Source organism: Coregonus clupeaformis, unplaced genomic scaffold (assembly GCF_020615455.1).
Source record: "Coregonus clupeaformis isolate EN_2021a unplaced genomic scaffold, ASM2061545v1 scaf0036, whole genome shotgun sequence".
NCBI classification, from domain to species: domain Eukaryota; kingdom Metazoa; phylum Chordata; class Actinopteri; order Salmoniformes; family Salmonidae; genus Coregonus; species Coregonus clupeaformis.
Genome location: NW_025533491.1, coordinates 648,158 through 720,246, shown reverse-complemented (window position 1 = coordinate 720,246; position 72,089 = coordinate 648,158). Strand labels below are relative to the sequence as shown.

The 72,089-nt window shown below is 43.8% G+C and overlaps 1 protein-coding gene across 3 annotated transcripts; it reads right to left on the bottom strand.

Moving 5' to 3' along the window:
• Window positions 1-43,211: 43,211 nt before the first annotated feature.
• si:ch73-206p6.1 (phospholipid scramblase 1) lies at window positions 43,212-51,048 on the bottom strand. 3 transcript variants are annotated; one of them, XR_006658092.1, is made up of 9 exons: window positions 50,974-51,048; window positions 50,116-50,216; window positions 49,973-50,015; window positions 49,468-49,688; window positions 47,105-47,266; window positions 44,753-44,914; window positions 44,084-44,625; window positions 43,986-44,045; window positions 43,212-43,955 (listed from the first exon to the last, which is right to left on the bottom strand). XR_006658092.1 is itself a non-coding variant. In XM_041869442.2 (7 exons), exons 2-7 carry the CDS (start codon window positions 50,182-50,184, stop codon window positions 44,590-44,592), a joined length of 693 nt encoding a protein of 230 aa, XP_041725376.1. In that variant the 5' UTR covers window positions 50,185-50,216; window positions 50,974-51,048; the 3' UTR covers window positions 43,212-44,589. The 3 variants fall into 3 exon arrangements, 1 of the variants encoding a protein (XP_041725376.1); XR_005997951.2 differs by having other exon boundaries at window positions 43,212-44,045; XM_041869442.2 differs by having other exon boundaries at window positions 43,212-44,625.
• Window positions 51,049-72,089: the final 21,041 nt, after the last annotated feature.

The window sequence follows — 72,089 nt, the reverse complement described above, 5'->3', positions numbered from 1 at the left end:
CATGAACCTCCAGACTCTCTAACACGTTCTGGTCCAATACCATGTACCTCCAGACTCTCTAACAGGTTCTGGTCCAATACCATGAACCTCCAGACTCTCTAACAGGTTCTGGTCCAATACCATGTACCTCCAGACTCTCTAACAGGTTCTGGTCCAACACCATGTACCTCCAGTCTCTCTAACAGGTTCTGGTCCAACACCATGAACCTCCAGACTCTCTAACAGGTTCTGGTCCAATACCATGAACCTCCAGACTCTCTAACAGGTTCTGGTCCAATACCATGAACCTCCAGTGTCTCTAACAGGTTCTGATCCAATACCATGTACCTCCAGTCTCTCTAACAGGTTCTGGTCCAACACCATGAACCTCCAGACTCTCTAACAGGTTCTGGTCCAACACCATGAACCTCCAGACTCTCTAACAGGTTCTGGTCCAATACCATGAACCTCCAGACTCTCTAACAGGTTCTGATCCAATACCATGTACCTCCAGACTCTCTAACAGGTTCTGATCCAATACCATGTACCTCCAGACTCTCTAACAGGTTCTGGTCCAACACCATGAAACTCCAGACTCTCTAACATGTTCTGATCCAATACCATGTACCTCCAGACTCTCTAACAGGTTCTGGTCCAACACCATGTACCTCCAGACTCTCTATCAGGTTCTGGTCCAATACCATGTACCTCCAGTCTCTCTAACAGGTTCTGGTCCAACACCATGTACCTCCAGACTCTCTAACAGGTTCTGATCCAATACCATGTACCTCCAGACTCTCTAACAGGTTCTGGTCCAACACCATGTACCTCCAGACTCTCTAACAGGTTCTGATCCAATACCATGTACCTCCAGACTCTCTAACAGGTTCTGGTCCAATACCATGTACCTCCAGACTCTCTAACAGGTTCTTATCCAATACCATGTACCTCCAGTCTCTCTAACAGGTTCTGGTCCAACACCATGAACCTCCAGACTCTCTAACAGGTTCTGATCCAATACCATGTACCTCCAGACTCTCTAACAGGTTCTTATCCAGTACCATGTATCTCCAGACTCTCTAACAGGTTCTGGTCCAATACCATGTACCTCCAGACTCTCTAACAGGTTCTGGTCCAATACCATGTACCTCCAGTCTCTCTAACAGGTTCTGGTCCAACACCATGAACCTCCAGACTCTCTAACAGGTTCTGGTCCAACACCATGAACCTCCAGACTCTCTAACAGGTTCTGGTCCAACACCATGTACCTCCAGACTCTCTAACAGGTTCTGGTCCAATACCATGTACCTCCAGACTCTCTAACAGGTTCTGATCCAATACCAGGTACCTCCAGACTCTCTAACAGGTTCTGGTCCAACACCATGTACCTCCAGTCTCTCTAACAGGTTCTGGTCCAATACCATGAACCTCCAGACTCTCTAACAGGTTCTGGTCCAATACCATGTACCTCCAGACTCTCTAACAGGTTCTGGTCCAATACCATGTACCTCCAGACTCTCTAACAGGTTCTGGTCCAATACCATGTACCTCCAGACTCTCTAACATGTTCTGGTCCAATACCATATACCTCCAGATACTCTAACAGGTTCTGGTCCAACACCATGTACCTCCAGTCTCTCTAACAGGTTCTGGTCCAATACCATGAACCTCCAGACTCTCTAACAGGTTCTGGTCCAACACCATGTACCTCCAGTCTCTCTAACAGGTTCTGGTCCAATACCATGTACCTCCAGTCTCTCTAACAGGTTCTGATCCAACACCATGAACCTCCAGACTCTCTAACAGGTTCTGGTCCAACACCATGTACCTCCAGACTCTCTAACAGGTTCTGATCCAACACCATGTACCTCCAGACTCTCTAACAGGTTCTGGTCCAATACCATGAACCTCCAGACTCTCTAACAGGTTCTGATCCAATACCATGTACCTCCAGACTCTCTAACAGGTTCTGATCCAATACCATGAACCTCCAGACTCTCTAACAGGTTCTGGTCCAATACCATGTACCTCCAGACTCTCTAACAGGTTCTGATCCAATACCATGTACCTCCAGTCTATCTAACAGGTTCTGGTCCAACACCATGAACCTCCAGACTCTCTAACAGGTTCTGGTCCAATACCATGTACCTCCAGTCTCTCTAACAGGTTCTGGTCCAACACCATGTACCTCCAGACTCTCTAACAGGTTCTGGTCCAATACCATGAACATCCAGACTCTCTAACAGGTTCTGGTCCAACACCATGAACCTCCAGACTCTCTAACAGGTTCTGATCCAATACCATGTACCTCCAGACTCTCTAACAGGTTCTGGTCCAACACCATGAACCTCCTGTCTCTCTAACAGGTTCTGGTCCAATACCTTGTACCTCCAGTCTCTCTAACAGGTTCTGATCCAATACCATGTACCTCCAGACTCTCTAACAGGTTCTGGTCCAATACCATGAACCTCCAGACTCTCTAACAGGTTCTGATCCAATACCATGTATCTCCAGACTCTCTAACAGGTTCTGATCCAATACCATGAACCTCCAGACTCTCTAACAGGTTCTGGTCCAATACCATGTACCTCCAGACTCTCTAACAGGTTCTGATCCAATACCATGTACCTCCAGACTCTCTAACAGGTTCTGATCCAACACCATGTACCTCCAGACTCTCTAACAGGTTCTGGTCCAATACCATGAACCTCCAGACTCTCTAACAGGTTCTGATCCAACACCATGTACCTCCAGACTCTCTAACAGGTTCTGATCCAATACCATGAACCTCCAGACTCTCTAACAGGTTCTGGTCCAATACCATGAACCTCCAGACTCTCTAACAGGTTCTGATCCAATACCATGTATCTCCAGACTCTCTAACAGGTTCTGATCCAATACCATGAACCTCCAGACTCTCTAACAGGTTCTGGTGCAATACCATGTACCTCCAGACTCTCTAACAGGTTCTGATCCAATACCATGTACCTCCAGACTCTCTAACAGGTTCTGGTCCAATACCATGTACCTCCAGACTCTCTAACAGGATCTGGTCCAACACCATGTACCTCCAGACTCTCTAACAGGTTCTGATTCAATACCATGAACCTCCAGACTCTCTAACAGGTTCTGATCCAATACCATGTACCTCCAGACTCTCTAACAGGTTCTGGTCCAACACCATGTACCTCCAGACTCTCTAACAGGTTCTGATCCAACACCATGTACCTCCAGACTCTCTAACAGGTTCTGGTCCAATACCATGTACCTCCAGACTCTATAACAGGTTCTGGTCCAATACCATGAACCTCCAGACTCTCTAACAGGTTCTGATCCAACACCATGTACCTCCAGACTCTCTAACAGGTTCTGATCCAATACCATGAACCTCCAGACTCTCTAACAGGTTCTGGTCCAATACCATGAACCTCCAGACTCTCTAACAGGTTCTGATCCAATACCATGTATCTCCAGACTCTCTAACCGGTTCTGATCCAATACCATGAACCTCCAGACTCTCTAACAGGTTCTGATCCAATACCATGTACCTCCAGACTCTCTAACAGGTTCTGGTCCAACACCATGTACCTCCAGACTCTCTAACAGGTTCTGATCCAATACCATGTACCTCCAGTCTCTCTAACAGGTTCTGATCCAATACCATGTACCTCCAGACTCTCTAACAGGTTCTGGTCCAACACCATGTACCTCCAGTCTCTCTAACAGGTTCTGGTCCAACACCATGTACCTCCAGACTCTCTAACAGGTTCTGATCCAATACCATGTACCTCCAGTCTCTCTAACAGGTTCTGGTCCAACACCATGTACCTCCAGTCTCTCTAACAGGTTCTGGTCCAACACCATGAACCTCCAGACTCTCTAACAGGTTCTGGTCCAATACCATGTACCTCCAGTCTCTCTAACAGGTTCTGGTCCAATACCATGAACCTCCAGACTCTCTAACAGGTTCTGATCCAATACCATGTACCTCCAGACTCTCTAACAGGTTCTGATCCAATACCATTTACCTCCAGACTCTCTAACAGGTTCTGGTCCAATACCATGTACCTCCAGACTCTCTAACAGGTTCTGATCCAATACCAGGTACCTCCAGACTCTCTAACAGGTTCTGGTCCAACACCATGTACTTCCAGACTCTCTAACAGGTTCTGGTCCAACACCATGTACCTCCGGACTCTCTAACAGGTTCTGATCCAATACCATGTACCTCCAGACTCTCTAACAGGTTCTGGTCCAACACCATGTACCTCCAGTCTCTCTAACAGGTTCTGATCCAATACCATGTACCTCCAGACTCTCTAACAGGTTCTGATCCAATACCATGTACCTCCAGTCTCTCTAACAGGTTCTGGTCCAATACCATGAACCTCCAGACTCTCTAACAGGTTCTGATCCAATACCATGTACCTCCAGTCTCTCTAACAGGTTCTGGTCCAATACCATGAACCTCCAGACTCTCTAACAGGTTCTGATCCAATACCATGTACCTCCAGACTCTCTAACAGGTTCTGATCCAATACCATGTACCTCCAGACTCTCTAACAGGTTCTGGTCCAATACCATGTACCTCCAGACTCTCTAACAGGTTCTGATCCAATACCAGGTACCTCCAGACTCTCTAACAGGTTCTGGTCCAACACCATGTACCTCCAGACTCTCTAACAGGTTCTTGTCGAACACCATGTACCTCCAGACTCTCTAACAGGTTCTGATCCAATACCATGTACCTCCAGACTCTCTAACAGGTTCTGATCCAATACCATGAACCTCCAGTCTCTCTAACAGGCTCCATGTGTGACTTTTCTTTCAACTCATCACTCAGTGAAAGTTTACACAGCGAGAAATCCCTGGCGTCCTCTGGCCCAGAATGCATAGCGTCATAGTGTAAACACATATGGCCCCTGTCAAAAGCAGTGCACTATGTAGGGAATAGGCCCATCATCAGAAGGGTCCTCTGTGGTTTCCCCCCCTGATTGTTTAACTATGGTGTTTTCTCAAGCTTCGTTTGCACAGATGTTGGTGGGGGCCTTCGTTTAACACATAGATACAGGACATTCCTGATATGCTGCTGTATCCAAGGGACCAATGCAATGTCCCCCCTCCAGCTAAGAAATTACAGTACAGTACTGTATCGCTGTTTTCACTCTTGCAGAACACACACTCTGAAATTCCACATATTTTCACAATGTAAATATTGTCTGCATCCCAAATGGCACCCTATTCCCTGTATAGTGTGCTAGTTTGAACAGATCCCCTATGGGCCCTGGTAAAAAGAAGTATGCCATTTGGGACACATGGATGATCTATATTCGAATACCTACACTACCGGTCAAAAGGTGGGACACACCGACTCATTCAAGGGTTTTTCATTATTTTTACTATTTTCTACATTGTGGAATAATAGTGAAGACTTCAAAACAATGAAATATACACATATGGAATCACGTGGTAACCAAAAAAGTGTTAAACAAATCAAAATACATTTTATATTTGAGATTCTTAAAATAGCTACCCTTTGCCTTGATGACAGCTGTGCACACTCTTGGCATTCTCTCAACCAGCTTCACCTGGAATGCTTTTCCAACAGTCTTCAAGGAGTTCCCACATATACTGAGCACTTGTTGGCTGCTTTTCCTTCACTCTGTGGTCCGACACAACCCATACCATCTCAATTGGGTTGAGGTCCGGGGTTTGTGGAGGCCAGGTCATCTGATGCAGCACTCCATCACTCTCCTTCTTGGTCAAATAGCCCTTACACAGCCTGGAAGTGTGTTGGGTCATTGTCCTGTTTAAAAACAAATGATAGTCCCACTAAGCCCAAACCAGATGGGATGGCGTATCGCCGCAGAATGCTGTGGTAGCCATGTTGGTTCAGTGTGCCTTGAATTCTAAATAAATCACAGACAGTGTCACCAGCAAAGCACCCCCACATCATAACACCTCCTCCTCCATACTTTACGGTGGGAGATATACATGCGGAGGTCATCTGTTCACCCACACCGTGTCTCACAAAGACACGGCGGTTGGAACCAAAAATCTCCAATTTGGACTCATCAGACCAAAGGACAGATTTCCACCGGTCTAATGTCCATTGCTCGTGTTTCTTGGCCCAAGCAAGTCTCTTCTTCTTATTGGTGTCCTTTAGTAGTGGTTTCCTTGCAGCAATTCGACCATGAAGGCCTGATTCATGCTGTCTCCTCTGAACAGTTGATGTTGAGATGTGTCTGTTAATTGAACTCTGTGAAGCATTTGTTTGGGCTACCATTTCTGAGACTGGTAACTGTAATGAACTTATCCTCTGCAGCAGAGGTAACTCTGGGTCTTCCATTCCTGTGGCGGTCCTCATGAGAGCCAGTTTCATCATAGCGCTTGATGGTTTTTGCGACTGCACTTGAAGAAACTTTCAAAGTTCTTGAAATGTTCCAGATTGACTGACCTTCATGTCTTAAAGTAATGATGGACTGTCCTTTCTCTTTGCTTATTTGAGCTGTTCTTGCCATAATATGGACTTGGTCTTTTACCAAATAGGGCTATCTTCTGTATACCCCCCTACCTTGTCACAACACAACTGATTGGCTCAAACGCATTAAGAAGGAAAGAAATTCCACAAATTAACTTTTAAGAAGGCACACCTGTTAATTGAAATGCATTCCAGGTGACTACCTCATGAAGCTAGTTGAGAGAATGCCAAGAGTGTGTAAAGCTGTCATCAAGGCAAAGGGTGGCTATTTGAATAATCTCAAATATAAAATATATTTTGATTTGTTTAACACTTTTTTGGTTACTATATGATTCCATATGTGTTATTTCATAGTTTTGATGTCTTCACTATTATTATACAATGTAGAAAATAGTAAAAATAAAGACAAACCCTTGAATGAGTAGGTGTTCTAAAGCTTTTGACCGGTAGTGTATACTAACATACTGTATACTTAATGAGTATATACTACATACTATATACTATTAGTTCACTTTAGTATATTTTAAACTAACGGTATCCTTTCAGTTGAGTGTACAAGCGCTTCGCCTGTCTACCAGAAGTTGATGTTGTTGCTATGCAACTTCTTGCTAGCTTGTTAGCATAACAAATTACTAGCTAGACATCTTACGACTTCGTTAACAATGTCCATTGAGAACGCACAATGAATATAAAACTTAGCTAAGCTAAGAATGACGTGAATAATCAAGTCAATAAACGTTGGGTAGTTAGTTAGATAACATAAAGTTAATATACTTGCAAGTTCAATGTATTTGTAGCCAACTAATGTTAGGTAGCTAACTAACATACCGGAACATACAAGCAACTGCTGTAATGATATGCTATGCGGTTCGTAAGGCTAGCGTAGCAAACAAATTGTCAGCCAAAATAACGAGTAACGTAACTTATTTGATAAGTCATCACTTTATTACATAGCTCAACATTTTCTTAACATTTGTCATAATTAGTTAAATCAATAAATGTATCCACTCTCATCAGAATTCCGCTGCATATGTTCCGCCATTTTCTTCAAATCTGAAAATGGTGTGAAGCCACACCCATTTTCGGAAGAATTGCATTATGGGCCCTAAAAGCATGGAAATAGTGTTGAATGCTTGTATACTTCGTATTTTGGCAAATGTAGTACGACATCCAGGAACTTGTGGCGTACTAACTATATCCATACTATGATCAAGAAGCATACTAAATACTCTAATAGTATGGTTAGTGCAGTTAGCATGTGTATTCAAACACAGCTATGTTCTCCATTTTGCCATGGGATTTAAATCAGTTAACAGTGTCTTCAGAGAAAGCAGCTATAGCTCAATCCTCATCAGTCTTATCACAGCAAGCCCTGTTCCAATACCATGAACCTCCAGTCTCTCTACCAGGTTCTGGTCCAACACCATGAACCTCCAGACTCTCTAACAGGTTCTGGTCCAATACCATGTACCTCCAGTCTCTCTAACAGGTTCTGGTCCAATACCAAGTACCTCCAGACTCTCTAACAGGTTCTGGTCCAACACCATGAACCTCCAGACTCTCTAACAGGTTCTGGTCCAATACCATGTACCTCCAGTCTCTCTAACAGGTTCTGGTCCAATACCATGTACCTCCAGACTCTCTAACAGGTTCTGGTCCAATACCATGTACCTCCAGTCTCTCTAACAGGTTCTGATCCAACACCATGTACCTCCAGACTCTCTAACAGGTTCTGATCCAACACCATGAACCTCCAGTCTCTCTAACAGGTTAAGGTCCAATACCATGTACCTCCAGTCTCTCTAACAGGTTCTGGTCCAACACCATGTACCTCCAGACTCTCTAACAGGTTCTGATCCAATACCATGTACCTCCAGACTCTCTAACAGGTTCTGATCCAATACCATGTACCTCCAGACTCTCTAACAGGTTTTGGTCCAATGCCATGTACCTCCAGACTCTCTAACAGGCTCCATGTGTGTTTTTTTCCCTTCAACTCATCACTCCGTGAAATTATATACAGTGAGAAAGCCCTGGCGTCCTCTGGCCCAGAATGCATAGCGTCATAGTGTAAACATACTACGGTCGGCATCCCAAATAGCACTCTATTCCGTATACTGCGCACTACTTTTGATGAGCCCTTGTCAAAACTAGTGTACTACGTAGGGTACAGGGTTCCATTTTGAATTCACTCCACATCAGAAGGGTCCTCAGTGGTTCTCTAGTTAAAGTGCTGTTTTCAGAAGGCTGTGAGGCAGAGCACGTTAAATCCATTGTTTGTGTTCTGCGTGCACATAATGACCTCCTGACCTGACGACCTTTCAGTCACTGCTGTCTCTAATTGTAGACTGGTTCATCTGAAGTGCTGCCTGAACATAAAGCTCTAACAATGTTTATGGTTTCATACCGCCATGGTTATAAGGAGGAGGACAGGCCAGGCATGGTTGTTTTACAGAAAAACGCATAAAAACAAATATTACGTTACCACAACGTCTAAACTCGGCATTCATTGTCAAACATTGTCTCAGTGTTCTGTGATCTCCCAGTTACAGTTGAAGTCGGATTTTTACATACACTTTGGTTGGAGTCATTAAAACTAGTTTTTCAACCACTCCACACATTTCTTGATAACAAACTATAGTTTTGGCAAGTTGGTTAGGACATCTACTTAGTGCGTGACACAAGTAATTTTTCCAACAATTGTTTACAGACAGATTATTTCACTTATAATTCACTGTATCACAATTCCAGTGGGTCAGAAGTTTACATACACTAAGTTGACTATGCCTTTAAACAGTTTGGAAAATTCCAGAAAATGATGTAATGGCTTTAGGAGCTTCTGATAGGCTAATTGACATCATTTGAGTCAATTGGAGGTGTACCTGTGGATGTATTTCAAGGGCTACCTTCAAATTCAGTGCCTCTTTGCTTGACATCATGGAAAAATCCAAAGAAATCAGCCAAGACCTCAGAAAAAAATGGTAGACTTCCACAAGTCTGGTTCATCCTTGGGAGCAATTTCCAAATGCCTGAAGGTACCACGTTAATCTGTACAAACAATAGTACGCAAGTATAAACACCATGGGACCACGCAGCCGTCATACCGCTCAGGAAGGAGACGCGTTCTGTCTCCTAGAGATTAACGTACTTTGGTGCGAAAAGTGCAAATCAATCCCAGAACAACAGCAAAGGACCTTGTGAAGATGCTGGAGGAAACAGGTACAAAAGTATCTATATCCACAGTAAAACGAGTCCTATATCGACATAACCTGAAAGGCCGCTCAGCAAGGAAGAAGCCACTGCTCCAAAACCACCATAAAAAAGCGAGACTACGGTTTGCAACTGCACATGGGGACAAAGATCATACTTTTTGGAGAAATGTCCTCTGGTCTGATGAAACAAAAATAGAACTGTTTTGCCATAATGACCATTGTTATGTTTGGAGGAAAAAGGGGGTTGCTTGCAAGCCGAAGAACACCATCCCAACCGTGAAGCACGGGGGTGGCAGCATCATGCTGTGGGGGTGCTTTGCTGCAGGAGGGACTGGTGCACTTCACAAAATAGATGGCATCATGAGGAAGGAAAATTATGTGGATATATTGAAGCAACATCAGTCAGGAAGTTAAAGCTTGGTCGCAAATGGGTCTTCCAAATGGACAATGACCCCAAGCATTCTTCCAAAGTTGTGGCAAAATGGCTTAAGGACAACAAAGTCAAGGTATTGGAGTGGCCATCACAAAGCCCTGACCTCAATCATATAGAAAATGTGTGGGCAGAACTGAAAAAGCATGTGCGAGCAAGGAAGCCTACAAACCTAACTCAGTTACACCAGCTCTGTTAGGAGGAATGGGCCAAAATGTACCCAACGTATTGTGGGAAGCTTGTGGAAGGCTACCCGAAACGTTTGACCCAAGTTAATCAATTTAAATGCAATGCCACCAAATACGAATTGAGTGTATGTAAACTTCTGACCCACTGGGAATGTGATGAAATAAATGAAAGCTGAAATAAATCATTCTCTCTACTATTATTCTGACATTTCACATTCTTAAAATAAAGTGGTGATCCTAACTGACCTAAAACAGGGAATTTTACTAGGATTAAATGTCAGGAATTGTTAAAAACTGAGTTTAAATGTATTTGGCTAAGGTGTATGTAAACTTTCGACTTCAACTGTAGATAAATCACATGTCGCTGTGAGTGAATGGGATCTCTCAGTTAGATAAATTAACATCCCTGTGTGTGAATGGAATGTCTCAGTGAGATAAATCAACATCCCTGTGTGTGAATGGGATCTCCTAGTTAGATAAATCAACATCCCTGTGTGTGAATGGGATCTCCTAGTTAGATAAATCAACATCCCTGTGTGTGAATGGGATCTCCTAGTTAGATAAATCAACATCCCTGTGTGTGAATGGGATCACTCAGTTAGATAAATCAACATCCCTGTGTGTGAATGGGATCACTCAGTTAGATAAATCAACATCCCTGTGTGTGAATGGGATCTCCTAGTTAGATAAATCAACATCCCTGTGTGTGAATGGGATCACTCAGTTAGATAAATCAACATCCCTGTGTGTGAATGGGATCACTCAGTTAGATAAATCAACATCCCTGTGTGTGAATGGGATCACTCAGTTAGATAAATCTACACCCCTGTCTGTGAATGGGATCACTCAGTTAGATAAATCAACATCCCTGTGTGTGAATGGGATCTCCTAGTTAGATAAATCAACATCCCTGTGTGTGAATGGGATCTCCTAGTTAGATAAATCAACATCCCTGTGTGTGAATGGGATCTCCTAGTTAGATAAATCAACATCCCTGTGTGTGAATGGGATCTCCTAGTTAGATAAATCAACATCCCTGTGTGTGAATGCAGTTTGGGACTATTGACACACAGTGGGGAGAACAAGTATTTGATACACTGCCGATTTTGCAGGTTTTCCTACTTACAAAGCATGTAGAGGTCTGTAATTTTTATCATAGGTACACTTCAACTGTGAGAGACGGAATCATACAAATCACATTGTATGATTTTTAAGTAATACATTTGCATTTTATTGCATGACATAAGTATTTCATCACCTACCAACCAGTAAGAATTTCGGCTCTCACAGACCTGTTAGTTATTCTTTAAGAAGCCCTCCTGTTCACCACTCATTACCTGTATTAACTTCACCTGTTTGAACACATTACCTGTATAAAAGACACCTGTCCACACACTCAATCAAACAGACTCCAACCTCTCCACAATGGCCAAGACCAGAGAGCTGTGTAAGGACATCAGGAATAAAATTGTAGACCTGCACAAGGCTGGGATGGGCTACAGGACAATAGGCAAGCAGCTTGGTGAGAAGGCAACAACTGTTGGCGCAATTATTAGAAAATGGAAGAAGTTCAAGATGACGGTCAATCACCCTCGGTCTGGGGCTCCATGCAAGATCTCACCTCGTGGGGCATCAATGATCATGAGGAAGGTGAGGGATCAGCCCAGAACTACACAGCAGGACCTGGTCAATGACCTGAAGAGAGCTGGGACCACAGTCTCAAAGAAAACCATTAGTAACACACTACGCCGTCAAGGATTAAAATCCTGCAGCCACGCAATGTCCCCCTGCTCAAGCCAGCGCATGTCCAGGCCCGTCTGAAGTTTGCCAATGACCATCTGGATGATCCAGAGGAGAAATGGGAGCAGGTCATGTGGTCTGATGAGACAAAAATAGAGCTTTTTGGTCTAAATTCCACTCGCCTTGTTTGGAGGAAGAAGAAGGATGAGTACAACCCCAAGAACACCATCCCAACCGTGAAGCATGGAGGTGGAAACATCATTATTTGGGGATGCTTTTCTGCAAAGGGGACAGGACGACTGGACCGTATTGAGGGGAGGATGGATGGGGCCATATATCGCGAGATCTTGGCCAACAACCTCCTTCCCTCAGTAAGAGCATTGAAGATGGGTCGTGGCTGGGTCTTCCAGCATGACAACGACCCGAAACACACAGCCAGGGCAACTAAGGAGTGGCTCCGTAAGAAGCATCTCAAGGTCCTGGAGTGGCCTAGCCAGTCTCCAGACCTGAACCCAATAGAAAATCTTTGGAGGGGAGCTGAAAGTCCGTGTTGCCCAGCGACAGCCCCGAAACCCGAAGGATCTGGAGAAGGTCTGTATGGAGGAGTGGGCCAAAATCCCTGCTGCAGTGTGTGCAAACCTGGTCAAGACCTACAGGAAACGTATGATATCTGTAATTGCAAACAAAGGTTTCTGTACCAAATATTAAGTTCTGCTTTTCTGATGTATCAAATACTTATGTCATGCAATAAAGTGCAAATTAATTACTTAAAAATCATACAATGTGATTTTCTGGATTTTTGTTTTAGATTCCGTCTCTCACAGTTGAAGTGTACCTATGATAAAAAATGACAGACCTCTACATTCTTTGTAAGTAGGAAAACCTGCAAAATCGGCAGTGTATCATATACTTGTTCTCTCCACTGTATACAGTGGGGAAAAAAAAGTATTTAGTCAGCCACCAATTGTGCAAGTTCTCCCACTTAAAAAGATGAGAGAGGCCTGTAATTTTAATCATAGGTACACGTCAACTATGACAGACAAATTGAGAAAGAAAAATCCAGAAAATCACATTGTAGGATTTTTTATGAATTCATTTGCAAATTATGGTGGAAAATAAGTATTTGGTCACCTACAAACAAGCAAGATTTCTGGCTCTCACAGACCTGTAACTTCTTCTTTAAGAGGCTCCTCTGTCCTCCACTCGTTACCTGTATTAATGGCACCTGTTTGAACTTGTTATCAGTATAAAAGACACCTGTCCACAACCTCAAACAGTCACACTCCAAACTCCACTATGGCCAAGACCAAAGAGCTGTCAAAGGACACCAGAAACAAAATTGTAGACCTGCACCAGGCTGGGAAGACTGAATCTGCAATAGGTAAGCAGATTGGTTTGAAGAAATCAACTGTGGGAGCAATTATTAGGAAATGGAAGACATACAAGACCACTGATAATCTCCCTCGATCTGGGGCTCCACGCAAGATCTCACCCCGTGCGGTCAAAATGATCACAAGAATGGTGAGCAAAAATCCCAGAACCACACGGGGGACCTAGTGAATGACCTGCAGAGAGCTGGGACCAAAGTAACAAAGCCTACCATCAGTAACACACTACGCCGCCAGGGACTCAAATCCTGCATTGCCAGACGTGTCCCCCTGCTTAAGCCAGTACATGTCCAGGCCCGTCTGAAGTTTGCTAGAGTGCATTTGGATGATCCAGAAGAGGATTGGGAGAATGTCATATGGTCAGATGAAACCAAAATAGAACTTTTTGGTAAAAACTCAACTCGTCGTGTTTGGAGGACAAAGAATGCTGAGTTGCATCCAAAGAACACCATACCTACTGTGAAGCATGGGGGGTGGAAACATCATGCTTTGGGGCTGTTTTTCTGCAAAGGGACCAGGACGACTGATCCGTGTAAAGGAAAGAATGAATGGGGCCATGTATCGTGAGATTTTGAGTGAAAACCTCCTTCCATCAGCAAGCGCATTGAAGATGAAACGTGGCTGGGTCTTTCAGCATGACAATGATCCCAAACACACCGCCTGGGCAACGAAGGAGTGGCTTCGTAAGAAGCATTTCAAGGTCCTGGAGTGGCCTAGCCAGTCTCCAGATCTCAACCCCATAGAAAATCTTTGGAGGGAGTTGAAAGTCTGTGTTGCCCAGCGACAGCCCCAAAACATCACTGCTCTAGAGGAGATCTGCATGGAGGAATGGGCCAAAATACCAGCAACAGTGTGTGAAAACCTTGTGAAGACTTACAGAAAACGTTTGACCTGTGTCATTGCCAACGAAGGGTATATAACAAAGTATTGAGAAACTTTTGTTATTGACCAAATACTTATTTTCCACCATAATTTGCAAATAAATTCATTAAAAATCCTACAATGAGATTTTTTTTCTCCAGAAAATCACATTGTAGGATTTTTAATGAATTTATTTGCAAATTATAGTTGACGTGTACCTATGATGAAAATTAAAGGCCTCTCTCATCTTTTTAAGTGGGAGAACTTGCACAATTGGTGGCTGACTAAATACTTTTTTTCCCCACTGTATTATCCAGATACTGACTGTTAGCACTTGGTGTCTATAGCAGCTTCCCACCAGAATGGGCTTTAGGTGAGGCAGATGAACCTGTAGCCATATTACTTCAACAGTATTTAACATGAGATCCTCTCTAAGCTTTACAGGAATGTGGTTCTGAATATAAACAGCAACACCTCCACCACTTGCATTTCTGTATTTTCTGTAAATGTTATAATCTTGTTTTTTACCACTGTATCATCAAAGGTATTATCTAAGAGTTTAAGAGATAGTCAGAATTTGAATGTCATCTGTTACTAGCAAATTATTGATTTCATGAACCTTGTTTCTTAAGCTACATATGTTAACGTGGGCTATTTTGAGCACCTTTCTTCTGGGATGCTTACTTGTTTTTATTGCTTTACTGGGAAGCTTAGCAGCAGTAGACATGCTCATGTTCTTTATGTTAGTGCAGGGTGAGCTGCACACAGTGGACTTCCTCCTCGGGCACACCGGCTCAGTGCTAACAGTATAAATCTGGTTCATAGGCACATGATTACTGCATCAAATACTTATGTCATACAATGTGATTTTCTGGATTTTTGTTTTAGATTCCGTCTCTCACAGTTGAAGTGTACCTATGATACAAATGACAGACCTCTACATGCTTTGTAAGTAGGAAAACCTGCAAAATCGGCAGTGTATCAAATACTTGTTCTCCCCACTGTAAGTCTAAACTAATTCCACACTACAACCGTCTAATCTCAACATTGCCTTGTTCCTGTTATGGGATCTCTCTGTTAGATCATTCACAAGATCTAAGTTAGATGAATCTCTCGTAGAAAGCGTATAAACTGAGAGAATATGTCAGGACGGGATGGGATGGTCCTCTGTAGCTCAGCTGGTAGAGCACGGCACTTGTAACGCCAAGGTAGTGGGTTCGATTCCCGGGACCACCCATATACAAAAATGTATGCACGCATGACTGTAAGTCGCTTTGGATAAAAGCGTCTGCTAAATGGCATATTATTATTATTTTTATAAAAGCAGCAGTAGTCTCTGGTGTTTTTCTGGTGTTTGGGTTTTTAATCTCTGGTTATTTGGACAAATCATGATTCCGCAGGTGTTTGCATCTTTAGAATTCCGCTTATGGGAGGGGACATTCAGCCTGTAACTTCCAAAGAAAGAGGGTGGAGCTCCTCGTTCTAGCATCTCTGAGAATTTAGTTAAAGATGAATCAATCATAGTGTGTCCCAACTCTGAACCCAGCTGCATGGTCCCAACTCTGAACCCAGCTGCATGGTCCCTTCTTTTTCTGGAACATTAAGATTGCGTCTCAAATGACAGCCTAACTCAAATGGACCCTGGTCTAATGTAGTGCACTACTCAGAGAATAGGGTGCCATTTGTGATTCAAGTAGACAGCAGAAGAATTCCAAACTTCTTGAGAGAAAAGCAGACTTGGCCAGACCAACACCGGCTGTTTTCAACGAACCATAGCGTGTTTTCAGGTAAACAATAACTTCTTGTCAAATTAGTCAGCATGTTGAGGCCCGTTAGAACATGAAACAGGGTGTAGATAAGGTGAGAGAATATCCCTTGTTGACTTATGGTTTACCTCTCTGACCTGAAACTACTTTCTCAGAGGAGAGAGTGATCGACGGGGTCGTAAAGGTCAGGAGAATTACTGTGTCACTTAAAAGATCAGGGAGTTCAGTCCAATTAGAGACTGTTCCTTCTGGGGATAGCCATGTCTCTCTCTCTCTCTCTCTCTCTCTCTCTCTCTCTCTCTCTCTCTCTCTCTCTCTCTCTCTCTCTCTCTCTCTCTCTCTCTCTCTCTCTCTCTCTCTCTCTCTCTCTCTCTCTCTCTCTCTCTCTCTCTCTCTCTCTCTCTCTCAATTCAATTCAATTCAATAGACTTTATTGACATGGCAAGTAAAATTACTTACATTGTCAAAGTATACATATAACAAAAATGGTGGGACCAACAGCAATAATAATAGTAGTAGTGGAGATGGGATTACCATTAACAGCAACTACAACAACAATATTAATGAGAATAACAATACATTAAAGCAATAGTAGTCGACCAATCTCAACATGACTGAGAAGACACATTACATGGTATGAAAGCCAAAACAAAACAGGAAATATTATTGACATTACATTACACTTTTCACTGGCTGTCCCTCAGGTTGTGGCAGGAGGACACATATTTCTCTCTCTCTCTCTCTCTCTCTCTCTCTCTCTCTCTCTCTCTCTCTCTCTCTCTCTCTCTCTCTCTCTCTCTCTCTCTCTCTCTCTCTCTCTCTAATTTCAATTCAAGATGCTTTATTGGCATGAAAAACATTGTGTCAATATTGCCAAAGCAACAATGTATACAATATACAGTTGAAGTCGGAAGTTTACATACACTTAGGTTGGAGTCATTAAAACTAGTTTTTCAACCACTCCACACATTTCTTGTTAACAAACTATAGTTTTGGCAAGTCGGTTAGGACATCTACTTTGTGCATGACACAAGTAATTTTTCCAACAATTGTTTACAGACAGATTATTTCATTTATAATTCACTGTATCACAATTCCAGTGAGTCAGAAGTTTACATACACTAAGTTGACTGTGCCTTTAAACAGCTTGGAAAATTCCAGAAAATGATGTAATGGCTTTAGAAGCTTCTGATAGGCTAATTGACATAATTTGAGTCAATTGGAGGTGTACCTGTGGATGTATTTCAAGGTCTACCTTCAAACTCAGTGCATCTTTGCTTGACATCATGGGAAAAATAAAAGAAATCACCAAAGACCTCAGAAAAAAAGAAAAAAGGCCTCCACATGTCTGGTTCATCCTTGGGAGCAATTTCCAAACTCCTGAAGGTACCACGTTCATCTGTACAAACAATAGTACGCAAGTATAAACACCATGGGACCACGCTCAGCAAGGAAGAAGCCGCTGCTCCAAAACCGCCATAAAAAAGTCAGACTACGGTTTGCAACTGCACATGGGGACAAAGATCGTATGTCCTCTGGTCTGATGAAACAAAAATAGAACTGTTTGGCCATAATGACTATCGTTATGTTTGGAGGAAAAAGGGATATGCTTGCAAGCCGAAGAACACCATCCCAACCGTGAAGCACTGGGGTGGCAGCATCATGCTGTGGGGGTGCTTTGCTGCAGGAGGGACTGGTGCACTTCACAAAATAGATGGCATCATGAGGAAGGAAAATTTGGTGGATATATTGAAGCAACATCTCAAAGACATCAGTCAGGAAGTTAAAGCTTGGTCGCAAATGGGTCTTCCAAATGGACAATGACCCCAATCATACTTCCAAAATTGTGGCAAAATGGCTTAAGGACAACAAAGTTAAGGTATTGGAGTGGCCATCACAAAGCCCTGACCTCAATCCTATAGAACATTTGTGGGCAGAACTGAGAAAGCGTGTGCGAGCAAGGAGGCCTACAAACCTGACTCAGTTACACCAGCTCTGTCAGGAGGAATGGGCCAAAATTCACCCAACTTATTGTGGGAAGCTTGTGGAAGGCTACCCAAAATGTTTGACCCAAGTTAAACAATTTAAAGGCAATGCTACCAAATACTAATTGAGTGTATGTAAACTTCTGACCCACTGGGAATGTGATGAAAGAAATAAAAGCTGAAATAAATCATTCTCTCTACTAATATTCTGACATTTCACATTCTTAAAATAAAGTGGTGATCCTAACTGACCTAAGACAGGGCATTTTTACTAGGATTAAATGTCAGGAATTGTGAAAAACTGAGTTTAAATGTATTTGGCTAAGTTGTATGTAAACTTCCGACTTCAACTGTACACGCTCCTCTTTGGGTAGCCATGTTTTTTTTTATGTCTGCTGGTTTCTGTTGCCAATTGGTGGTCACTCAGCCTGTACTTGGTAAGGATCTGTCTCTGCTTCGTGTCTCTGACAGAGTAGAGATAATCAGCCAATTCATATTCTCTGTTCAGAGCCAGATAGCAATTTAGTCGGCTTTGGGATTTTGTTTCGTTTTTCCAATGTTGTAAATATGAGTCCTTTGATTGGTTCATGATTTTGTTAATTTGAATTATTTATTTTGAAGCAGTACTGGTGTCAGCTTGGTTGGTTGATCCCCCTCTATCTATCTATCTCTCTCTCTCTCTCTCTCTCTCTCTCTCTCTCTCTCTCTCTCTCTCTCTCTCTCTCTCTCTCTCTCTCTCTCTCTCTCTCTCTCTCTCTCTCTCTCTCTCTCTCTCTCTCTCTCTCTCTCTCTCTCAGCCCATTGGCAAAAGCCTGGACCAAAACTTTGGCACACTGTAACAGGGCGTAAAACACAGAGAGGAGTTGTTATTGTTAACAGTTTTAAATGATATGAGTTGACAGAGTTTGTTTCCAGAAGTCATTAACAATCCATTATCAATTACTGTCTCCTTTAAGATTGGCAGAGGTCTTTCATTCAACAACTATACATTAACATTTCCATTCACAGCTTTACAGAGATTGAGGTAAACTAATATCTCGTGGAAGATTCTGCATATAAACCAAGAGAATCAGTCAGGACTGAATGGGATGTGTAGTAGCATTATTCTAGTTTTTCATCTCTGGTTATTTGGACAAATCACGACTTCGCAGGTGTTATTCAGTTGAATTTCGGAAGTGGAGGGGACATGCAGCCCGTAAAGATAGGGTGGAGCTTCTCCTTCCGGTTCCACTCGTCGTTCTAGCGTTTCTTCATCTCTTCGCTTAACACTTACGTACCAATAACTTAATAGAGCAGTTGACCAATTAGTTCTGGGTTGACCGAGATTATAGATAAAACAACGGTTAGGTATTGTGTACCTGTGGCGGGTGATTTGGACGGAGTCAGGCGCAGGAGGGTAAATCACAGAATAAATGGTTTATTCGGCAAATACAGCGGTACGCAGCAATGCAGTAGATGATGTTAGTGTTTAGTCAGCCCTCTGGTGAGTCCAGTATTGAATTGAGGCGTCACTACAGACCCCCTGGTTCGATTCCAGGCTGTATCACAACCGGCCGTGATTGGGAGTCCCATAGGGCGGCGCACAATTGACCCAGTGTCGTCCGGGTTTGGCCGGTGTAGGCCGTCATTGTAAATAAGAATTTGTTCTTAACTGATTTGCCTAGTTAAATAAAGGATAAATAAATAATAATTTAAAATATATATTTGATGGACCAAAGTATCAACTATCACACAATGTAAAGTAACAACCATAAAAGGCTTTTTTATTTTTTCGTTTATTGTCCAATGAGTGTTTAAAGGCCCTGATTGTTTAATTCAAAAATTATATTATAGAATTTTTTAAAAATACGCAAACTTCTTTTAGATTTTTTAAATAGCACTATATATAATGCTCCAGAGCTAATTTAGTTAGCATTTTGGCATGTTTTTCTAGATTCAGAACATTAAACAACATTTATAAAGTAAACATTATCCCTTAGATTTAGCACAACAAATACTTCAATGGTTTAAACATATGTTGCATGACAGTGATTTAAATATTTCTTCAGAATGTCGACAAAAACAAATCGATCTTAATGGGGTTAGCCATCTGTGACGGAGTTGACAAGAGACTGACAGAGCTGAAAACAGATACTCAAAACAGAAATATTTTTGTCTCCAAAAATAAAAGTTCAATATAAACATTTGTCAAATATAGAAAATGATTGATTTGAAAATCCCTAGTAAAAACATTAGACTTCTGATGAAGTTTATGTTTTACAGAGTTGACAAAAAAACGTTTTTTTATTCTTAATTCAAGTGGTATACAAAGTACTAATTTTGTTATTCCTCTGTTGCTTTATGACGCTAAATCTTAATTAAAATAAACATATTTGAACCAAAATGTCCTATCCTGTCTTAATCAATCAGGGAGATGGCGTTGACAGTTTATGGTTGTTACCATAGTGATTTCGATATTGTTTGTTTAAAGGTTCAATGCAGCCATTTTTTTCTAAATGTCAAATAATTTCAGGGAAACAATTAAGAACAATACTGTGATTGTTTTCAATTTAAATGGGCTTAAAAGAAAAATAGCTTCTTAGCAAAGGCAATTTCTCAAGCAAGAATATTGCTAGGACTGTCTGGGAGTGGTCTGAGTGGGGAGTGGAAAACGGAAAACTGTCTGTTATGGGCAGAGAGGTTTTGATCTCTCTTTCTTATTGGTCCATTTATTGATTAAAACTCCAACTCACTGAAACAGGCTGAAATTTCAAACCGCTCTTACAATAAAAGGTCATTATCATTTAATTTTCATAATTCACAGTATTTTTCCAACCTCATAGTGTGGGAATATATACTGAGTGTACAAAACATTAAGAACACTTTCCTAATATTGAGTTGCACCCCTTTTTGCCCTCAGAACAGCCTCAATTTGTATTCAGACCCCTGGACTTTTTCCACATTTTGTTACGTTACAGCCTTATTCTAAAATGGATTAAATAAAAACATTTCCTCATGAATCTACGCACAATACCCCAAAATGACAAACCAAAAACAAGTTTTTAGAAATTGATGCTAATTTATTAAAAATAAAAAACTGAAATACCTTATTTACATAAGTATTCAGACCCTTTGCAATGAGACTCGAAAATGAGCTCAGGTGCTTCCTGTTTCCATTGATCATCCTTGAGATGTTTCTACAACTTGATTGGAATCCACCTGTGGTAAATTCAATTGATTGGAAATGATTTGGAAAGGCACACACCTGTCTATATAAGGTCCCACAGTTGACAGTGCATGTCAGAGCAAAAACCATGGCATGAGGTCGAAGGAATTGTCCGCAGAGCTCAGAGACAGGATTGTGTCGAGGCACAGATCTGGGGAAGGGTACCAAAAAATGTCTGCAGCATTGAAGATTCCCAAGAACACAGTGGCCTCCATCATTCTTAAATGGAAGAAGTTTGGAACCACCAAGACTCTTCCTAGAGCTGGCCGCCCGGCCAAACTGCGCAATCGGGGGAGAAGGGCCTTGGTCAGGGAGGTGACCAAGAACCCGATGGTCACTCTGACAGAGCTCCAGAGTTCCTCTGTGGACATGAGAGAACCTTCCAGAAGGACAACCATCTCTGCAGCACTCAACCAATCACGCCTATATGGTAAAGTGGCCAGATGGAAGCCACTCCTCAGAAAAATGCACATGACAGCCCGCTTGGAGTTTGCCAAAAGCCACCATGAGAAACAAAATTCTCTGGTCTGATGAAACCAAGATTGAACTCGTTGTCCTGAAAGTCAAGCGTCATGTCTGGAGGAAACCTGACACCATCCCTACAGTGAAGCATGGTGGTGGCAGCATCTTGCTGTGGGGATGTTTTTCAGCGGCAGGGACTGGGAAACTAGTCAGGATAAAGGGAAAAATGAATGGAGCACAGTACAGAGAGATCCTTGATGATAACCTGCTCCAGATCGCTCAGGACCTCAGATTGGGGCCAAGGTTCACCTTCCAACAGGACAACCACCCTAAGTACACAGCTAAGACAATGCAGTAGTGGCTTCGGGACAAGTCTCTGAATGTCCTTGAGTGGCCCAGCCAGAGCCCGGACTTGAACCTGATCGAACATCTCTGGAGAGACCTGAAAATAGCTGTGCAGTGACGCTCCCCATCCAACCTGACAGAGCTTGAGAGGATCTGCAGAGAAGAATGGGAGAAACTCCCCAAATACAGGTGTGCCAAGCTTGTAGTGTCATACCCAAGAAGACTTGAGGCTGTAATCGCTGCCAAAAAAAATCGCTGCCAAAGGTGCAACAAAGTACTGCGTAAAGGGTCTGAATATTTATGTAAATGTGATATTTCGTTTTTTTATTTATTTTATTTATAAAAACCTGTTTTTGCTTTGTCATTATGTGGTATTGTGTGTAGATTGATGAGGATAAAAAACAATTTAACCCATTTTAGAATAAGGCTGTAATGTAACAAAATGTGGAAAATGTCAAGGGGTCTGAATACTTTCCGAAGGCACTTCTTTCTGGAAGAGTGGGAATAATGTAACACAACAACGTAACTGCCAGACATGGAAAGTGTTTTCTTGTTCCATACAGAATAACATGAATAAAACGAATGGTTTAGGCCTGTTCAAGAACAAACACAGAGTTGAGTCCTGCTGTGGGCCAGCCAAGAACAAACACAGAGTTGAGTCCTGCTGTGGGCCAGCCAAGAACAAACACAGAGTTGATTCCTGATGTGGGCCAGCCAAGAACAAACAGAGTTGAGTCCTGCTGTGGGCCAGCCAAGAACAAACACAGAGTTGATTCCTGATGTGGGCCAGCCAAGAACAAACAGAGTTGAGTCCTGCTGTGGGCCAGCCAAGAACAAACACAGAGTTGAGTCCTGCTGTGGGCCAGCCAAGAACAAACACAGAGTTGATTCCTGATGTGGGCCAGCCAAGAACAAACACAGAGTTGAGACCTGCTGTGGGCCAGCCAAGAACAAACACAGAGTTGATTCCTGATGTGCCATGGGTCTATGCTCTATGCCAACGTATCCTTTCCCTTTGGATGGTGATGAGAAATACATGGGATGTGTCCCATGGGCCTTGGTCCAAAGTAGTGTAGTATTTAGGGAACCGGGTGCCGTTTGGGACTCAGCCACGGTTAAAACGATACAATTAAGGGCAGTGTCAAATGAGAGCCAACTGGTTATTATGGTTTGGTTGGTTACACCCACCAGACAGCTCGTTATAAAACAGAGGAAGTGAAATCTAACTGAATTATCACTGAAAACATTTCCAAGTGACCCTTCATGAGGACACACTCTCTCTCTTTCTGTCTCTCTATTTGTCTCTCTTTCTCTACCCTCCTTCTCAATTCAATTCGGTTTGCTTTATTGGCATGACGTAACAATGTACATATTGCCAAAGCTTACTTTGGATATTTACACTATTAACATAATTAAAATAATAATAATCAATATTGTCAACGGGACAACAGTAACAACAATAACCAAGGGTCAAAATAACCATTGAACAATAACAATATAGAGGACATGTGCAGGTTGGTTGGTCTGTCAAATCAAATCAAATCAAATCACATTTTATTGGCCACATGCGCCAAATACAACAGGTGCAGACATTACAGTGAAATGCTTACTTACAGCCCTTAACCAACAGTGCATTTATTTTTTAATAAAAAAGTAAAATAAAACAACAACAAAAAAGTGTTGAGAGAAAAAGAGCAGAAGTAAAATAAAATAACAGTAGGGAGGCTATATATACAGGGGGGTACCGGTGCAGAGTCAATGTGCGGGGGCACCGGCTAGTTGAGGTAGTTGAGGTAATATGTACATGTGGGTAGAGTTAAAGTGACTATGCATAAATAATTAACAGAGTAGCAGCAGCGTAAAAAGATGGGGTGGGGGTGCAGTGCAAATAGTCCGGGTAGCCATGATTAGCTGTTCAGGAGTCTTATGGCTTGGGGGTAGAAGCTGTTGAGAAGTCTTTTGGACCTAGAATTGGCACTCTGGTACCGCTTGCCGTGCGGTAGCAGAGAGAACAGTCTATGACTAGGGTGGCTGGAGTCTTTGACAATTTTAAGGGCCTTCCTCTGACACCGCCTGGTATAGAGGTCCTGGATGACAGGAAGCTTGGCCCCAGTGATGTATATAATATATAATATAATATGCCATTTAGCAGACACTTTTATCCAAAGCGACTTACAGTCATGTGTGCATACATTTTTAAGTATGGGTGGTCCCGGGGATCGAACCCACTACCCTGGCGTTACAAGCACCATGCTCTACCAATTGAGCTACAGAGGACCATGTACTGGGCCGTACGCACTACCCTCTGTAGTGCCTTGCGGTCGGAGGCAGAGCAGTTTCCATACCAGGCGGTGATGCAACCAGTCAGGATGCTCTCGATGGTGCAGCTGTATAACTTTTTGAGGATTTGAGAACCCATGCCAAATCTTTTCAGTCTCCTGAGGGGGAATAGACTTTGTCGTGCCCTCTTCACGACTGTCTTGGTGTGTTTGGATCATGATAGTTCGTCGATGAGAATGGGGGCGTGCTCAGTCCTCTTTTTTTTCCTTTAGTCCACAATCATCTCCTTTGTCTTGGTCACGTTGAGTAAGAGGTTGTTATCCTGGCACCACCCGGCCAGGTCTCTGACCTCCTCCCTATAGGCTGTCTCATCATTGTCGGTGATCAGGCCTACTACTGTTGTGTCGTCGGCAAACTTAATGATGGTGTTGGAGTCGTGCCTGGCCATGCAGTCATGGGTGAACAGGAAAAACAGGAGGGGAATGAGCACGCACCCATGAGGGGCCCCCGTGTTGAGGATCAGCGAGGCGGATGTGTTGTTACCTACCCTTACCACCTGGGGGCGGCCTGTCTGGAAGTCCAGGATCCAGTTCCAGAGGGAGGTGTTTAGTCCCAGGATCCTTAGCTTAGTGATGAGCTTTGAGGGCACTATGGTGTTGAACGCTGAGCTGTAGTCATTGAATAGCATTCTCACGTAGGTGTTCCTCTTGTCCAGGTGGGAAAGGGTCTAGGGTTTCTGGGATAATGGTGTTGATGTGAGCCATGACCAGCCTTTCAAAGCAATTCATGGCTACAGACGTCAGTGCTATGGGTCGGTAGTCATTTAGGCAGGATATCTTAGTGTCCTTGGGCACGGGGACTATGGTGGTCTGCTTGAAACATGTTGGTATTACAGACTCAGTCAGGGACATGTTGAAAATGTCAGTGAAGACACTTGCCAGTTGGTCAGCACATGTTTGGAGTTCACGTCCTGGTAATCCGTCTGGCCCTGCGGCCTTGTGAATGTTGACCTGCTTAAAAGTCTTACTCACATCGGCTACGGAGAGCGTGATCACATAGTCATCTGGAACAGCTGGTGCTCTCATGCATGCTTCAGTGTTGCTTGCCTCGAAGCGAGCATAGAAGTGGTTTAGCTCGTCTGGTAGGTTTGTGTCACTGGGAAGCTTGCGGCTGTGCTTCCCTTTGTAGTCTGTAATAGTTTTCAAGCCCTGCCACATCCGACGAGCATCAGAGCCGGTGTAGTATGATTCAATCTTAGTCCTGAATTGACTCTTTGCCTGTTTGATGGTTCGTCGGAGGGCATAGCAGGATTTCTTATGAGCGTCCGGGTTAGAGTCCCGCTCCTTGAAAGCGGCAGCTCTACCATTTAGCTCAGTGCGGATGTTGCCTGTAATCCATGGCTTCTGGTTGGGGTATGTATGTACGGTCACTGTGGGGATGACGTCATCGATGCACTTATTGATGAAGCCAGTGACTGATGTGGTGTACTCCTCAATGCTATCTGAAGAATCCCGGAACATGTTCCAGTCTGTGCTAGCAAAACAGTCCTGTAGCTTAGCATCTGCGTCATCTGACCACTTTTTTATTAACCGAGTCACTGGTGCTTCCTGCTTTAGTTTTTGCTTATAAGCAGGAATCAGGAGGATAGAGTTATGGTCAGATTTGCCAATTGGAGGGCGAGGGAGAGCTTTGTAAGCCTCTCTGTGTGGAGTAAAGGTGGTCTAGAGTTTTTTTTCCTTTGGTTGCACATTTAACATGCTGGTAGAAATGAGGTAGAACGGATTTTAGTTTCCCTGCATTAAAGTCCCCGGCCACTAGGAGCGCTGCCTCTGGATGAGCATTTTCTTGTTTAGTTATGGCCTTATACAGCTCATTGAGTGCAATCTTAATGCCAGCATTGGTTTGTGGTGGTAAATAGACAGCTATGAAAAATATAGATGAAAACTCTCTTGGTAAATAATGTGGTCTACAGCTTATCATAAGATACTCTACCTCAGGCGAGCAAAACCTTGAGACTTCCTTAGTATTTGATTTTGTGCACCAGCTGTTGTTTACAAAAATACACAGACCACCCCTTGTCTTACCGGAGTCAGCCGTTCTATCCTGCCGATGTAGCGTATATCCCCCCAGCTGTATGTTATCCATGTCGTCGTTCAGCCACGACTCTGTGAAACATAAGAATTACAGTTTTTAATGTCCCGTTGGTAGGATAACCGTAATATTAGGTCATCTAATTTATTTTCAAATAATTGAACATTGGCTAATAGGATTGATGGAAGAGGCAGATTACTCGCTCGCCGTCGGATCCTTACAAGGCACCCCGACCTACGTCCACGATATCTCCGTCTCTTTCTCCTGCGAATGATGGGGTTTTGGGACTTGTCGTGTGTCTGTAGGATATCCTTCACGTCCGACTCATTGAAGAAAAAATATTTGTCCAATACGAGGTGAGTAATCGCTGTCCTGATATCCAGAAGCTCTTTTCGGTCATAAGAGACGATGGCAGAAACATTATGTACAGGAAACATTACAAATAACGCGAAAAAACACACATAATAGTACAATTAGTTAGAGGGCTGTAAAACGGCAGCCATCTCCTCCGGCGCCATCTCAATTATAATGTGGGGACCCTAGTCTGTCCTCTGACAACAGCTCCAGGGCATGCCTAGTGTTTGGGCACTTGAGTTTAGCCACTTTGTGTTTGGGAAAATGTTTATTCTCTTGAATGTATTTGCCCTTTGAGTCAATGAGGAGCACAATCTCTGGCTTTTGTGTGTCCTCAGTGGATGTGTGGGGGTTGTCAGGAGAGCTATGGGGGAGATGACAGGGGGGCTGTTAGGGGGAGGTGGGGTCTGTTGGGTTGGTGGGTCCTGTGGTGTCTGTCCCATTGTGGTGTTGAGGTTGTGGTCTGGGTCCGGGTCTGAGTTGGGCTGTTCTGCTGGCTCCTCTGGGGGAGTGTCCTGCTCTCTGTCACACCTCAGCTTTCTGACCTCCTCCTTCACTGCTATTAGCTGGGCCATGTGTTCCTCTCCCTCCTCCTTCACTGCTGTTATCTGGGCCATGTGTTCCCCTCCCTCCTCCTTCACTGCTGTTATCTGGGCCATGTGTTCCCCTCCCTCCTCCTTAGTCCGGAGTGCAGCCAGCTCTCTCAGACAGCCGTCCATCTCCACCTTCAGCCCTCCTGGTCTTGTTGGGGGGGTGGTGTTGTGCTGGTCTGTTTCAGCCCTCTGGGTACTGTAGGGGGGGTGTTGTGCTGGTCTGTTTCAGCCCTCTGGGTACTATAGGGGGGATGGTGTTGTGCTGGTCTGTTTCAGCCCTCTGGGTACTGTAGGGGGGTGGTGTTGTGCTGGTCTGTTTCAGCCCTCTGGGTACTGTAGGGGGTGGTGTTGTGCTGGTCTGTTTCAGCCCTCTGGGTACTGTAGGGGGTGTTGTTGTGCTGGTCTGTTTCAGCCCTCTGGGTACTGTAGGGGGGGTGGTGTTGTGCTGGTCTGTTTCAGCCCTCTGGGTACTGTAGGGGAGGGGGGTGCTGGTCTGTTTCAGCCCTCTGGGTACTGTAGGGGGTGGTGTTGTGCTGGTCTGTTTCAGCCCTCAGGGTCTTGTTGGGGGTGTTGTTGTGCTGGTCTGTTTCAGCCCTCTGGGTACTGTAGGGGGGGTGGTGTTGTGCTGGTCTGTTTCAGCCCTCTGGGTACTGTAGGGGGTGGTGTTGTGCTGGTCTGTTTCAGCCCTCTGGGTACTGTAGGGGTGGTGGTGTTGTGCTGGTCTGTTTCAGTCCTCTGGGTACTGTAGGGGGGGGTTGTTGTGCTGGTCTGTTTCAGCCCTCTGGGTACTGTAGGGGGGTGGTGTTGTGCTGGTCTGTTTCAGCCCTCTGGGTACTGTAGGGGGTGGTGTTGTGCTGGTCTGTTTCAGCCCTCTGGGTACTGTAGGGGGGTGGTGTTGTGCTGGTCTGTTTCAGCCCTCTGGGTACTGTAGGGGTGGTGGTGTTGTGCTGGTCTGTTTCAGTCCTCTGGGTACTGTAGGGGGGGTGCTGGTCTGTTTCAGCCCTCTGGGTACTGTAGGGGGTGGTGTTGTGCTGGTCTGTTTCAGCCCTCTGGGTACTGTAGGGGGGTGTTGTGCTGGTCTGTTTCAGCCCTCTGGGTACTGTAGGGGTGGTGTTGTGCTGGTCTGTTTCAGCCCTCTGGGTACTGTAGGGGGTGGTGTTGTGCTGGTCTGTTTCAGCCCTCTGGGTACTGTAGGGGGGTGGTGTTGTGCTGGTCTGTTTCAGCCCTCTGGGTACTGTAGGGGTGGTGTTGTGCTGGTCTGTTTCAGCCCTCTGGGTACTGTAGGGGGGGTGGTGTTGTGCTGGTCTGTTTCAGCCCTCTGGGTACTGTAGGGGGGTGCTGGTCTGTTTCAGCCCTCTGGGTACTGTAGGGGGTGGTGTGGTGCTGGTCTGTTTCAGCCCTCTGGGTACTGTAGGGGGTGGTGGTGTTGTGCTGGTCTGTTTCAGCCCTCTGGGTACTATAGGGGGGTGGTGTTGTGCTGGTCTGTTTCAGCCCTCTGGGTACTGTAGGGGGGGTGTTGTGCTGGTCTGTTTCAGCCCTCTGGGTACTGTAGGGGGGAGGTGTTGTGCTGGTCTGTTTCAGCCCTCTGGGTACTGTAGGGGGGTGTTGTGCTGGTCTGTTTCAGCCCTCTGGGTACTGTAGGGGGGGTGTTGTGCTGGTCTGTTTCAGCCCTCTGGGTACTGTAGGGGGGATGGTGTTGTGCTGGTCTGTTTCAGCCCTCTGGGTACTGTAGGGGGGTGGTGTTGTGCTGGTCTGTTTCAGCCCTCTGGGTACTGTAGGGGGGGTGGTGTGGTGCTGGTCTGTTTCAGCCCTCTGGGTACTGTAGGGGGGTGTTGTGCTGGTCTGTTTCAGCCCTCTGGGTACTGTAGGGGGTGGTGGTGTTGTGCTGGTCTGTTTCAGTGTCTGTTCTGTCTGGAGTGTGTGGACCAGCTCTCTGAGCTCCACCATGTCTCTCTCCAGGTCTGTGAATGTATCCCTCTGAATGATGGAGGAGCAGTTCAGTTGTGGGACCTGGGTGTGTTCAGTGCTGGGGGGGGGGGTGACTATCCTCGTCTGCAGGACAGTTTGAAGAGGTGTGATCAGACTCACTCAGGATGGGGGAGTCGTCACAGAGAGAGAGAGCTTTTCCTGCTGGAACTGCATGAGGATGCCCTGCACCATGACTGCCCCAGACTTCTACATGTTGACAGAGGTTGTTTCAATTTCCTCAATGTCTAGTATTCTGAGTTTCCACCCTGGGCCAATACCCTCTCTCTTGACATAGGGGTAGTGTGCTCTTATATCACTGTGCCATGCCAGGGGATGGTCTGTGTGGAAAATTAAGTCGCTTACATTCCCCTCTTTGTAGCAGTCAGCAAATAGTGTCTATGGATTGTCCTTGAGGAGTTTATTTTTGTACTTATTCCGTGCAGTGTTCTTTTTAATATTTAAGGGGTACTGTACTGTGATGACATCTGCCCAGGGATACGCCATGGCGCAGGGGGCTTCAAAGGCCTCTGCATTTGGGTGGGTGGGTGGGTGGGGGGGGCTGTGAAACTCTGCTGCCATTGTTAGGCTCAAGAGTTTTCACACATCTCACTTCACACTTCAGTGCTAATTGAAGTTGCAGCCAGGTCTGTTCTGTTCTGTCCTAGCAGCTTGGTAGCTTAGTGGCCTTATTTATTAAAACCTCTTAAGGATCGGACCCATCATCTCAATTTCCGCCTAAAATGACATACCCAAATCTAATTGCCTGTAGCTCAGGACCTGAAGCAAGGAGATGCATATTCTTGATACTATTTGAAAGGAAACACTTTGAAGTTTGTGGAAATGTGAAATTAATGTAGAAGAATATAACACATCTGGTAAATCTGGTAAAATATTTTTTTTAAACAAAAAAACATGCATTTTCTATTTCTTTATTTTTTAAGGCCATACATTGATCTAAGAAGCTGGGTGTAATTGAGATGTTGTCCACAAGAGGGCAGCAGTGTGTGTGCAATGGTTTCAGACGGATACATTCAAGAATGATAGCTCTACATAATATTTTGTATCATGTCTCCCAGGTGTCCCTCAAGGGTTTGCCCAAATGTAACCAAGCGGCCGAATTGGTCAGTTGATACATTTCCAAGTACATAACTATAGAGAACATACAAAAATGCTATGATAATAAAAACTTAAATATACACACTCCCAGGAATGTCATATATGATAAATATTAATAAGCCCTATCTATATGTACATACAGTGGGGGAAAAAAGTATTTAGTCAGCCACCAATTGTGCAAGTTCTCCCACTTAAAAAGATGAGAGAGGCCTGTAATTTTCATCATAGGTACACGTCAACTATGACAGACAAATTGAGAGAAAAAAAGTCCAGAAAATCACATTGTAGGATTTTTAATTTATTTATTTGCAAATTATGGTGGAAAATAAGTATTTGGTCACCTCCACTCGTTACCTGTATTAATGGCACCTGTTTGAACTTGTTATCAGTATAAAAGACACCTGTCCACAACCTCAAACAGTCACACTCCAAACTCCACTATGGCCAAGACCAAAGAGCTGTCAAAGGACACCAGAAACAAAATTGTAGACCTGCACCAGGCTGGGAAGACTGAATCTGCAATAGGTAAGCAGCTTGGTTTGAAGAAATCAACTGTGGGAGCAATTATTAGGAAATGGAAGACATACAAGACCACTGATAATCTCCCTCGATCTGGGGCTCCACGCAAGATCTCACCCCGTGGGGTCAAAATGATCACAAGAACGGTGAGCAAAAATCCCAGAACCACACGGGGGGGGACCTAGTGAATGACCTGCAGAGAGCTGGGACCAAAGTAACAAAGCCTACCATCAGTAACACACTACGCCGCCAGGGACTCAAATCCTGCAGTGCCAGACGTGTCCCCTGCTTAAGCCAGTACATGACCAGGCCCGTCTGAAGTTTGCTAGAGTGCATTTGGATGATCCAGAAGAGGATTGGGAGAATGTCATATGGTCAGATGAAACCAAAATATAACTTTTTGGTAAAAACTCAACTCGTCGTGTTTGGAGGACAAAGAATGCTGAGTTCCATCCAAAGAACACCATACCTACTGTGAAGCATGGGGGTGGAAACATCATGCTTTGGGGCTGTTTTTCTGCAAAGGGACCAGGACGACTGATCCGTGTAAAGGAAAGAATGAATGGGGCCATGTATCGTGAGATTTTGAGTGAAAACCTCCTTCCATCAGCAAGGGCATTGAAGATGAAACGTGGCTGGGTCTTTCAGAATGACAATGATCCCAAACACACTGCCCGGGCAATGAAGGATTGGCTTCGTAAGAAGCATTTCTAGGTCCTGGAGTGGCCTAGCCAGTCTCCAGATCTCAACCCCATAGAAAATCTTTGGAGGGAGTTGAAAGTCTGTGTTGCCCAGCGACAGCCCCAAAACATCACTGCTCTAGAGGAGATCTGCATGGAGGAATGGGCCAAAATACCAGCAACAGTGTGTGAAAACCTTGTGAAGACTTAAAGAAAACGTTTGACCTGTGTCATTGCCAACAAAGGGTATATAACAAAGTATTGAGAAACTTTTGTTATTGACCAAATACTTATTTTCCACCATAATTTGCAAATAAATTCATTAAAAATCCTACAATGTGATTTTCTGGAAAGAAATTTCTCATTTTGTCTGTCATAGTTGACGTGTACCTATGATGAAAATTACAGGCCTCTCTCATCTTTTTAAGTGGGAGAACTTGCACAATTGGTGGCTGACTAAATACTTTTTTCCCCCACTGTATATATAAGAATAAGAAATATTGTTGAAAAAAAAAAGAAAGAAAAATAGCCAGATTCTCAATTGGTGGGAATGAAATGGAACAAGTTCCATCCACTAGATTCCTCTGAGATCTAATTTATGAAAAGTGATCCTGGAAAGATCATATTCAATTTGTCTGCAGCAAAGTGATGAAATCTGTTAGTATCATCAGAAATATTTGTGGTTTGGTTCATCAGGCTTGCTTCCTAACTCTATAGTATAGCTTAATTTACCCATATCTCATTTACTGTAATATTGTCTGGGCCAGTACATATGTCTCCTACCTACACAAATTACTCATCAAACTAAATACATTTCAAGACTAGCCACCTCCTCTAATTATCTGGCTCCATCTGCACCTTTGTTTAAGAAACTCAATATCTTGTCTATTTATGACATTAATGTCCACCAATTATGTGCTTTCATCTACAAATACTCTCACCTCCCAGAAAGTTTACCTAAACCCTTCAATGGAGTCTTCCAGGTTAATTCTGAAATCCATCTATATAACACAAGACACTGCGGCAACCTTCACCCTCCCCACTGCCACACCTCACATAGTCCATTTTCTACTTGATACAGACGTACCAAACTCTGGAATTCTTACCTTCACATTTTCAAAACATCATCATCCCTCAATAACTTCAAGTGAAGACTAGGGGTCAGCCTGATGAACCAAACTACTCAGTAATCTCCTCCATGAAGACTGGGGGTCAGCCTGATGAACCAAACTACTCAGTAATCTCCTCCATGAAGACTGGGGGTCAGCCTGATGAACCAAACTACTCAGTAATCTCCTCCATGAAGACTGGGGGTCAGCCTGATGAACCAAACTACTCAGTAATCTCCTCCATGAAGACTGGGGGTCAGCCTGATGAACCAAACTACTCAGTAATCTCCTCCATGAAGACTGGGGGTCAGCCTGATGAACCAAACTACTCAGTAATCTCCTCCATGAAGACTGGGGTCAGCCTGATGAACCAAACTACTCAGTAATCTCCTCCATGAAGACTGGGGGTCAGCCTGATGAACCAAACTACTCAGTAATCTCCTCCATGAAGACTGGGGGTCAGCCTGATGAACCAAACTACTCAGTAATCTCCTCCATGAAGACTGGGGGTCAGCCTGATGAACCAAACTACTCAGTAATCTCCTCCATGAAGACTGGGGGTGAGCCTGATTAACCAAACTACTCAGTAAACTCCTCCATGGAGACTGGGGGTCAGCCTGATGAACCAAACTACTCAGTAATCTCCTCCATGAAGACTGGGGGTCAGCCTGATGAACCAAACTACTCAGTAATCTCCTCCATGAAGACTGGGGGTCAGCCTGATGAACCAAACTACTCAGTAATCTCCTCCATGAAGACTGGGGGTCAGCCTGATGAACCAAACTACTCAGTAATCTCCTCCATGAAGACTGGGGGTCAGCCTGATGAACCAAACTACTCAGTAATCTACTCCATATAGACTGGGGGTCAGCCTGATGAACCAAACTACTCAGTAATCTACTCCATATAGACTGGGGGTCAGCCTGATGAACCAAACTACTCAGTAATCTACTCCATATAGACTGGGGGTCAGCCTGATGAACCAAACTACTCAGTAATCTACTCCATATAGACTGGGGGTCAGCCTGATGAACCAAACTACTCAGTAATCTCCTCCATGGAGACTGGGGGGTCAGCCTGATGAACCAAACTACTCAGTAATCTACTCCATATAGACTGGGGGTCAGCCTGATGAACCAAACTACTCAGTAATCTCCTCCATGGAGACTGGGGGTCAGCCTGATGAACCAAACTACTCAGTAATCTACTCCATATAGCCCAACTCTCACACACACACATGCACACACACATAAAAAAAACAAATATATATATATATATATATTTTCGTGATTACTGATCAATTAATGTATATATTTATAATTAGTAGGTTCTGTTATCTGTTTTAACAAATCTTTTTTATTTTTGTATTGATGTATTGTATATAGTTTTTGTGTGGTTTTCATATCAGCCCTTGGGCTTCCAACCACCTGAACACCGTTTATTATGTTTTAGTTCATTTTTATCTGTTGTTTTCTTAGGTGTAAATAAATTAAACCTTAACCACACATATTCAACTGCCAATTTACTGTTAGTTTCCATCAGTTGGTAGAGTCTACATTATCATTCCATTTCATTACATTGTTTCATTTACCTTCATTTGCTTCCTGTGTAAACGCCGTCACGGCCGTGTGGTTGTTGCTGAGGATCGTTAGTAACAGTTGATAATATTAAAAAAAGACGTAGGCTAATTACATCATTATAGTGAGGAGCGCAGATCAAGCGGTAACAGACTCAACCTGAAACATGACACGGTTCCATGGTTAATACAGGAAATAGATGAGGGTATAGCTACTATATATATATATATATATATATATATATATATATATTACTATATATATATATATATATATATATATATATATATATACAGTGGGGAAAAAAGTATTTAGTCAGCCACCAATTGTGCAAGTTCTCCCACTTAAAAAGATGAGCGAGGCCTGTAATTTTCATCATAGGTACACATCAACTATGACAGACAAAATGAGAAAAGAAAATCCAGAAAATCACATTGTAGGATTTTTATGAATTTATTGGCAAATGATGGTGGAAAATAAGTATTTGGTCAATAACAAAAGTTTCTCAATACTTTGTTATATACCCTTTGTTGGCAATGACACAGGTCAAACGTTTTCTGTAAGTCTTCACAAGGTTTTCACACACTGTTGCTGGTATTTTGACCCATTCCTCCATGCAGCTCTCCTCTAGAGCAGTGATGTTTTGGGGCTGTCGCTGGGCAACACAGACTTTCAACTCCCTCCAAATATTTTCTATGGGGTTGAGATCTGGAGGCCACTCCAGGACCTTGAAATGCTTCTTACGAAGCCACTCCTTCGTTGCCCGGGCGGTGTGTTTGGGATCATTGTCATGCTGAAAGACCGAACCACGTTTCATCTTCAATGCCCTTGCTGATGGAAGGAGGTTTTCACTCAAAATCTCACGATATATGGCCCCATTCATTCTTTCCTTTACACGGATCAGTCGTCCTGGTCCCTTTGCAGAAAAACAGCCCCAAAGCATGATGTTTCCACCACCATGCTTCACAGTAGGTATGGTGTTCTTTGGATGCAACTCAGCATTCTTTGTCCTCCAAACATGACGAGTTGAGTTTTTACCAAAAAGTTATATTTTGGTTTCATCTGACCATATGACATTCTCCCCAATCCTCTTCTGGATCATCCAAATGCACTTCAGACGGGCCTGGACATGTACTGGCTTAAGCAGGGGGACACGTCAGGCACTGCAGGATTTGAGTCCCTGGCGGCGTAGTGTGTTACTGATGGTAGGCTTTGTTACTTTGGTCCCAGCTCTCTGTAGGTCATTCACTAGGTCCCCCGTGGTTCTGGGATTTTTGCTCACCGTTCTTGTGATCATTTTGACCCCACGGGGTGAGATCTTGCGTGGAGCCCCAGATTGAGGGAGATTATCAGTGGTCTTGTATGTCTTCCATTTCCTAATAATTGCTCCCACAGTTGATTTCTTCAAACCAAGCTGCTTACCTATTGCAGATTCAGTCTTCCCAGCCTGGTGCAGGTCTACAATTTTGTTTCTGGTGTCCTTTGACAGCTCTTTGGTCTTGGCCATAGTGGAGTTTGGAGTGTGACTGTTTGAGGTTGTGGACAGGTGTCTTTTATACTGATAACAAGTTCAAACAGGTGCCATTAATACAGGTAACGAGTGGAGGACAGAGGAGCTTCTTAAAGAAGTTGTTACAGGTCTGTGAGAGCCAGAAATCTTGCTTGTTTGTAGGTGACCAAATACTTATTTTCCACCATAATTTGCAAATAAATTCATAAAAAATCCTACAATGGGATTTTCTGGAATTTTTTTTCTCAATTTGTCTGTCATAGTTGACGTGTACCTATGATGAAAATTACAGGCCTCTCTCATCTTTTTAAGTGGGAGAACTTGCACAATTGGTGGCTGACTAAATACTTTTTTGCCCCACTGTATTACTATATAGCTACTATATACCTACTATTGTACACTATTCTCCCTATTCTAATTATATGTATACTAATCTTCCAACATTACAATGGGTTGAAGAACTGAATGATTCAAAACCACCATTTTCTTTAATGTGTAAAAGCTCTCCAAACCAGTTATTTTTAATGATTTATAAATACTTTCCTAAACCTAAATAATATATCAAATCAGAGTATTTTTAAATATACCAATTGGTGTTGAAACAGAGACAAATATGCAGATATTCATATGGCTTTCTTTCATTGATCCATAATATTCTGTCTGTAGACAGAATTCTGATAATAATAGGTACACCATATTTAAAGGGATGGCTTAAGATACAGTGCCTTGCAAAAGTATTCATCCCCCTTGGCGTTTTTCCTATTTTGTTACATTACAACCTGTAATTTAAATTGATTTTTATTTGGATTTCCGGTAATGGACATAAACCAAATAGTCCAAATTGGTGAAGTGAAATGAAAAAAATAACTTTATTTTTTATTTATTTTTTTATCAATAAAGGAAAAGTGGTGCATGCATATGTATTCACCCCCTTTGCTATGAAGCCCATAAATAAGATCTGGTGCAACCAATTACCTTCAAAAGTCACATAATTAGTTCAATAAAGTCCACCTGCGTGCAATCTAAGTGTTACATGATCTGTCACATGATCTCAGTATATATACACCTGTTTTGAAAGGCCCCAGAGTCTGCAACACCACTAAGCAAGGGGCACCACCAAGCAAGCGGCACCATGAAGACCAAGGAGCTCTCCAAACAGATCAGGGACAAAGTTGTGGAGAAGTACAGATCAGGGTTGGGTTATAAAAAAATATCAGAAACTTTGAAAATCCCATGGGGCACCATAAAATCCATTATTAAAAAATTTAAAAAATATGGCACCACAACAAACCTGCCAAGAGAGAGCCACCCACCAAAACTCACAGAGCAGGCAAGAAGGGCATTAATCAGAGAGGCAACAAAGAGACTAAATATAACCCTGAAGGAGCTGCAAAGCTCCACAGCGGAGATTGGAGTATCTGTCCATAGGACCACTTTAAGCTGTACACTCCACAGAGCTCAGCTTTAAGGAATAAAAAAATAAGCCAAAAGCATGTGGGAGACTCCCCAAACATATGGAAGATGGTACTCTGGTCAGATGAGACTAAAATTGAGCTTTTTGGCCATCAAGGAAAACACTATTTCTGGCGCACACCAAACACCTCTCATCACCCTGAGAACACCATCCCATGTTTTTCATGGGCAGGGACTGGGAAACTGATCAGAATTGAAGGAATGATGGATGGCGCTAAATAAAGGGAAATTATTGAGGGGAACCTGTTTCAGTCTTCCAGAGATTTGAGACTTGGACCGAGTTTCACCTTCCAGCAGGACAATGACCCTAAGCATACTGCTAAAGCAACACTCGAGTGGTTTAAGGGGAAACATTAAAATGTCTTGGAATGGCCTAGTCAAAGCCCAGACCTCAATCCAATTGAGAATCTGTTGTATGACTTAAATATTGCTGTACACCAGCGGAACCCATCCAACTTGAAGGAGCTGGAGCAGTTTTGCCTTGAAGAATGGGCAAAAATCCCAGTGGCTAGATGTGCCAAGCTTATAGAGACATACCCCAAGAGACTTGCAGCTGTATTTTTAGTAAATCTGTACATTTAGTGGAAAGCCTTCCCAGAAGAGTGGCGGATGTTATAGCAGGAAAGGGGGGACCAACTCCATTTTAATGCCCATGATTTTGGAATGAGATGTTCGATGAGCAGGTGTCCACATACTTTTGGTCATGTATTGTATCTGTTTTTTTGCATTGGCTGTGTCTCAATCCACCACATCCGCCGATGTAACACTTGCGCATCTGCGGTGAAAGGTGACAGAGCTAGAGCAGTGTTTGTCAGACCGTGAGACATCCCGAAAATTGTCTGTAGTGTCCGAACGGTTATGAGCCCGCTATGGAAAGATGAGACTCTCACGAACACGATGGTGTTCTTCCTTTTTCTCTACGACCCCCACAAGCATCTTGGGACTCGTCTGAAGTCGGGACAGCTGGTCTGAGAACTTCTGTCTGTAGCATCCAAACTGTCTGTATCGTCCGGTTGTTTTGCTCCAGGAAGCCCACAGGCCACACAAGACTGAAGGTCCCCCGGTACCAGTCGAAAAGGTTTATGGAAGAACATATGGAGACTGTTTGGTGACAAAAACAAGTGGTTACATTTTTACAAATGTTTCCTGGTCTTTCTTATATCTCTCAGATATAGGATAGACACTTCAGAACAAACTTCCTTTAAATTTAAAAAAATGTTTTTACTATCTGTTGTTCCATGTAGTGAATCTGTTAATCAATGCGTTTGTATGGGCTAATAGCAGTAAGGCCAAAACATTTTTTGTTTAGTCAAATAATTTTTTGATATTTTTTTATACTTAAACGGGTTATCAACACAAGCTGCATTGGTTTGTTCTCCATTGTCTAATACAGAATCATACCAGATGCAGCAAGCATCTTAGGTCTTCAATTTAGGTTCATAGGTTCATTTACACAACAGTGTCTTGGAGTGAAAAGTTATGCATACCATATTTTGAAATGCTGTTCCTTTCATTCAAGGTTTACAAATGCTATCATCTAATTTACCCATCAACCTCGCTGTGCCTATCCACTATTCAAACTGACAGGCTGCAAGTCGATGAAGGCCTTTCTGGTCTCATTGAAGCTGGGTCAGAATGTCTTCCTGCCCATCTTGTAGACTGGTGGTGGGAGGACCACTGGCAGAAGTCTTAAAGCGATGTCACCTTGTGTATCTGGAGAGAAGAATGTTTAGTGGAATGAAAATGAGCATCTGAAGCACCATCAGCAGGGTCATTTCAAACTAGGAGACCTTGGGCCTGCTGCTATTGGCTGGCCAAGTAACGTTTTTTTTTGTCCTTGAAGACCACCATCCAGTTTTGAGTGAATTTCCCCGAGCAGACCTGGGGTTTAAAATGGAGAAGTCCTGAGCAATCTGTAGTAAAGCAGACAATTACTTTTCCATTGCAATTCGTCATTAGTCTGGCGAACGCCTTAACTCTCGAAGTCATCCTGACCGCAGTCATAATGAACGGGGCTGTGCTCTCCTCTGTCTTTCTCACTCAAACACCCACAGCCACACACAGCCCCTGAGCCCCACCCCCTTCTATTACAATGGTTGGATTTTCAAATCCAAACAATGAGAGGTCTCAACCCAGAGGAAAGAAAAACGTTTGAGAGAACCAATCAAACCCCGTCGCACAATTTATGAGCGAATATTGCATTAACAAACAGCCTCATTTCCAGACCAGTGTGGTCACGCCTGTGCTGAGTCACGTGGGTCACGCCAGCCAGGCTAGTTAATCACAGAAAACACAATCAAATTCAAGTCTAATGTTTCTGTAAAAAAAAGACAAAAAGAAAAAAGAAAAAAAGAAAAAAAGAAAAAAAAGAAATGCCTGGAGTATCGAGCGGAAACTCTCGGAGGATCTCGACTGTCTTGGCCCCATTTTGTCTGGTCCACTGAGCCCTCTGGATCGCGGTCTCCTTCATGTAGTCCGCAACTTGTTTTGCCAGATGTTGTTCTTCCGCCACTCGTCATCTGGGCTTCCCTCTCACATTTGACTCTGTTGTAAGCACAAAGTATTCAATTAGTTATAAATTCCTTTTAACAATCCGTTTTCAAAATACCCAACAAATCTATCAACATGAACCTGGCGAGACCCGGCTACCGCTCAAACTTGGTGTGTCGCTTGGTGTGTCCACAGCCCTATGCATTCACGTGTGTCCCGAGGACCTCCCCTTGTGTATAAAAAAGGTGGCGTTTACAGAATACTGCTTGTAAGTCATTTATGTTCTCCTTTAACTTCAGTCTATAGTCTAGTCGTCTAAAAGCAACAGTGTTTCCTGGTCCATCTCCCCAGCCGCAAAAGAGAAATGGGGTACCTAATCAGTTGCACAACTGAATGCATTCAACCGAAATGCGTCTTCCGCATTTAACCCAACCCCTCTGAATCAGAGAGGTGCTTGGGGCTGCCTTAATCTACATCGTCGGCGCCCGGGGAGCAATTGTTGGGGGTTAACTGCCTTGCTCAAGGGCAGAACGTGTAACAATGACGCTGGGAGTCAGGAAGCAGGTGCAGGTGGTGAGTTTAATAATAATGACCCCCAATCCCCCCCCCATGTCACAAATGTATCATTTGTACAGTTCTTTATAAAACATTTAGTTATTTGTTACATTTGACTAGTACCTAGCAGTACTGCTTATTTCACTGGGAGTGAGGTGGAAAGTACTCACATGTTGTTCTGTTACAGCTGGAATTTAAAATGGATAACATTTAGATTTTGTGTCTAAAATACCCCATCATTTCAAAGTGAAATTATGTTTTTAGAATTTTTTTACAAATTAATAAAAAATGAAAAGAGGAAATGTCTTGAGTTAATAAGTATTCAACCCCTTTGTTATGGCAAGCCGAAATAAGTTCAGGAGTAAAGATGTGCTTAACAAGTCACATAATAAGTTGCATGGAGTCACTGTGTGCAATAATAGAGTTTAACATGATTTTTGAATGACCACCTCATCTCTGTACCCCACACATACAATTATCTGTAAGGTCCCTCAGTGAAGCAGTGAATTCCAAACACAGATTCAAACACAAAGACCAGGGAGGTTTTCCAATGCCTCATAAAGAAGGGCACCTATTGGTAGATGGGTAACATTTTTAAAAAGCAGATATTGAATATCCCTTTGAGCATGGTGAAGTTATTAATTACGCTTTGGATGATGTATCAATACACCCAGTCACTACAAAGATACAGGCGTCCTTCCTAACTCAGTTGCCGGAAAGGAAGGAAACCCCTCAGGGATTTTACCATGAGGCCAATGGTGACTTTAAAACAGTTACGGCAGTTAATGGCTGTGATAGGAGAAAACAGAGGATGGATCAACAACATTGTAGTTATTCCACAATAGTAACCTAAATGAGAGCGTGGTAAGAAGGAAGCCTGTACAGAATACAAGTATTCCAAACTATGCATCCTGTTTGCAACAAGGCACTGGCAAAGAAATTAACTTTATGTCCTGAATACAAGGCGTTATGTTTGGGGCAAAAGCTAACACAACACATCACTGAGTACCACTCTTCAAATTTTCAAGCATCATGTTATGGGTATGCTTGTCATCAGCGAGGACTAGGGAATTTCTTAGGATAAAAATAAACGGAATAAAGCTAAGCACAGAGGAAAAACCTGGTTCAGTCTGCTTTCCAACAGACACTGGGAGACACACAACAACACAAAGCCACAGACGTCTCAAGTTTTGAGGGAGCATGCAATTGGCATGCTGACTGCAGGAATGTCAACCTGAGCTGTTGCCAGAGAATTGAATGTTAACTTCTCTATAATAAGCCGCCTCTGCACAAACTATCAGAAACCGTCTCAGGGAATCTCATCTACGTGCTCGTCATCCTCACCAGGGTCTTGACCTGACTGCAGTTTGGCGTCGTAACAGACTTCAGTGGGCAAATACTCACCTTTGATGGCCACTGGCACACTGGAGAAGTGTGGTTTTCACGGATGAATCCTGGTTTCAACTGTACCGGGCAGATGGCAGACAGTGTGTATGGCGTCGTGTGGGTGAGCGGTTTGTTGATGTCAACGTTGTGAATAGAGTGCCCCATGGTGGCGGTGGGGTTATGGTATGGGCAGGCATAAGCAAAGGACAACAGACAGAATTGCATTTTATCGATGGCAATTTGAATGCACAGAGATACCGTGACGAGATCCTGAGGCCCATTGTCGTGTCATTCATCCTCCTCCATCACCTCATGTTTCAGCATGATAATGCACAGCCCCATGTCGCAAGGACCTGTACACAATTCCTGGAAGCTGAAAATGTCCCAGTTCTTCCATGGCCTGCATACTGACCAGACATGTCACCCGTTGAGCATTTTTGGTAAGCTATGGATCGATGAGCACGACAGCTTGTTCCAGTTCCTGCCAACATCCAGCAACTTCGGACAGCTATTGAAGAGAAGTGGGACAACATTCCACAGGCCACAATCAACAGCCTGATCAACTCTATGTGAAGGAGATGTGTCGAGCTGCATGAGGCAAATGGTGGTCACACCAGATACTGACTGGTTTTCTGATCCACGCCCCTACCTTTTTATAAAGTATCTGTGACCAACAGATGCATATCTGTATTCCCTGTCATGTGAAATCCATAGATTAGGGCCTAATGAATTTATTTAAATTGACTGATTTCCTTATATGAACTGTAACTCATTCAAATCTTTGAAATTGTTGCATGTTGCATTTATATTTTCGTTCAGTATTCATCTAAAATCTATGAATGAAAAATCTGAGAACAGTAATATTTTACGCACACATGAAGGTACCCAGAAGCAATCATTTCTGGTTTTAAAAAATAACACGTTTGTGAAATAGTTCTGGATATAGCGTTTTGTCTGTAGGCTACATGTGTGGCATGTTCAGCAGCACACAACGTTTTGGAACGTTCAGATAGAAATATGAAACTCAGAACATACTTGCCTCTCTGACATGTAGACCAAGGAATCATGTTGGCTCTATTCATGGCATTTCTATCTGCAGCTTTCAACAACGGAACGTGGTCGTCGATACCCCACCCTAGTGGACAAGTTCTGGTATTACAATAAATGGCCATGGAGAATTTTATAATGGCACTCCATTTCCCCCCCCACCTCATTTAACACCTGATTCAATAGGTGGCCCAGGTATGACATAGACAAGGTGGGGGGGGGGGGCTTTCCTCTTTTGTTCTCTATTGTTTCTCAAGCAAGGGGGGGGGATGCCGATGAAGTCACATCAGACCAACTCCTTGAATGCCCTACTCCTGCAGTTTTTTGTCCCCAAAAAATAAAAACTATTTTTACCCTTTAGTGTGTACTTTACTGTATTTATACTTGAGATATCACTTTTGCAACAGTAAAAGTTCAGAAATCACTGGAGGACGTCTTTAATACTAAACATTATGTCAACTTTCCCACTTGTTAAATTACAATCACATGAAAACAATAAACAATATTAAGCTACAAAAATACACAAATAAATAAATAAAACGAAATATCAAAAGTCTCAAAATACTACATACAAAAGTGGTCTCGAGCAAAAACATAGTAGCATGTGCGGTAACTTCATATATTGTTGACACAAGAACATTACATTTTAGTCATTTAGCAGACGCTCTTATCCAGAGCGATTTACAGTTAGTGAGTGCATACATTTTTCATACTGGCCCACAACCCTGGCATTGCAAGCGCCATGCTCTACCAACTGAGCTACAGGGGTCTATAGAGGGTCTTTTGATTTACCAAAAAATAGAACATGCTTTTGTATTGTAGATCTCTTCTTTAGCAACATAGCATTACTTCATCTCTTCTTTACCTACATAGCATTACTTCATCTCTTCTTTACCTACATAGCATTACTTCATCTCTTCTTTAGCTACATAGCATCACTTCATCTCTTCTTTAGCTACATAGCATCACTTCATCTCTTCTTTAGCTACATAGCATTACTTTATCTCTTCTTTACCTACATAGCATTACTTCATCTCTTCTTTAGCTACATAGCATTACTTCATCTCTTCTTTAGCTACATAGCATTACTTCATCTCTTCTTTAGCTACATAGCATTACTTCATCTCTTCTTTAGCTACATAGCATCACTTCATCTCTTCTTTAGCTACATAGCATTACTTTATCTCTTCTTTACCTACATAGCATTACTTCATCTCTTCTTTAGCTACATAGCATCACTTCATCTCTTCTTTAGCTACATAGCTACATAGCATCACTTCAACTCTTCTTTACCTACATAGCATTACTTCATCTCTGCTCTCCTTTCCTTTTCACATTCCCTTCCGCATACTTGTTTAGATAAAGATGGTGTTCATTTTATTTTCACATGGTTAAAGTGGTTACTACGCAACCATTGATCAGACTGAGGGTTACGGGCAACGCAACCACAATGTAAACACTGTAAAAACACACATATGAACACTCCTTTATATACAGTCTCTAAATATATACATCACAATGCACACTGACACCTGGTTTGATTGATTTAGCTGCAATGTGTAACAACCCCCCGAGAAAGCTAAAACTAGTGCTAACGGCTATTACATTACATTCACCTGTAATCCCTTGTTCCTCCTACAGAAATAGAATTAGTAGTTCTATTTCTATGATTCTTACTTGGCCAACAATATATGTTGGATATGAGGATTATTAATATGTCACACGTAGTACCATTTCTATCTGAGACCTTGTCCTTCACCAGCAGGACGTTATAGCTCCAGTAAACTGCTCCTCGGCTGCTAGTGTTGGTTACCGCTCTCAAAGAACATGAAATCCTGAAAAGAAACACAATAGAAAACATGCAATCACCATCACAGACATTTTCTGATCAACAATTACCATTGAGAATAGAATAGAGAATAGCGTAGCACATCCTAGCATGAAATAAAATACTAGACTTACGACGAGGAAACAGGCTCCGATCATCACAGCCTTCATCTTCACGTCTAGATCCATGGGGAACTGGATCCCAAAGTTATCAGCGTCCGTGAACGCCTCGCGGAGTAGACCGGTCCACTGCTTACTGATCTTCCCGATCTTATCCACTTCATCCATGGTCACTATCTGGAGAGGAGACAACGGTAGACTACAGTCAGTTTACACACAGACAGATGAAGCACCTTTTCTATTTTTACCTTCTGGGTGTTACTAGGTTGAAAATGATCAAATGGAGGAATGGAGAACTTGTTAAATAGTACTTGTTTGGCTAGAATTCATTACATCGCAACATATTTGCTTTACTATTCTGCCTGCTGTCCAATCAAAGTCTCTTACATAATTCTAACGTTTTGTTGTGAGGTCATCTTTAGTTTCTCCTGAAATAAATCCAAACTTTGAAGGAATTTGAATGGCAATATTGTCTCCATCATGGGTTCAATGTCTTAGAGCCAAACCGCCTTCAGAGCCTAATGAACCAGCATGCAAGAATGGCAACATTGTAACACTGTCCCACACAAACACACAATACATTGTCGGGGTCGGATGGATTCATTCACCCAGAACTCTTGTTGATTAGTAACATGTTTTACCTTGTTCAGAGAGAAACAGACAGGATGATGCCTTCCGGGTCCCCAGAACCAGTACATTTAACCATATTCTGTTTTCATAGATTTCATAATTTTCAGTGTGTGTTTGTGTGTTTGGACAAACATACAGTGGTGTGAAAAAGTGTTTGCCCCCTTCCTGATTTCTTTGCATATTTGTCACATTTAAATGTTTCAGATCAAACAAATTTAAATATTAGTCAAAGATAACACAAAATGCAGTTTTGAAATGAAGGTTGTTATTATTAAGGGAAAACAAAATCCAAACCCACATGGCCCTGTGTGAAAAAGTGATTGCCCCCTACAACCTAATAACTGGTTGGGCCACCCTTAGCAGCAGCAACTGCAATCAAGCGTTTGCGATAACTTGCAATGAGTCTTTTACAGCGCTGTGGAGGAATTTTGGCCCACTCATCTTTGCAGAATTGTTGTAATTCAGCCACATTGGAGGGTTTTCGAGCATGAACTGCCTTTTTAAGGTCATGCCACAGCATCTCAATAGGATTCAGATCAGGACTTTGACTAGGCCACTCCAAAGTCCAAATTTAGTTTTTCTTCAGCCATTCAGAGGTGGACTTGCTGGTGTGTTTTGGATCATTGTCCTGCTGCAGAACCCAAGTTCGCTTCAGCTTGAGGTCACGAACGGATGGCCGGACATTCCCCTTCAGGATTTATTGGTAGACAGCAGAATTCATGGTTTCATTTATCACAGCAAGTCTTCCAGGTCCTGAAGCAGCAAAACAGGCCCAGACCATCACACTACCACCACCATATTTTACTGTTGGTATGATGTTCTTTTTCTGAAATGCGGTGTTACTTTTACGCCAGATGTAATGGGACACACACCTTCCAAAAAAGTTCAACTTTTGTTTCGTCAGTCCACAGAATATTTTCCCAAAGGTCTTGGTGATCATCAAGATGTTTTCTGGCAAAAATGAGACGAGCCTTAATGTTATTTTTGCTCAGCAGTGGTTTTCGTCTTGGAACTGCCATGCAGAACTCTTGCCCAGTCTCTTTCTTATGGTGGAGTCATGAACACTGACCTTAACTGAGGCAAGTGAGGCCTGCAGCTCTTTTGATGTTGTTGTGGGGTCTTTTGTGACCTCTTGGATGAGTCGTCGCTGCGCTCTTGGGGTAATTTTGGTTGGCCGGCCACTCCTGGGAAGGTTCACCACTGTTCCATGTTTTCGCCATTTGTGGATAATGGCTCTCACTGTGGTTCGCTGGAGTCCCAAAGCTTTAGAAATGGCTTTATAACCTTTTCCAGACTGATGGATCTCAATTACTTTCTTTCTCATTTGTTCCTGAATTTCTTTGGATCTCGGCATGATGTCTAGCTTGTGAGGATCTTTTGGTCCACTTCACTTTGTCAGGCAGGTCCTATTTAAGTGATTCCTTGATTGAGAACAGATGTGGCAGTAATCAGGCCTGGGTGTGGCTAGAGGAATTGAACTCAGGTGTGATAAACCACAGTTGAGTTCTGTTATAAGATGGGGGGGGGGCAATCACTTTTTCACACAGGGCCATGTGGGTTTGGATTTGGTTTTCCCTTAATAATAACAACCTTCATTTCAAAACTGCATTTTGTGTTTACTTGTGTTTTCGTTGACTAATATTTAAATGTGTTTGATGATCTGAAACATTTAAGTGTGACAAACATGCAAACAAATACCAAATCAGGAAGGGGGCAAACACTTTCACACCACTGTACCTCAAAGTCAACGTCAGGCAAGCAACTCCAGCCACAGAAGGGTCCGTGCAGCCTCAGCACTGGCTCTCTGTGTTCATTCTCTATGATGAACTTCGGGGAGAAGGGGTGCCACTGCTGGACCACGTAGCCTACTGTGTTCCCTGGGGGGGCCTGCACCTCCAGCTGAGACAGGGGTGGTAGGGTAATAGAATAGAGAGGGGTGGTGGGGTAATAGAATAGAGAGGGGTGGTGGGGTAATATAATAGAGAGGGGTGGTGGGGTAATAGAATAGAGAGGGGTGGTGGGGTAATAGAATAGAGAGGGGTGGTGGGGTAATAGAATAGAGAGGGGTGGTGGGGTAATAGAATAGAGAGGGGTGGTGGGGGTAATAGAATAGAGAGGGGTGGTGGGGTAATACAATAGAGAGGGGTGGAGGGGTAATATAATAGAGAGGGGTGGAGGGGTAATAGAATAGAGAGGGGTGGAGGGGTAATAGAATAGAGAGGGGTGGTGGGGTAATAGAATAGAGAGGGGTGGTGGGGTAATAGAATAGAGAGGGGTGGAGGGGTAATAGAATAGAGAGGGGGTGGAGGGGTAATAGAATAGAGAGGGGTGGTGGGGTAATAGAATAGAGAGGGGTGGTGGGGTAATAGAATAGAGAGGGGTGGTGGGGTAATAGAATAGAGAGGGGTGGTGGGGTAATAGAATAGAGAGGGGTGGTGGGGTAATAGAATAGAGAGGGGTGGTGGGGTAATAGAATAGAGATGGGTGGAGGGGTAATAGAATAGAGAGGGGTGGTGGGGTAATAGAATAGAGAGGGGTGGTGGGGTAATAGAATAGAGAGGGGTGGTGGGGTAATAGAATAGAGAGGGGTGGTTGGTGAGGGGCAGGGGAGTGGAGTGGATAAGGTAGTTGGTGTTTGAATAGTGGAGAAGGTTATTTGGTGTTTGAATAGTGGAGAAGGTGGATGGTGTTTGAATAGTGGAGAAGGTTATTTGGTGTTTGAATAGTGGAGAAGGTAGTTGGTGTTTGAATAGTGGAGAAGGTAGTTGGTGTTTGAATAGTGGAGAAGGTGGTTGGTGTTTGAATAGTGAAGAAGGTGGTTGGTGTTTGAATAGTGGAGAAGGTGGTTGGTGTTTGAATAGTGGAGAAGGTGGTTGGTGTTTGAATAGTGGAGAAGGTAGTTGGTGTTTGAATAGTGGAGAAGTTGGGTTGGTGTTTGAATAGTGGAGAAGGTAGTTGGTGTTTGAATAGTGGAAAAGGTTATTGGTGTTTGAATAGTGGAGAAGGTAGTTGGTGTTTGAATAGTGGAGAAGGTTATTTGGTGTTTGAATAGTGGAGAAGGTGGATGGTGTTTGAATAGTGGAGAAGGTAGTTGGTGTTTGAATAGTGGAGAAGGTAGTTGGTGTTTGAATAGTGGAGAAGGTGATTGGTGTTTGAATAGTGGAGAAGGTGGTTGGTGTTTGAATAGTGGAGAAGGTGGTTGGTGTTTGAATAGTGGAGAAGTTGGGTTGGTGTTTGAATAGTGGAGAAGGTAGTTGGTGTTTGAATAGTGGAGAAGGTTATTGGTGTTTGAATAGTGGAGAAGATAGTTGGTGTTTGAATAGTGGAGAAGGTGGTTGGTGTTTGAATAGTGGAGAAGTTGGGTTGGTGTTTGAATAGTGGAGAAGGTAGTTGGTGTTTGAATAGTGGAGAAGGTTATTGGTGTTTGAATAGTGGAGAAGGTTATTGGTGTTTGAATAGTGGAGAAGGTAGTTGGTGTTTGAATAGTGGAGAAGGTTATTGGTGTTTGAATAGTGGATAAGGTAGTTGGTGTTTGAATAGTGGAGAAGGTTATTGGTGTTTGAATAGTGGAGAAGGTAAATGGTGTTTGAATAGTGGAGAAGGTAGTTGGTGTTTGAATAGTGGAGAAGGTTATTGGTGTTTGAATAGTGGAGAAGGTAGTTGGTGTTTGAATAGTGGAGAAGGTTATTGGTGTTTGAATAGTGGATAAGGTAGTTGGTGTTTGAATAGTGGAGAAGGTTATTGGTGTTTGAATAGTGGAGAAGGTGGATGGTGTTTGAATAGTGGAGAAGGTAGTTGGTGTTTGAATAATGGAGAAGTAAAGAGGAACATTGTGAAGGGGGGTTAAGAAGGAAGGAAGGAAGGAAGGAAGGAAGGAAGGAAGGAAGGAAGGAAGGAAGGAAGGAAGGAAGGAAGGAAGGAAGGAAGGAAGGAAGGAAGGAAGGAAGGAAACATGTAAGTTAAAGAACAATATCATTGAAATGAACCATGAGTTGGTCTCTGTGATGAGACATAAAGCTGCAATTCTTTAGGTGTAATACATTTAGAAAGGGGACCTGCCCTGTTATAGGGAAGAGTCCCAGAGACTAAAGGCAGCTCACCTCTTGCAGACAGCAGGGGAAGAAACAGGACATGCACTTTAGAGGTCTGGTGACTGTGATGACCTCCTGTCCAAAGTTGTCAAGGACTTTTATTGTGAAGGATCGTAGGGGTCCGCAGCACTGCCTGCTCAGACAGTCATTCTCCTCCACAGCATAGAACACGTTCTGACCCATGGCATTACGCACCTCATACTTGTTGTTGCTCTCAAAGCCAGCCAGGGCTGTGGGAATACAACACATCATTTTGTAGTGGTTTATTTAACCTTGATTTAAACAGGGAGTCACCATTGAGCCCAGTGTCTCTTTCACAAGGGAGCGCTGCTTATACAATTCATAAAGCCCAATACAATCAAGGGCAGGGGACATGACAGATACACACACACACACACAGACACGCACACGCACACGCACACACATACACGCACACACACACACAAATCTCAAATCTATGAAGACCATCATCAAAATAGTAATTCTTGTTTTTGTAAATTATTTTTGTACATACCTTCAATAAACTCGACTTTCTGTTTGATGAGTAGCTGATCAACCTAAATCATTGACAAGAGAAGAGAAAGGTACAAACAATATCAATTGATGTTCTACAGGTCTAAATTAATCCGAATCACGGAACAGGACGAGAGGACTCACCTGTGTTAGATATTCTAACCCGGGTGGGCATCCCGGCAGGCCAGGGTTGGGGACCTGGTACATATTCATCTTAACAGAAGCAGGTCCTAGCTGCTATTCAACTGTAGAAAGATGGTTACAACGTTATGAATGGAACCAAAGACTATCTGGCGCCACCTAGTGTTTCGATTTACAAGATAAACACAATGCCATAAATAAAAACGTACACAAATGAAACAATGTATCGTTTTATTGTAGCCTTGTGTTTCGTATACTCATAGACTGCACATGTAAATACAACCAACAGGCGAATAGCCTAAACGGTGTTCTCATGGTGAATGTCAGCAGGTGTAGTCTACTGCGCACTGTATTAACATCCCAATAAACCGATATAGGCTACCTATGCGTTTTTATAAATGAAAGAATAAACTGACAATTCTTCTCTGACCATAGGCTATATATCTTGGAAGTGAAAGGGTTTTAGCTGACAAGTCGGTAAGCAAGCAACAAATGGCGATCCCTTTTACTAAGCCGCTATAGTAGTAGCCTACAGTGTGACATGGCCCATATGCATTAAGCTTTCTGCATCTCAACAATGCGTGACCCAAAGTAGGATCCAAGTAAATTGGTTTGTACTGATCTACCTGTGTAGATCTATGCAGACCTGTGCAGATCTATCTATCTGTCTGAGTTCAGATTAAAACGCACTCAATGACGAATAGGTAGAACACTGTTCAATTCAAATCTGGGAGGATTCGGGGAACGATAGCCTATTAGACTATAACAACGACACGGAATGATGAATTGACCTTTTGTGATAACAGCGGGATAAATAAAGCATGGTAAACCACGAATGTTTAATCTACTCTAAAGACTCACCCATATATTCTGGAAGAAAAATATAACAGTCCGCTTCACGAGCTCAGTATAAAACCTTTCATCTCATTGGACAATGTAGATGTCTTTCCCACCCGCATCAGCCAATGGTAAGCCGAGGCTGTGAATACCAGGAAGTATTTTCTGTCACGCATTTTATTGTCATTACAGCGCATGCTCGTCTAGCCAGAGGTCTAAATTGGTTTTATGGTTTTACCACTTTTGGCCTGAAGTATTTTGTGGTGTGATTTTATGAGATACAATTTGCCAATGCATGTAGAAGCCTAATCAACAGGCAATTATTAAAATATAATAATAATATTAAAATATGTTTTGATAATATTAACTCCTGTTCTTCGTGTTATTCATTAGGGTGACTTACAGACTGTAGAATAGTGGACCTTGATAAAGAATAAAGCTACAGCCAAGGAAGGGGATCCGTGCTAGGTCTAAATGCTTGAATACGAAAAAAATGAAAAACAGTGTGCATGATGAAAAAATGAAAAAAAGGTTATTGTAAAGTAAAAATGACTAATTGAAAACTGAATATTATAAATGAAAAGCTTAAACATAAAAGTTGAAAGGTCAAAATCAAAGTGAAAATCGAAACAACAATCACGGCTCGTTACACAGGTAACCAACAGGTAGGCTATTGTTTCATGTGTAGCAAAAGTAAGCAACGGATAAATCTTTATCTTCAGCCCTGATAAGGCCTTTGTAATTAAGCAAGCAGGATAGTTAGGATGGATAGTTTGGTTGGATAGTTAGGATGGATTAGTTAGGATGGATAGTTAGGATGGATAGTTAGGATGGATAGTTAGGATGGATAGTTTGGTTGGATGTCACCTGGTGGTCATTCATCCATCCTGTCGGTGCCCTGTCAATAACATGTCTCCAAAACAGAGGAAAGGTGGCTCCAATGGTGTGTACATTTTACCATTGGGATGTGTATAATGCTACTGTAGTCACTTTACGGTAACATACTGTACTCTTACTGTAAAGCCTTATTTGCATATTTCCCAGAGGGCCTTGCCGTTCTAATGAATGGTAGAGCTACCACCCATGACTGTATTTGTTAGTGACAGAGAGATGGTTGTTGCGTTCATCCATGTTCAATCCTGTGGCCTTCACCATGTGAGATCCTAAGCAAATGTTATCATCACAATTAAATAATTTAACACAATATGTATTTCATAAGGCCTTGTTTTGAGGGCCTAGTTTTACTCTTATACAGTGGCCTGAAAGTCTAGGTTTACATCAGGCCTGCAAGTAGGGTTGCAAAATTATGCTACCTTTCCAAAAATGTTCAGTATTTGCAGAAATTAGGGAGGAATCTTCCAACCGGGATTTCTGGAAAACCTGGGAATTTTGGAAAAGGTACCAGAATTTTGCAACCCTACCTGCAAGTCACATCATGCTGGTTTGCAAATGCATGTGTAATTCCTATTGGAATCCTGCCAGAGTTAGGATATCCAACAGTTGGAATATATTCACTGGCAACATGCATTCAGCATTCCTGCCATGGTTAAGGTGCTTAGACGGGCCGTGATAAATGGCAATTGAACAGTGAGAAAATCCGCCTTCCATGTATAGAGACCAGCGGCCCCGATTATTGTCAGCTCGAATGCTGTCATTAAAACATTGTTTGATTGGTTGACAACGTACGGCAGCCGAGCGCTTTGGCAGCATGGGCAGCAGTGCCACTCACAGAAGCCAGCACCACGAACCACACCGCTTGCAAAACTGTTTGCGTTTATCTGCCCACTGCCCTACTCCCATTGACATCTCAGAGACCTTCGCCACTTACCGCACTCCGTCTGTAAGCTTCTTCACAGACATTCTGAGGTGACTACATAAGCCATTTAAAATGGAACAACCATTTCAGTAATGGGTGCAAAAAATCTAACTGACTGATTGGATTAGTTTAGAAACATGCATGTTATTTATCTTTGTGTAGCATAAGATTAATCAATCAATGTACAGACAAAAATACAGATATTAAATACAATTCTAAAAAAAACTACCTGCAGTAGAGCATGCTGGGAAATATGATAATGATTAGAGTTGTTTTACAGGAACTTACAGGTAACTGTTTTTTATAATATAAAACAGCATGACCACAAACAAAGCAATGTATATAAAATAACAAAACAGGTACCAATTAAATATTACATTTATAATAATTTGCCTATAAAACTTTATATGTTTGCTTCAGAGGATGAGCTTTGATTTTGTTGTCTGTGTGCTTTTTGTGTGGCATTCTATTTTGAAAATTCACAAATTGTCACAAGTGTGCAGCCGTCGAGGACCTCCCTTCACATCTGTTCGATCAAAGTGGGTATGAGAGGCAGGGGATCACTGAATTTAACCGTAGCCTTATTCAGTGTCTGATAATTGATACAGGGGCAAGAGACCTACGTCCTTCTTCTTCATGAAAAATAAGCTGGAAGAGGCCGGAGAAGTGGACGGACGGAGGAATCCGTGGGGATGGGGATGTGGGTGGCCTGGTCTGGACTTTCCACGGAGGTGGCACAGATAGACACAGACACATCCCATGACACTCCTGTGACCAACCCAACAACCTCCTCTCTGTCCACGAAACACTGGGGTCATGCAACTGTAACCAGGGGAGACCTAAAACTACAGGGTGTGCAGGAGAGTCTAAGATGAGGAACATGATGCGTTCATTGTGGTTGTGATCAACTGTGAGGGAAATGGGAATCGTGGTCTGGCTCACCAGTCCTGTTCCTAGGGGACGGTTGTCTAGGGCATGGACTGGGCTACGGGGTTGTAAAGGGACTAGAGGAATGCGGAATTATAAGGCCACTGCCTGCAGCACCTGAGTCCACTAGGGCCAGGACACTCCGGGAAGATGACAGGGAGGAGGACAGGCTGGGTGGACAGAGAGGAGCAAGGCACGTCCACGCCTACCTGGGAAGGTGCAGGAGCGCTCCTCGGCCTGTCGCTTCCTGGCCTGGTTCTCCTTCTGGGACAGGTGTTCCAGGGGTGGTCCGACTCCCCGCAGTAGGAGCAGAGACCCTGTTGACGGCGCCGTTGACGTTCCTCTGGGGGAAGGTGTGTCGTGCCCACCTCCATGGGCTCAGTCTCGCTGGAGGTTCCTGGGAGAGACCCGAACCCCTGAGATGGGCGACGACGGGCACGCAGGAGATTATCCAAGCGGATGGCCATGGCGATGAGCTGGTCCAGCGTGAGGTCCTCATCGCGACAGGCCAGCTCGGTCTGGACGTCCGCCTGTAGGCCGCTGCGGAAAACCGTCAACAGGGCCTGGTAGTTCCAGCCAGTGGACGCAGCCACTGTCCGGAAATCCAGAGCTTACTCAGATGCTGTCATGGAGCCTTGGCGCAGACAGAGGAGGTGCTCACCTCTTTCTCGGCCCTCTGTTGGATGGTCGAAAACGGCACGGAAGAGTTGGGTGAAGTGCTCATAGGACTGTACTTCTGGACCGTCCCTCTCCCAGACGGCGTGCGCCCACTCCAGAGCCCGGCCTGTCAGCACCGAGATCACCAAGGCCACCTTGTCCCTCTCGGAGGCCGTCCCGGCATGACATGCAAGGTGGAGGTCACACTGCAGGAGAAACCCCCTAGAGTGAGCTGGGGTGCCGTCAAACCGCTCCGGGAGGGGCAGGTGGACGTTGCTGATGGGACCGGGTGATGTAGATGGTGGTGGGGTGGCTGGAACGACCTTGAGGAGCTGGGAAGATGGAGGTGTAGCCTGCAGTTGGCGTACGGTCCGAGTCATCTCGTCCGTGGCAGTCCCGAGGTGCTCCGGGCACGGCGAGGTCGGGAAGTCTAGCTGCCCCCTGTTTTCATTCTGTCAGGTGTAGACAGGAGGAGGCAGGAGGAGGCAGGAGGAGGCAGGAGGCAGTCACAGGTTTAGAACTACTGCATTTATTAAAGCACCATAGCTTAAACCGGGACGAAACCCACAGTGCAAAATATAAAGTACTTAGGAAATTGTAGGAGAGATTCCTCTCAGGAAAACAAGCAACATATACAATGACCAACAAAGACAAATGGCAGAGGGAGTATATATACATTGATAGAGTGGGGATTGGAACCAGGTGGGTGTAATGATGACGAGACAAGTCCGGGGTTGATGAGTGAAGGGCGTTTGCCAGCAGCAGGTTCGGCAACAGCTAGAAGGCCGGCGACGCCGAACGCTCAAGGGCACTTATCGTACTACTATGGCTGACCCTGTAAAACAACACCTATCATTCTACTATGGCTGACCCTGTAAAACAACACCTATCATACTACTATGGCTGACCCTGTAAAACAAAACCTATAATTCTACTGTGGCTGACCCTGTAAAACAAAACCTATAATTCTACTATGGCTGACCCTGTAAAACAACACCTATCATCCTACTATGGCTGACCCTGTAAAACAACACCTATCATACTACTATGGCTGACCCTGTAAAACAACACCTATCATACTACTATGGCTGACCCTGTAAAACAACACCTATCATTCTACTATGGCTGACCCTGTAAAACAACACCTATCATACTAATATGGCTGACCCTGTAAAACAAAACCTATAATTCTACTGTGGCTGACCCTGTAAAACAACACCTATCATCCTACTATGGCTGACCCTGTAAAACAACACCTATCACACTACTATGGCTGACCCTGTAAAACAACACCTATCATTCTACTATGGCTGACCCTGTAAAACAACACCTATCACACTACTATGGCTGACCCTGTAAAACAACACCTATCATTCTACTATGGCTGACCCTGTAAAACAACACCTATCATTCTACTATGGCTGACCCTGTAAAACAACACCTATCATACTACTATGACTGACCCTGTAAAACAACACCTATCATTCTACTATGGCTGACCCTGTAAAACAACACCTATCATACTACTATGGCTGACCCTGTAAAACAACACCTATCATACTACTATGGCTGACCCTGTAAAACAACACCTATCATAATACTATGGCTGACCCTGTAAAACAAAACCTATAATTCTACTATGGCTGACCCTGTAAAACAACACCTATCATCCTACTATGGCTGACCCTGTAAAACAACACCTATCATACTACTATGGCTGAACCTGTAAAACAACACCTATCATACTACTATGGCTGACCCTGTAAAACAACACCTATCATTCTACTATGGCTGACCCTGTAAAACAACACCTATCATACTACTATGGCTGACCCTGTAAAACAAAACCTATGATTCTACTGTGGCTGACCATGTAAAACAAAACCTATAATTCTACTATGGCTGACCCTGTAAAACAACACCTATCATCCTACTATGGCTGACCCTGTAAAACAACACCTATCATTCTACTATGGCTGACCCTGTAAAACAACACATATCATACTACTATGACTGACCCTGTAAAACAACACCTATCATTCTACTATGGCTGACCCTGTAAAACAACACATATCATACTACTATGGCTGACCCTGTAAAACAACACCTATCATACTACTATGGCTGACCCTGTAAAACAACACCTATCATAATACTATGGCTGACCCTGTAAAACAACACCCATCATACTACTATGGCTGACCCTGTAAAACAACACCTATCATACTACTATGGCTGACCCTGTAAAACAACACCTATCATACTACTATGGCTGACCCTGTAAAACAACACCTATCATACTACTATGGATGACCCTGTAAAACAACACCTATCATACTACTATGGCTGACCCTGTAAAACAACACCTATAATTCTACTATGGCTGACCCTGTAAAACAACACCTATCATACTACTATTGCTGACCCTGTAAAACAACACCTATCATACTACTATGGCTGACCCTGTAAAACAACACCTATCATACTACTATGGCTGACCCTGTAAAACAACACCTATCATTCTACTATGGCTGACCCTGTAAAACAACACCTATCATACTACTATGGCTGACCCTGTAAAACAACACCTATCCTACTAATATGGCTGACCCTGTAAAACAACACCTATCATTCTACTATGGCTGACCCTGTAAAACAACACCTATCATACTACTATGGCTGACCCTGTAAAACAACACCTATCATACTACTATGGCTGACCCTGTAAAACAACACCTATCATACTACTATGGCTGACCCTGTAAAACAACACCTATCATACTACTATGGCTGACCCTGTAAAACAACACCTATCATACTACTATGGCTGACCCTGTAAAACAACACCTATCATACTACTATGGCTGACCCTGTAAAACAACACCTATCATTCTACTATGGCTGACCCTGTAAAACAACACCTATCATACTACTATGGCTGACCCTGTAAAACAACACCTATCATACTACTATGGCTGACCCTGTAAAACAACACCTATCATACTACTATGGCTGACCCTGTAAAACAACACCTATCATACTACTATGGCTGACCCTGTAAAACAACACCTATCATACTACTATGGCTGACCCTATAAAACAACACCTATCATACTACTATGGCTGACCCTGTAAAACAACACCTATCATTCTACTATGGCTGACCCTGTAAAACAACACCTATCATCCTACTATGGCTGACCCTGTAAAACAACACCTATCATACTACTGTCACACCCTGGCCTTAGTTATCTTTGTTTTCATTAATATTTTAGTTAGGTCAGGGTGTGACATGGTGAAGTATGTGTTTTGGTTTGTCTAGGGGTTTGTAGATTTATGGGGTAATGTCTTGTCTAGGTGTTTGTATGTTGATGGCTGCCTAGATTGGTTCTCAATTGGAGACAGCTGTGGTTTATTGTCTCTAATTGGGAGCCATATTTAAGGCAGCCATGGGCATCATGTGTTTGTGGGTAATTGTCTATGTTGAACGTTTGTTGCTTGTCGGTGCACTTACGTTATTTAGCTTCACGGTCGTTTGTTGTTTTGTAAGTTTTGGATAGTGTTCGGTTTGGTGTTTTTCTCTCTTCCAAAATTAAAGAGATGTATTTTGCACACGCTGCGCCTTGGTCCTCCTCTATGCTTGACGATCGTGACAGAATTACCCACCATCAAAGGACCAAGCGGCGTGTCCAGGAGCCAAGGGTCTGGACATGGGAGGAGATTTTGGAAGGTAAAGGGTCTTGGACTTGGGAGGAAATCCTGGATGGGATGGATCGACGGCCATGGAGTGAAACAGTGGAGAGGCGACTGAGAGAGGAGCAACGGCGTCAGCAGGGCCATCGTCGGAGGGACGAGGCAACCCCAAAAAAGTTTTTGGGGGGGCACATGGCTTAGGCGGCTGGGCAGCAGGAGGCTGCCACAGGGAGACGTGGAGAGAAGGCTACCGGTTTACGGGAGTCATTGGCGAGTAGAGGGAGGGAAGCAGTTGAGGCACGGCGTAAGAGACTGAGGTGTGTTACCAGTCCGGTCCGGCCCGTTCCTGATCCCCGGTTAAGGCCAGTGGTGTGTGTTCCCAGTACGGACCGGCCTGTTCCTACTCCACGCATCAAGCCCACGGTGTGCGTCGCCAGTCCAGCCCGGCCGGTTCCTGCTCCACGTACTAAGCCTACGGTGTACGTGGCCAGCCCAGCCCGACCTGTTCCTGCTCCACGTACCAGACCCACGGTGTGCGTCGCCAGTCCAGCCCGGCCGGTTCCTGCTCCACGTACTAAGCCTACGGTGTACGTCGCCAGCCCGACCCGGCCTGTTCCTGCCACTCGCACCAAACCTACGGTGCGCGTCGCCAGCCCGGTCCGGCCTGTTCCTGCCACCCGCACCAAGTCTACGGTGCGCGTCGCCAGCCCGACCCGGCCTGTTCCTGCCACTCGCACCAAACCTACGGTGCGCGTCGCCAGCCCGGTCCGGCCTGTTGCTGCTCCCCGCACTAGCCCTGAGATGCGTGTCCTCAGCCCGGGACCACCAGTTCCGGCACCACGCACTAGGCCTTATGTGCGTCCCCAGGGTCCAGCATGCCCTGTTCCTTCTCCCCGCACTAGACCTGAGATGCGTGTCCTCAGCCCGGTACCTCCAGTTCCGGCACCACGCACTAGGCCTTATGTGCGTCTCGGCCGGCCAGAGTCTGCCGTCTGCCTAACGGCGCCTGGACTGCTCGTCTGCCCAACGCCGTCTGAACTGTCCGTCTGCCAAGCGCTGCATGAACTGCCCGTCTGTACTGAGCCTGCTAAGCCGCCCGTCTGCCATGAGCCTTCAGAGCCGTCCGCCAGACAGGATCAGCCAGAGCCTTCCACCAGACAGGATCAGCCAGAGCCTTCCGCCAGACAGGATCAGCCAGAGCCTTCCGCCAGCCATGAGCAGCCAGATCCGTCAGCCAGCCATGAGCCGTCCAGCCAGGATCCGCCAGAGCCGTCCAGCCAGGATCCGCCAGAGCCGTCCAGCCAGGATCCGCCAGAGCCGTCCAGCCAGGATCCGCCAGAGCCGTCCAGCCGGGATCCGCCAGAGCCGTCCAGCCAGGATCCGCCAGCCAGCCAGGATCCGCCAGAGCCAGCCAGCCAGGATCCGCCATTCAGTCCGGTGCTGCCCCTTAGTCCGGTGCTGCCCCTTAGCCCGGTGCTGCCCCTTATCCTGGTGCTGCCCCATATCCTGGTGCTGCTCCTTATCCTGGTGCTGCCCCCTTATCCTGGTGCTGCCCCTTAGTCCGGTGCTGCCCCTTAGTCCGGTGCTGCCTCTTAGTTCGGGTGCTGCCCCTTAATCCAGTGGGGTTAAGTTGGAGGGTGGTCATTTGGAGGAGGCTACGAGCGGGTAGTGACTATGGTGGGGTGGGGACCACGACCAGTGCCAGAGCCGCCACCGTGGACAGACGCCCACCCAGACCCTCCCCTAGACTTTATGCTGGTGCGCCCGGAGTTCGCACCTTAAGGGAGGTTATGTCACACCCTGGCCTTAGTTATCTTTGTTTTCATTAATATTTTAGTTAGGTCAGGGTGTGACATGGTGAAGTATGTGTTTTGGTTTGTCTAGGGGTTTGTAGGTTTATGGGGTAATGTCTTGTCTAGGTGTTTGTATGTTGATGGCTGCCTAGATTGGTTCTCAATTGGAGACAGCTGTGGTTTATTGTCTCTAATTGGGAGCCATATTTAAGGCAGCCATGGGCATCATGTGTTTGTGGGTAATTGTCTATGTTGAACGTTTGTTGCTTGTCGGTGCACTTACGTTATTTAGCTTCACGGTCGTTTGTTGTTTTGTAAGTTTTGGATAGTGTTCGGTTTGGTGTTTTTCTCTCTTCCAAAATTAAAGAGATGTATTTTGCACACGCTGCGCCTTGGTCCTCCTCTATGCTTGACGATCGTGACAACTACTGTGGCTGACCCTGTAAAACAACACCTATCATACTACTATGGCTGACCCTGTAAAACAACACCTATCATACTACTATGGCTGACCCTGTAAAACAACACCTATCATACTACTATGGCTGACCCTGTAAAACAACACCTATCATACTACTATGGCTGACCCTGTAAAACAACACCTATCATACTACTATGGCTGACCCTGTAAAACAACACCTATCATACTACCATGGCTGACCCTGTAAAACAACACCTATCATACTACTATGGCTGACCCTGTAAAACAACACCTATCATACTACTATGGCTGACCCTGTAAAACAACACCTATCATACTACTATGGCTGACCTTGTAAAACAATACATTTCACTTCACCTATCCGGTGTATGTGACAATAAAACATATATTTGAATTTCTTTCAAAACATTGTTCAACTATCATTTTGAACTGATGGATGGTCAGTCCTTGAGGCTATATAGTGTTTGTTTACATTTACTTTGTTTAAAAACATTTGAGTTAAACCAGCTTATATCTCTGGTTCTGATGGGGTACGACAGTTGAACTAAGGTCATGAAGCATTTATAAATTATATTCTTCAATAATCGATGGTTATATATCACCAAATCAACAGTCCAAAAATGGATGTAGCAACTTCATATTTCATAATATCACAAGATTACCTGGGTGTTATTTGGATCCTGTCACTGCCCTCGGATGGAATTACTGACCTAATAGTGAAGTCTACACTTCAACTGTTTCTATGTACTGCTTAAGGCAATAGTCGTTCTGACTATTGTCTGGATGAGACAACTGGTTTAGCTCTGCTAGTGAGAGTTGCCTCAGAAGCTGCACCTGGATCGTCAGGAACCTACAAGTTAACCAGCATCACTATGACCATCATACCTTTGAATCCAGATGTCACGCCCTGATCTAGAGAACACTTGTTGGTTGGGTCAGGGTGTGAGTTTCTGTTGAGATCTATGTTATTGTATTTCGATGTTTATGTATCACTATGACCATCATACTTTTGAATCCAGATATGACCAATCCAGATGAGGCCAATCCAGATATGACCAATCCAGATGAGGCCAATCCAGATGAGGCCAATCCAGATGAGGCCAATCTAGATGAGGCCAATCCAGATGAGGCCAATCTAGATGATGCCAATCCAGATGAGGCCAATCTAGATGAGGCCAATCCAGATCAGGCCAATCCAGATCAGGCCAATCCAGATATGACCAATCCAGATGAGGCCAATGCTATCAGATAGTAAAGAAATGATCAAACAAACAACATGACGTACCTGAAATGCCAAACACAAGCTTCCATTCATTTCTTATTTGTGGTGTAGTCACTAAATAATACTGATCAAAATGTAAACATGAATCTATGAGTGTCAAGATAGAAGAACAATAGAGTACTGGTTGGTGGCGTTGATGAACAGATTGGTTACATAGTCATAAACTGGTGGCTTACCTACCACAATGTAAAGATGCTTATTAGGACAAGACTTTAGAAATCAGTGTAACATAGTATACTGCCTCCAGATTGCATATTATCTTAACAGTATCTGTAATGAAATGAGGGGGAGGAGTTCTTATAGCGGACCGCTCTGCCAGACCCAAAGACATATTTTAGCCACAATCCCAGGGTATCGCCATTTGGGAGAGATTGTGAGTCAGCTAGCTAGCTGCCTAGCATTGTTCCAGCTAGACTCAGACCTAAAGGGCAACAGCTGTGGGAGGCAAGCCGTCATCCTAGGATAACTAGCCTACAACAGCGGTTGTCGACAGCCTTGATGAGATTTACATAAAGACAATTGAATATTTACATTTTAGCAGACACCCTTATCCGGAGCAACTGACAGTAGTGAGTGAATACTTTTCAATAGTTTTTTCATACTGGTCCCCGTGGGAATTGAACCAACAACCCTGGCCTTGCAAAGGCCATGCTCTACCAACTGAGCTACACGGAACTATGTGGTAGCAGTACACATGGTTGCACGTCTCAACGGTAAAACATAAACATTGAAATTGACCCCCATTGGACCTAATTGACCTAATGGGGGTCAATTTCATTTTGTTTTTTAACTTTTAACTTTTATGTTTAAACTTTTATCTGATCATTTTAAATGTTAAATTAGCCATTTTCATTTACACGTGACAATGACCTATTTTTCATTTTCACCTAACAATTTTATTATGGCACGAATCATATGCACTGTTAAAAAAATATAAAAGCATTTATAATTTTCGCATTTCAATGAACCCTTTAAACATTGCATTTTCAAACTGGCACTGATCCCCCTCCATAGTTAAAAAGGTGCAGAAATACTTATTTGACAAGTGCAGGAGTGCCACTCTCCATGTAGGCCTATAGTGATGGATGGATGTACAAAACCCCCCAAAAGAAGACAGACATTCAAACATATCCTAGCTGAATAAACTTTTCATGATAATTAAAAAGCTAATTGCAAATCCCTTAGCTGCATGTCACAGCTCAGAGTGTGTCTTTGCTTCTCTGTTCACCGGAAAACACAATTTGAATGAGGGGATTCGATTAAGCTGGCTCATGCGCCAAACAGCAATCTGCGCCGCTCGGTCACGTTGTCAACAATGCAGCATGACGCATCATTCAGAAATCTCTTTTACATAAAATACACGTTAGAATTTTCGAGTTTTCATTGGGAAGTCAGATAAAGCATAAGGCAGCCCGGTTCCAAAAAAGAATGCAATCTACGCTAACCAGGTTCACCCAGTGCATGCCCGGGGGCATTAATTGAATCCCCTCAATGACACCCACTGGAAGTTGGTGGGAAAACTGCTGCTCGAGAAAAAGATGGCGGAAGCGGACGGTGAAGTGGATTCTGAATCTAATGGCGGTAGAATCAAGGAGGATTGGAATATTGTCCAAAATAATCGAAAATGGAGCTAAGCAGTAAGTGTTTGCAGAAGGGAGAAGCTGAGATGTCCAAGTTGTGGAAAATATCATATAATGTGTTATAAAAGTAATGAAAATGTGACACGTTGCAATTGTGGTGGTAACCATGAAGCTACATCTTTCGATTGTCCGACAAGGGTGAAAGAGAATGAGGTGGCCACAGTCAGGGTTATCCAGAGCATTTCATATGCAGCAGCTGTTAAAAGAGTTGAGGGTTTGAATGGTGCTCCTGAAGAGTCCATGGTGGCGGATAGGCCTTCACTGCAGGCTGCAGGGGTTGCCTTTCACCAGCAGGATCCTGACATTTTAAAAGGTTAAGAAGGTGGACTTTGTGGCCTTTATAGCTATGGTGATTAATGGCACTGCCAAGGTGGAGAGAAGGTCCAGGAAGATAGATATCATTGTGGAAGCGGCGGAGTGGTTCCTGGGGCTGAAAGATTTCTCGGCGGAGGTGTTACATGGAATATTGTCACAAGCCGAACCACCCCTCAGGACATAGAGCCGGAGAAGGGAGATATGGAGAATTGAAGGAAGAAGTGAGAGTTTTGTTTTGTTTTCATCAATGTACTATTTTTATTTAGGTGGATTAAGTTAGTTTCCCTATCACATATGGATTTTATTTTTACCTTGTTTTGGTTTTTCAACCTGTCCAGTTGGTGGCGCCAATACAGCTTTTTGGGATGTAGTCCACCATAAAACCCACAGAAGAAGAAGAAGTGGAAACCTGCTGAGCAGAACCAGGAAGTTACTGTAAGTTTGAAATGTTAGAAATGTTTGTTACTAAGGAAAACAATGGCAAAATATAAACTTAACTCCCAACAAATCTTTTGTAAGTACACCTGGTTCGGCAATGTGTCTGTTTCTTACTGAGTTGTAGAATGTGTAAACTGTGACAAATGTTTATAAAACATAAACGGACCATCGGTTGTCTAGGAGATGCAAATAGCATCTTACAGCGCGTCAGGAAGATAAACAGGAAATGGTCCATTTCAGGCTCAAGTGTTTGAGTCCATGTGGTCCTGGGACATAGACACAAACCTTGGGAGTCTTTTTGGCTTTTCTTTTTCATCGTGAGTGAATTAATGGAGGAGAATTCGCACGTTTAGAAACTAGACAGGCAGGTGTAATGTAGTTGTTTGTATGTGTATGTTTTGTATTGTTTATAAATGATACAATAAAATCATATAAAAAAATAAATAAAAACATTCTAAAAACGTAGATAGGCCCTACTGAAGTGACAGTGTCGGCTACAGTCCACATCATCACAGACCGTCCATCTTCAGTCCATTTTGTATACAGCCTTGGTTTCTCAAATGACTGCCTCGCCTGGTTCACCAACTACTTCTCAGATAGAGTTCAATGTGTCAAATCAGAGGGCCTGTTGTCTGGACCTATGGCAGTCTCTATGGGGGTGCCACAGGGTTCAATTCTTGGGCCGACTCTTTTCTCCGTGTATATCAATGATGTCGCTCTTGCTGCTGGTGATTCTCAGATCCACCTCTACGCAGACGACACCATTCTGTATACATCTGCCCCTTCATTGGACACTGCGTTAACAAACCTCCAAACGAGCTTCAACGCCATACAACACTCCTTCCGTAGCCTCCAATTGCTCTTAAACGCTAGTAAAACTAAATGCATGCTCTTCAATCGAACGCTGCTGGTACCCGCCCACCTGACTAGAATCGCTACTCTCGACGGGTCTGACCTAGAGTATGTGGACAACTACAAATACCTAGGTGTCTGTTTAGACTGTAAACTCTCCTTTCAGACTCACATTAAGCATCTCCAATCCAAAGTGAAATCTAGAATCGGCTTCCTATTTCGCAACAAAGCCTCCTTCACTCATGCTGCCAAACATGCCCTCGTAAAACTGACTATCCTACCGATCCTTGACTTCGGCGATGTCATTTACAAAATAGCCTCCAACACTCTACTCAGCAAATTGGATGTAGTCTATCACAGTGCCATCCGTTTTATCACCAAAGCCCCATATACTACCCACCATTGTGACCTGTACGCTCTTGTTGGCTGGTCCTCACTACATATTCGTCGCCAAACCCACTGGCTCCAGGTCATCTATAAATCACTGCTAGGCAAATCCCCGCCTTATCTTAGCTCATTGGTCACCATAGCAACACCCACCCGTAGTATGCGCTCCAGCAGGTATATCTCACTGGTCATCCCCAAAGCCAACACCTCCTTTGGCCGCCATTCCTTCCATTTTTCTGCTGCTAATGACTGGAACAACTGCAAAAATCTCTGAAGCTGGAGACTCTTATCTCCTTCACTAACTTTAAGCATCAGTTTACCGATCACTGCACCTGTACACAGCCCATCTGAAATTAGCCCACCCAACTACCTCATCCCCATATTGTTATTTATTTTGCTCATTTGCACCCCAGTATCTCTATTTGCACATCATCTCTTGCACATCTATCACTCCAGTGTTAATACTAAATTGTAATTATTTTGCACTATGGCCTATTTATTGCCTTACTTGCTACATTTGCACACACTGTATATATATTTTCTATTGTATTTTTGACTTTATGTTTTGTTTTACCCCATATGTAACTCTGTGTTGTTGTTTTTATCGCACTGCTTTGCTTTATCTTGGCCAGGTCGCAGTTGTAAATGAGAACTTGTTCTCAACTGGCTTACCTGGTTAAATAAAGGTCATGGGGCGGCGCACAATTGGCCCAGCGTCGTCCAGGATAGGGATGGGAATGGCCGGCAGGAATGTAGCTCAGTTGGTTGAGCATGGCGTTTGCAACGCCAGGGTTTTGGGTTCAATTCCCACGGGGGGCCAGTAATTTTTTTTTTTATATATATATAAAAAATAATAATGTATGCACTCACTAACTGTAAGTCGCTCTGGATAAGAGCGTCTGCTAAATTACTAAAATGTAAATGTAAATGTAAAAGAAAAGTGGATTGAACATACCAGTTGTAAACTGATGTCTCTACCACAGGGGGGCAGTGTTGAGCTAACCTTCAGCTATCAACCAACAAGGCAATGTGAGAGGAGTCGAGAAACAGTGTGTATATATATACAGACTGGCTAATGAGACTACATTGGCCTAATAAAGAGAAAATACTGTTTGGCATGTCCATGTCCATGCAATGGAGGTAACAGCAAATAATGAACACATTATAGTTATATCATGTTATGCATGTAAAATAAAAGCTTGTGAAATGAAAGATTGTGAAATAAAAGCTTGTGAAATAAAAGATTGTGAAATAAGATGTCCATGCTACAGTATTTGTGGATATCCATTTCAAACAGATAACACAGAGCAGAATAACATAATATTGACAACATGAAGGAAACCAGGGACTGTGTCTCATTTAGGAGAGAACAGAGGTCCCCCACTGCATCAGCAGTTTAAACTGCCTTTCTACATCTGTGAGATCAAACACACTGATGCAATAACTTAGAAATAGTGGCTTTCTGAAACACCATCTGAACAAACAGGCAGAACCGTGAGGGGTCTTTGAAACACACACACCCACACACACACACACACACACACACACACACACACACACACACACACACACACACACACACACACACACACACACACACACACACACACACACACATTCACCCAAAGGGTGGAGGACCTAGGATCATGGAATCAGAAAATAAAGACAATCTGACCCTTCATGGTCCTGTATGTATGTGTGTATGTGTGTGTGTGTGTATGTGTATGTGTGTGTGTGTGTGTGTGTGTGTCTGTGTGTGTTTGTGTGTGTGTGTCTGTGTGTGTGTGGGTGTGTGTGTGTGTGTCTTTGTGTGTCTGTGTGTGTGTGTGTGTGTGTGTGTGTGTCTGTGTGTGTGTGTGTGTGTGTGTGTGTGTGTGTCTGTGTGTGTGTGTGTGTGTGTGTGTGTGTCTGTGTGTGTGTGTGTCTGTGTGTCTGTGTGTGTGTGTCTGTGTGTGTGTGTGTGTCTGTGTGTGTGTGTGTTTGTGTGTCTGTGTGTGTGTGTGTGTGTGTGTGTGTGTGTGTGTGTGTGTGTGTGTGTGTGTGTGTGTGTGTGTGTCTGTCTGTGTGTGTGTGTGTCAAATCAAATAAAAGTTTATTGGTTGCGTACACAGTTTGTCAGATGTGATATCGAGTGCAGTAGAATGCTTATGTTACTAGCTCCTAACAATGCTGTAAAATGGCAAACAGGTACAGAAATAATCAATTTAATAAACAAGAAATCAAGAAATGTCCGAACGAATCCAATTAACAACCCAAATAGATAAAGATAATATGCCATTTAGCAGACGCTTTTATCCAAAGCGACTTACAGTCATGCGTTCATACATTTTTGTGTATGGGTGGTCCCGGGGATCGAACCCACTACCTTGGCGTTACAAGCGCCGTGCTCTACCAGCTGAGCTACAGAGGACCACAAATAGTACTGTAACAGATGCAATCTATACAAACAGTATGTACACCAGATGACTTCACACAAGGTAAATCATGAAATGTACAGCAGTAGATATATTACAGTGAGATAAAAAATATATGGTGTGTATGGACTGTGTAACTGAAATACAATGTACAGCAGTAGAAATATTAGAAACGGTGCAGTTGCCGTCCCAGATACAGCCCCACAGGGACTAAGGGAGCCTGTCTAAGGGAGCCTGTCTAAGGGAGTCTCCTCAGTCTCCTGAGGTTGAAGAGGCACTGTAGCGCCTTCTTCACCACACTGTCTGTGTGAAGGGACCATTTCAGGTCATCAGGTGATGTGCACGCCAAGGAACTGGAGGTTTTTGACCCTCTCCAATGCGGCCCCGTCGATGTGGATGGGGGCGTGCTCTCTCTGCTGTCTCCTGTAGTCCACGACCAGCTCCTTCATTTTGTTGACGTTGAGGGGGAGGGTATTTTTCCTGGCACCACTCCGCCAGGCACTCACCTGGCTCTCGTTGTTGTTGGTAATCAGGCCTAGCACTGTTGTGTCGTCTGTCATTTTGATGATTGAGTTGGAGGCGTGCTTGGCCACGCAGTCATGGGTGAACAGGGAGGACAGGAGGGGGCTGAGCACGCACCTTTGTGGGGGCCCCTGTGTTGAGGATCAGCGTAGTGGAGGTGTTGTTTCCTACCTTCACCACCTGGGGGCGGCCCGTCAGGAAGTCCAGGACCCAGTTGCACAGGGAAGGATGTGTCTCTCTGTGTGTTACATATTTGCTTGTATAGTATGTGTATATGTAGCCAGTTTGACTGTGTGTGTGTGTGTGTGTGTCTCTGTGTGTGTGTGTGTGTGTGTGTGTGTGTGTGTGTGTCTGTGTGTGTGTGTGTGTCTGTGTGTCTGTGTGTGTGTGTGTGTCTGTGTGTCTGTGTGTGTGTGTGTGTGTGTGTGTGTGTGTGTGTTAGTACATGAAGGTGGTGCTCTGTCCTCCCGTGGGTAATTCGTTTTGCTCCCCCTAACGAGGGTAGTGTTGTCATATTGTTCCATAATGAAGAGTAGAACATATTAATGTAAAAACCCTTCCATTAAGTTACCCTGCTCTGCTCTCATCTCAACCTCCTGTTCATTAGCTTAGCACAAGGTTACAATATATAACAGTCCCATACAGTATGTAGCATTAGGTTATAATACATTACAGTACCATACAGTATGTATCATTAGGTTATAATACATTACAGTCCCATACAGTATGTAGCATTAGGTTATAATACATTACAGTACCATACAGTATGTAGCATTAGGTTATAATACATTACAGTACCATACAGTATGTAGCATTAGGTTATAATACATTACAGTACCATACAGTATGTAGCATTAGGTTATAATACATTACAGTACCATACAGTATGTAGCATTAGGTTATAATACATTACAGTCCCATACAGTATGTAGCATTAGGTTATAATACATGAATGGACCATATGGTATGTAGCATTAGGTTTCAATACATTACAGTACTCTTCCCCAATCTCTCTCCCACCTTCTCTCTCTCTCTCTCCCTCCCTCTGTCTCTTCCTCTATCTCTCCCCCTTACCTCTCGCACCTTCTCTATCTATCTCTCTATCCCTCTGTCTCTCCCCAATCTCTCTCCCATGTTCTCTTTCTCTCTCTCTCTCTCTCTCTCTCTCTCTCACTCTCTCTCTCTCTCTCTCTCTCTCTCTCTCTCTCTCTCTCTCTCTCTCTCTCTCTCTCTCTCTCTCTCTCTCTCTCTCTCTCTCTCTATCTCCTTCTCTCTCCCTCTGTCTCTCCCCGATCTCTCTACGACCTTCTCTCTCTCTCCCTCTGTCTCTCTCTCCCTCTCTCCCCTATCTCTCTCCCACCTTCTCTCTCTCTCCCTCTGTCTCTCCCCATCTATCTCCCACCTTCTCTCTCTCTCTCTCTCTCTCTCTCTCTCTCTCTCTCTCTCTCTCTCTCTCTCTCTCTCTCTCTCTCTCTCTCTCTCTCTCTCTCTCTCTCCCTCTGTGTCTCCTCCCTCTCTCCCACATTCTCTCTCTCTCTCTCTCTCTCTCTCTCTCTCTCTCTCTCTCTCTCTCTCTCTCTCTCTCTCTCTCTCTCTAGCTCCTTCTCTCTCCCTCTGTCTCTCCCCGATCTCTCTACGACCTTCTCTCTCTCTCCCTCTGTCTCTCTCTCCCTCTCTCCCCTATCTCTCTCCCACCTTCTCTCTCTCTCCCTCTGTCTCTCCCCATCTCTCTCCCACCTTCTCTCTCTCTCTCTCTCTCTCTCTCTCTCTCTCTCTCTCTTTCTCTCTCTCTCTCCCTCTGTGTCTCCTCCCTCTCTCCCACCTTCTCTCTCGCTCTCTCCCTCTGTCTCTCCCCCAATCGCTCTCCCACCTCTCTCTCTCTCTCTCTCTCTCTCTCTCTCTCTCTCTCTCTCTCTCTCTCTCTCTCTCTCTCTCTCTCTCTCTCTCTCCCTCTGTCTCTCCCCATCTCTCTCCCACCTTCTCTCTCTCTCTCTCTCTTTCTCTCTCTACTCTCTCTCTCTCTCTCTCTCTCTCTTTCTCTCTCCCTCTGTCTCTCCCCATCTCTCTCCCAACTTCTCTATTATCTCTCTTTCTCTCTCCCTCTGTGTCTCCTCCCTCTCTCCCACCTTCTCTATCTCTCTCCCTCCCTCCATCTCTCCCCCAATCTCTCTCCCACCTTCTCTATCTCTCTCTCTCCCTCCCTCTGTCTCTCCCCCATCTCTCTCCCATATTCTCTTTCTGTCTCTCTCTCTCCCTCCGTCTCTCTCACCCTCCCTCTGTCTCTCCCCATCTCTCTCCCACCTTCTCTATCTCTCTTTCATCATCTGTCTCTCCCCAATCTCTCTCCCACCTCTCTCTCTCTCTCTCTCTCTCCCTCTCTCTCTCTCTCTCTCTCTCTCTCTCTCTCTCTCTCTCTCTCTCTCTCTCTCTCTCTCTCTCTCTCTCTCTCTCTCTCTCTCTCTCACTCTCCCTCTGTCTCTCCCCATCTCTCTCCCACCTTCTCTCTCTCTCTTTCTCTCTCTACTCTCTCTCGCTCTCTCTTTCTCTCTCCCTCTGTCTCTCCCCCATCTCTCTCCCACCTTCTCTATCTCTCTCCCCATCTCTCTGCCACCTTCACTCTCTCTCTCCTCCTCTCTCTCTCTCTCTTTTCCCCTGTCATTTTCTTTGTTAGCTGTGACTTTTCTCTGTGTGGTTTATCTCAGCGGAGACAGTATGCCTCTCGCTGGCTCATGGCAGCCGTTTCCACGGCAACTTTCTAATTGATTTGGACGAGATCCAGACTGCACTGGATACCCAGCGCGTTATTGATGTCAAAAGAAACGTATAATACGAGAAGATGTGGATAGCCATATGGTTGGTTCCACACAGCCTCAGCCACAGCCTCAGCCTCAGCTCCATGCAGGCCATTTAGCCGTTTTCAATGAGACGTTTTGTTATATTGGTGAATAGAACCCATGTGATTGATGATGATATTTCATAATTTTGATCTTTTTTTTTTGTATGAGGGATAATGAGGATAGAACCGTTCAATAGGAGCCAGTGAGCTGTCAGTGTGTTATTCAGGATAGCAACTGTCAATAGAGTGGCGCAGCGGTCTAAGGCACTGCATCTCAGTACTTGAGGCGTCACTACAGACCCCCTGGTTCGATTCCAGGCTGTATCACAACCGGCCGTGATTGGGTGTCCCCATAGGGCGGCGCACAATTGGCCCAGTGTCGTCTGGGTTTGGCCGGTGTAGGCCGTCATTGTAAATAAGAATTTGTTCTTAACTGACTTGCCTAGTTAAATAAAGGTAAAACTTTTTTTTTTTTTAAGATAGAAACTCTCAATAGGAGTCAGTGAGCCGTCAGTGTGTTATTCAGGATAGCGACTGTCAATAGGGTTGAGGTTTTAGGTGAAGATCGGCCATTACTCCTCATCTGGTGAAGAGCATGCAGGGACCACATGGTGTTCATGAAATTATGAATTAAATTAAATGTTGAATTATACTTCCTGTGTGTTCCACACATAATAATAGTTAACTGAGCGAACAGAGTGAAGATGATCAGTCAAAGATGGTGAAACAATATCGATAGACCAAAAAGAGAGATAGAGATACTTATTTCCTTTTCCACCAGAGGAGCAAACCAGGTCATACACTACATACCATACCGTACAGTCCCAGTGAATTACCCTGGCAAATGTTTACAATAGATACAGTGCCTTCAGAAAGTATTCACACCCATTTTTCCACGCTTTGTTGTGTTACAAAGTGGTATTAAAAATGGATTTAATTGTCATTTTTTGTGTCGAAGATCTACACAAAATACTCTGTAATGTCAAAGTGGAAGAAAATATCTATATGTTAGAAGCACCTTTGTCAGCAATTACAGCTGTGAGTCTTTCTGGGTCAGTCTCTGAGAGCTTTCCGGGTCAGTCTCTGAGAGCTTTCCGGGTCAGTCTCTGAGAGCTTTCCGGGTCAG

Excerpts from the sequence above, each read along its gene's own strand:
- si:ch73-206p6.1 (XM_041869442.2), bottom strand. The coding sequence starts at position 50,184 with ATGAATATGTACCAGGTCCCCAACCCTGGCCTGCCGGGATGCCCACCC. Across the intron at positions 49,689-49,972 it reads GAAAGTCGAGTTTATTGAAG|CCCTGGCTGGCTTTGAGAGC; the intron begins GTATGTACAAAA and ends GTATTCCCACAG. Across the intron at positions 47,267-49,467 it reads TCCCCTGCTGTCTGCAAGAG|CTGGAGGTGCAGGCCCCCCC; the intron begins GTGAGCTGCCTT and ends CCCCTGTCTCAG.